The 69,794-nt window shown below is 49.8% G+C and overlaps 5 protein-coding genes across 7 annotated transcripts in view; 4 read left to right on the top strand and 1 right to left on the bottom strand.

Moving 5' to 3' along the window:
- The first annotated feature begins 3,089 nt into the window (after positions 1–3,089).
- On the top strand, positions 3,090–5,101 carry pam16 (presequence translocase associated motor 16). The gene is made up of 5 exons (XM_084676677.1): positions 3,090–3,236; positions 3,798–3,882; positions 4,003–4,139; positions 4,534–4,599; positions 4,934–5,101. Exons 1-5 carry the CDS (start codon positions 3,234–3,236, stop codon positions 5,024–5,026), a joined length of 384 nt encoding a protein of 127 aa, XP_084532803.1. The 5' UTR covers positions 3,090–3,233; the 3' UTR covers positions 5,027–5,101.
- A 5,467-nt stretch (positions 5,102–10,568) lies between these two features.
- glis2b (GLIS family zinc finger 2b) lies at positions 10,569–33,793 on the bottom strand. Its single transcript, XM_084676643.1, has 7 exons — positions 33,218–33,793; positions 15,795–15,995; positions 14,989–15,122; positions 12,889–13,068; positions 12,429–12,562; positions 12,073–12,191; positions 10,569–11,366 (listed from the first exon to the last, which is right to left on the bottom strand). The coding sequence occupies exons 2-7, from the start codon at positions 15,970–15,972 to the stop codon at positions 10,588–10,590; spliced, it is 1,524 nt and encodes a 507-aa protein (XP_084532769.1). The 5' UTR covers positions 15,973–15,995; positions 33,218–33,793; the 3' UTR covers positions 10,569–10,587.
- A 2,144-nt stretch (positions 33,794–35,937) lies between these two features.
- On the top strand, positions 35,938–44,639 carry tfap4 (transcription factor AP-4 (activating enhancer binding protein 4)). Its single transcript, XM_084676656.1, has 7 exons — positions 35,938–36,284; positions 38,283–38,448; positions 38,784–38,882; positions 39,159–39,329; positions 40,019–40,144; positions 41,196–41,366; positions 41,637–44,639. Exons 1-7 carry the CDS (start codon positions 36,196–36,198, stop codon positions 41,790–41,792), a joined length of 978 nt encoding a protein of 325 aa, XP_084532782.1. The 5' UTR covers positions 35,938–36,195; the 3' UTR covers positions 41,793–44,639.
- Positions 44,640–46,927: 2,288 nt separating this feature from the next.
- On the top strand, positions 46,928–63,796 carry srlb (sarcalumenin b). 2 transcript variants are annotated; one of them, XM_084676648.1, is made up of 7 exons: positions 46,928–47,033; positions 56,634–56,732; positions 57,977–58,072; positions 59,387–59,422; positions 61,128–61,244; positions 61,512–61,745; positions 62,463–63,796. In XM_084676648.1, the coding sequence occupies exons 1-7, from the start codon at positions 46,976–46,978 to the stop codon at positions 63,272–63,274; spliced, it is 1,452 nt and encodes a 483-aa protein (XP_084532774.1). In that variant the 5' UTR covers positions 46,928–46,975; the 3' UTR covers positions 63,275–63,796. The 2 variants fall into 2 exon arrangements, with proteins under 2 accessions (XP_084532774.1, XP_084532773.1); XM_084676647.1 differs by lacking the exon at positions 59,387–59,422 and having other exon boundaries at positions 46,952–47,033.
- A 4,891-nt stretch (positions 63,797–68,687) lies between these two features.
- Positions 68,688–69,794, top strand: part of adcy9b (adenylate cyclase 9b) — a 41,928-nt gene continuing 40,821 nt past the window's right edge. For both annotated transcript variants that reach the window (XM_084676636.1, XM_084676637.1), the window contains exon 1: positions 68,688–69,794. This exon is cut by the window's right edge and continues 2,519 nt beyond it. The gene's annotated coding sequence lies outside the window, so the exon portion shown is untranslated.

Here is a 69,794-nt window from a genome sequence, read left to right on the forward strand (position 1 = left end):
GTGAAAGCTGCAGATCTCCTATTGGAGATAGGAGAGATGAACTGTTAATTCCCCAGTCCGTTTAAAGGTTTTACCACAGAGGTCACAGCTGTAGGGCTTCTCTCCAGTGGATCCTCTTGTGCTTCTTGAGGCTAGTGGATGAGGAAAGGCTCTTCCCACGTGTCACAGTGATGTGTCTCCATAACTCAGCTCTCTCTTTGTTCTCTCTCTGGTCTCTCTGGATCCTGTATCTAGTCTCTGGAAGCTTGTTTCTCTCTGGTTGATCCTGTGTCTGGTTACTGCTGTTTCTGGTTGAGTCTCTCTCTGTAGTCTCTCTGGTTGAGTCTCTCTCTGGTTGATCCTGTGTCTGGTTACTGCTGTTTCTGGTTGAGTCTCTCTCTGTAGTCTCTCTGGTTGAGTGTCTGTAGTCTCTCTGGTTGAGTGTCTGTAGTCTCTCTGGTTGAGTGTCTGTAGTCTCTCTGGTTGAGTGTCTGTAGTCTCTCTGGTTGAGTGTCTTTAATCTCTCTGGAGCCTCAAGGAGTTTTCTCTGTCTAGTCTCCGCCCATGCTCAAGTATAATTGGCCAGTAGGGGATCTGCAGTTTTCACATATAAATGACATATTTTGATGTCAGAATGGGCCACTTTGCACATGTAATGTTGATCATTTGGTGAGAGGTGTATGTTTCTCAGGTTAATTTTTACTATGTATATATTAACAACGCCAAGGGCCCCCCAATTGAATTCTGCTTAAGGTCCTGTAAAGGCTTGGGCCGGCCCTGCCCTTCAGAAGGTGAGTCAGGCTTGTCTGTGTGAATCTAAATTCAACATGAAGAATGATAACATGTCTCAATGTCATGTTCTGGTATACAGTACATGCGTCTTAACACAAAACTCCTCTTCTAGAACATTTTAAATGTATGCAACGGGACGTGTATCACTGCACTTTGTGAAAACGATTTATTCCACTAGTTATATGGGAGTGTGGTTGCGTGCATTACCACAGTCTTCCACTAGAGGACAGCAGTAGCCTGTGCTGCACCATTTGGTAGTAAATCAAGGCAGCCACAGACTTTCGTTTTTTGGTGTGATGCTACACAAATCAGTCCTATTGTGATCGTTCTGCGACTTACGTGTGATTATGCAACAGATGCTCGTGTACGCCTATACTCACTGACAACTCAATGCTGTGAATTATATTGATAGGCAACACTCACACACCAATTTATATTGTTAGTTTACATGGTGACCCTCGCAGGTGTGCGCCAGACGCCAGACCGTTATGTAAATCTGACTTTTGAGGTAAAGGGTCAAAAACTATACAGATTGGATAGCAAATTTTTCTGGTAGGAGTATGCAGGCTCACGAAATGTAACTATACTGATTTTAACAAAAAAAATGTAGTCATTTAATGCATTCTGTTTGAAAGCAATAAAAACAAGTATCCACAAACTTGTGTTAACTGTGTGCTTAGAGTTTTGTGATTTCAGTTGGAACAAATGTGATAAACCCATTGTAATGGTTATCGATGGATCACCGATTTCACCTGTATTGTTTGCAGTCTCAGGCAAGGGCAGAGATTAAAGAATTCAAGCGACAAAACAACTGCAACCGGTGATTTGACTTTATTTTCAATTTGACCTAAGACCACAATGGTTTATTCTACATCAATCGATGTATTTTGCCAATACGTAATTGACCCTTGCAATGTCATCTCTGATAAAAATTACTATTCTAAATATGTATTCCTTTTATGAGGAGGCCGTAGAACCCTTCTATCGCTTATTACTTGATGTCCAGTGTCCTTGGCTCGGGCACTCACAACACCAGCATGACCGGTTTAAAGGGGTGCACTGACGCTGAGCGAACATTATGGGTACGTTTTTGGGGGGCAAGTCTTGCCTCACAAAATCTTACACAGCTGGGACACTCAATGATTCTCTCTAAAATAGAAAAATCATTAATGAGTTCTATATCTCAACACTTCAGTTGCCAAACTTAACATAACATTACGTTACAGTACAACATTGTATCCATAAAATACCTGACTTAAAGTATGAGTCAATGTATTAATGATCTTCTGCATGTGCTGTCCCAGTAGGTGCAGGCCAGTAGTTCTTCCAGCTGTGGGTCTTACAGAAGTTCTCTCAGGTGTTGACTGCTGGGACAACTTCACCCCATTGGTTTTTCTATCATAGATGTTCAAGAAAGTCTTCAATAGGTCATTTGTTTGACATAAATAGTCAGCGTGGGCTGCTTAGTGCTTCTCTCCAGTGTGGATCCTGCGGTGAACTGTTAAACCACTAGCCTGCCTAAAGGTTTTACCACAGAGTTCACAGCTGTAGGGCTTCTCTCCAGTGTGGATTCTGCAGTGATTTGTTAAATCCCCAGCTTGTCTAAAGGTTTTATCACATCGCACTTTGGTAATATTCTGACCTCTGACCAACACTAGTGTCACAGGCCTTTCCTAGTTGCACCTTACAAAGAACTAACTTATGGCTATGCAGGCATAAGAAAACAGCACAAAGACTGTTTGTCAATGATACAAAAAAGATAATTAATAGATACAGTTTTTTATAATCAGTCAATCACTATGACAATTGGTTGATGTACAGTGTGAAAGCATTGGTACATTGGTAAAATCGATAGTTTTGGTCTCGGTTTAGATTGTGTGCAGAAGACGTTCAAGCATTTTTATTTTGTGTTTACTCTATGCATTTTGTGTCAATGAATGAATACAGTGCCTTGCAAAAGTGCTAAACCCCCTTGCTAATAACAGTCATGCAGGTGAGGCTCACCTAAAGGTGAGTTTCAATGCCTGTAATAAATCCCTAATTTCACTGGATAACAATGAATACATTTATGTATTATTATGCAAAATATTGAATGAAATAAATAAATAAGGATGTCCCTTTCTTCATGAACTACCAGCATCAAATGATAATAAACAATAATAATTTTAATTTTTTAATTGATTATTATTATTTTTAGGGGTGTTGAGATGAAATGTAGGTGTGCTTGAGCACCCCTTAAAAAGGGTCTAAAATCGCCACTGCTTGTCACATGTATAAATCATTTTTCTGTGCGCTGGCAGATATTTATAGTTCATACATCCACCCGCTAGGGGGAAGTATTTTCGCCGAGTGGAGTCAATGTTGTAGAACGTCTTTGACCGAACTTTTACCTTGGCAGGCTACATGTGAACATTGCTGTAAGCTTTATCTCCTGTACCTTTGAGGGGACATTTGGACTAATAATGGTAAGATGTTCAATCATTTTGCGATCTCGTATTTTTCTTGTGTCCTTTTCAGTAAAAATTTGATCGCTGAAGATGTTAATGTCATTCAAACCAAACCATGCTGTTCTTAGATTGCTCTTTTAACAAGGGTTGAGAGACCAGACTCGATTGTGTAACTGTCATGCATAATGTGTCATTCATATGACAAGCTTATAGCTCTACATATAACCTAAGAGGACAAAGGTTTACTGTCCATTAAACTGTATTTTCTCTCCCTGACAACCATCTGTCTGCCTATCGGGTAGCTATAGCTAGCTACCCCATCACCACACGTCTCCGTCATTCCTTCATAGCTAACGCTAGGTGGCTATATTGCTAACTAGCAAGCTAAGTCGTGTCCTATGTGAAAATTGTAGCATAGTAGTATTGCTTCAGTTATGTTCATTAGCTTCAACAACATTATGATATCCCTCGGGTGACGTGAGGAACGCTGTGTTCTGTGACTTAACTAGTCTGATGTCTGTCTCTAAAGCATTGGTGCCATCATTGTAGTTTTATACTTCACTGTCTCCTGTCTCCCAGGCGAAATACCTTGCCCAGATCATTTTGATGGGCACGCAGGTGGTGGGACGGGCGTTTGCGCGTGCCTTACGGCAAGAATTTGCAGGTATGGACCATATAACAACAACAACAAATGTTTTCCCTTGTAGGATAATTGTTTTAACAACAGTAACTGTCTGCCCGCTGTGAACCCACTAACGGTGACCGTTACTGCGTGTGTGCACAGCCAGTCAGGCCGCAGCGGAGGCTCGAGGTAGGGCAGGACAGCAGTCAGCAGCTACCTCCAGCATCACCGGCATGAACCTACAGGAGGCCCAACAGATCCTCAACATCACCACTCTCACGCCCGAGGAAATCCAGAAGGTGCCCTCTCTCTCTCTCTCTCTCTCTCTCTCTCTCTCTCTGTCTCTCTGTCTCTCTGTCTCTCTTTGTCTCTTGTATTCCCTTTTCCCTGTCTCTCTCTCTGCCTGTGTCTCTCTCTCACCTTTTCCCCCCTCTCTCCCTTCCTTACATCCTTATCTCTCACACTATCTCTCTCTCTCACACACACACACACACACACACACACACACACACACACACACACACACACACACACACACACACACACACACACACACACACACACACACACACACACACACACCTTGTGTGACTTAGAGTATTGCTGGTTTGTCGTTCCGTTGGAAGTCTGTCAGTCTGTAGCGGGTATACAGTACCTGTGGATGGACTAACACCTCCTCTTTTCCCTCTGTAGAACTATGAACACCTCTTCAAAGTCAATGACAAGGCAGTAGGTGGATCTTTTTACATCCAATCAAAGGTGGGTATAAGGAGAACATGGTGTGTACTGTAAGGTCTTTTTCTTAATTGGTTCTGGTCCTCCATGAGGTCGCCACCAATGGGATGCGAGGGGATTGGTGCTTCTTTTTTGTTGCTGTGATCAATGATCCGATCACTGTCTGTCCAATGAAGGAAGGTTCAATCTTCAGCTTTGTAATTGACTGAATCAAACCGCTTTGTTCTTAACGTTGCAATTTCACTTGGTCTTAAAGAAACGCTATGGTCAGGTATCTAGCCCTGTCAGGTAACTAAGTGTGTGTGTGTGCGTGTGTGTGTGTGTGTATGTGTGTGTGCGTGTGTGTGTATCCATCCAGGTGGTAAGGGCCAAGGAGCGTTTAGAAGAGGAGCTTTCTATCCAGTCCCAGGAAAAACCACCGCAGCACAAACAACAGAGTTCAGAAACATGAACCAGGCACTGTCTCCCCCCCTCCCACACCAAACCCACTGTAAATTACACCCTAATAAACAACCCTAGTGTTTTATCTCTCCTTGACTGTGTGTGTTCATGCCTCTATGTATGATGATGCAGGGCCCTTTTGAAGACAGGTATTCTAGTGTGTCAGCCACAGGGCCGGCCCAAGGCAGAAGTGAACTAAGCGGCTGCTTAGGGCCCACGTGGCCACCAGAGGGCCCCCAAGAGCACATTAAATTACAGTTTAATGTAATTTATTTTTATAAAAACCGACTTAGAGGGGCCCCCAAATCAATTCTGCTTAGAGCACCATGAAGGCTTGGGCCGACCCTGGTCAGCCATATGCAGGTACATCACATATTTTAGACCTCAAAATGCTTCAATCTGACCACTTAGGTTTACCGTGCTCAAAACATAAGCGGCTTTGTGAGGGAAGTTAGTTGTCATGTTGTCATGGAAGACCGTAAAGAAGGTCAGGATTGGTAGTTTGTATTTTAAAGGTTTGGGGTTGTCTTAATAAGTCTAAGTGCTGCCAGTATGCGAGAATGTCATGAAGAAGTGCATATTCAGCAGTGATGTTTTCTCTTAAGGGATGTCCTGGGGGGTATTCCAGAAAGCAGGTTATGTGACATACCTGGGTAAGTCAACGCCCCAGCTGACACCCAGCGTTGTAGCAACATTGCCAGTAGGTTGCTGCAACATCGTGAATCAGCTGGTGGGTTAACTTACCCGGTTGTGTTGCATAACCTGCTTTCTGGAATACCCCCCCCGAAGGGCTAAGGCGCTAATTGCTAGTAGATGACATCTGACACTATGAACTTTGGAGGCAAAGAACGTTCTGGAATGTGATTTCAATCTCAGAAAACTGGTTGTCCTGGTGTAGTTAAATATGAGTGACTGAACATCCTGCTGTATATGGAAGAGATGGGGTGAGGATAGGCACATGCACACCTGGGTGAGCAGATTTGAAGACCTGCATTGTGGATGAGGTGTAAAGAAATGAGTTCCTGGATTTGTATCAAATGCAACTTTATTAAACATTTTGTTTCTTTTTTTGTGTGTGTTTCATTGACATCATTATCAATATCGTAATAAAATTCCTCTAAAACAGGAGAACACAGCTATGTTGTACCAATTGGAGACTTTTACACCTCTAAAATTCGGTATGTGTGACATTCGAACGCCACACCAGGAAAAAAAATATATAAATTCATATAATCCTTTGTCATATACTGTATATCTTCTATAATAAAAGGCACTTGGAAAAAAAAAATACTGACATTAAGATATCTCACAAATGTGCAAAAACATAACTTGGAACAGGCCTCGTGAAGCCTTACGTCTTGTATTAACCCTTTACGCAGCGCTGTGGCACGATGATCAACCGTGGTCTCTTCCAGTGGTCACACCTGGCTGGCTAACTCCATTCTGGGCCCGCTGATTGCCAACATGTGCAACGTACACAGATAGTGACCTTGAGGTGTTGCTCAAGCATCCAACATAGCCAATGTTACTTGTTTAACCCTTTTACAAAAAAATGTACCGTGTGGATAATTGCAGGGTGCTTCTTAGGTGCAACAAGGGGGAAAACGGACCTTTGCAATTGACCAGTTAAAAACTAAGACATTGGACAAAACCAAACAATAATTCTTTTTCCATGGGCTGTCTGAAATCCTGGAGACTCCTGTGCCTTTTAGCTCAGGTGGACCGAAGCTCAGGGCGTGACACAACGAGCCCAAAGGGTTAATGGATCAAACAGCTTATTTCATATCGAAAGATGTGGACCCTGCAGAGATCCGTGTCATTGTCAGTTTTCTCCAGCCGGCCGGCCAGACCCACCCCCTAGCAGCCCTGCCCTCCCACGACAAGCACTGGAAAGACTCACCAGGGAGGAGGGGAGGGAGGGACGGAGATGGAGGGAGGGAGGGAAGGGGAGAGAGGGAGGAAGGGAAGGGGAGAGAGAGGGAGGGAGGGAAAGGGAGAGAGAGAGAGAGAGAGAGAGAGAGAGAGAGAGAGAGAGAGAGGGAGGGAGGGAGAGACGGGAGGGAGGGAAGGGGAGAGAGAGAGAGAGGGAGAGAGAGAGGGAGGGAAGGGGAAAGAAAGAGAGAGAGAGAGAGAGAGAGAGAGAGAGAGAGAGAGAGAGAGAGAGAGGGAGGGAGGGAGGGAGGGAGGGTTTGGTGCTGGGAAGGAGAGAGCCATGTCTGTGGGTTATTCACTGTTGCCGGGGTAACCTAGCCTGCTTAACACCTGTCGTGGATGACATCACGAGCCACGATTGCCCACTCACACGTAGGGATTCTCTTCTGGAGCCCAAGGACAGCTCACATAGTGACCAGAGGAATAACGTCTGAGTGTGTGCGCGCGTGTGTGCGAGAGGGAGATACAGAATGTGCGTCGATGCTGTATGTGCGCGAGGGGAGCCAGAGGACGCGTGTGTGGTGGTTGTATGAGTGACAAGACCGAGAGAACCTTTGTGTGTGAGGCTGTGTGTCCTGAGTGTAGGAGCTCTGATTAAGACCCGACGAGGCAGCAACACAACTACGCGGCACATCCCCACATCCTCCCTACACCCGTGTGCGGCTGGCACGTTCCGGCACTCGAACCCACGCCTACAAAATCCCCAAACCTCTTTAGGCCGAGAGGATTATATTTGTGTTTGTTTGCTGTCTGTGTGTGTTTCCTCAGCTACGGTAATAAAAAAAAAAAGAAGCTTTGTGGTGAGGGAGTGAGGGAGTTCAGCCTTTTTTTCGGATTTAAGCTCAAATAAACCCAGGGGGCAGAAGGAGTTCAGTGGCCTAGTTTCCGCGGGCTGGCACGCATGCGGTCTGCCGCCGCCATCGCGGGCGCAGAGCGGGCGCTGACTTCAGAGACGGGAGGCCCGTTTGGTGGGAGGGTGGGCAGATGGAGGGGCACTCCACACTGTGCGTCCGCCTGTACCCCTGGCGGAACGCCTTCTCCCTCTGTCTCTCCCTCGCTCCCTCTATCTCTCCCGTTCATTCATTTGCCATCGATCACTCCTTTCACTGTGTGTGTGTGTCTTTCTCTTCCCCTCCCTGCCTCTCCTTCTCCCGCTCTCTCCGGGCGGCAGCCATCTTTGAATCTCGACAGTGAGGTTGACGCGTTTGCGCGAGGATGTAAATACCGGTGTGGGGTTCATCCGTTTGTGACCCGGGGGCTTCCGTTCAGCTGGCTAGCGTATGCGACCACTGATGAATGCTACCGGTCGTGCTGCAGGGCTGCTATTACGCAGGTCCATGTGCACGGGTGCGGCTGAGCGACTGTAAATAACCCTCGTCTATAGCTGTGTGATTGTCATCGAGGGACATCGGTTTGTGTTTTAAATGACGAGTACCTTCTGTACCCATTCCGCCCCATAAGCAAGGAGCAAATGTGTCCCCTGTCCCCTCCCCTGTCCCCTCCCCTGTCCCCTCCCCTGTGGCGCCGGGCAGGAGAATGCTGAGTACAAAGCAGCCATCGCAGACAACAAGGAAACAAAAGCAACTTCAACATTGGGAAATGTCTCGTCTCAACAAACAGCAACAACAACATGAAGTAGGACTAAGAGAACAGCAATAATTGTGATTATTCTCAAGGGGGGAGGGAAATGGACATACCGTCACTTGTTAAAAGTTCATAACCTCAAAGTGTGACGGGGAAGAGCAGAGTTGTAAGAGAGGTGGGGGTGTCAGTCTCTTGAGGGAATGTTCCTTGTGTTGTGGCGCTCCACCTCTTCTCTGCCCAGTCATCTTCTACACACATTATGTCTGGGAGAAGCAGGCCTGTGAGGACCCCCACAGGATAGGTGGCTCTTACAGGCCTGAGTGGAATTGCGTACAGAAACAAGGAAGTAAAAAAAATAACAACAAAACAAAAACAAAAAAGAGAGAAAGCGCTCCCCCCCCCCCAAAAAAAAGCCTCATATTGGCAGTAACTTGTTTTTGCGAAACATAAAATAAGATGTTTGAGGGTAACGGGTAAGTGCCTGTTGACGGAATAACAAAACGATGAGGATGTTCCAGAAGTTACACCAGGTCAGTGTTTTGGTGACCTCTGGGCTTCGAGGCCCGCGAGGCAGTTTGCCAAGTGTTGAAACCTTTCCTGATCTAACTGGCTTTACAACAGTGAGTTACTCTGACCCCCGCCCCCCCCCGCCCCCCACAGCCCCCCGCTCTCCTGTCCTGTACGCTAGTCCGTGCCTGCCCTCCCAAGGCTGGATATTTTTAGCACAAAGCTAGAGCTGTTGAAACTAGGACAAAACGACTGTGGAGTTCATGCCAAGGAACGCCGTCCAGAATGTTCTGAGAGTTCAGATTGCTGGCTGGACAGCTCGCCACCTTTTGGTCACTGTTGTTTTTGTGGAATGGTCAAGAAACGAGTGTAACGTTGGTCCTTCTTGACTGGTAGTGGCCTCACAGGATTGGATAAGGCGAGGGGTGGCCTACGCGGAGCTATGACGTAGTGTCACGTACTACCACCAGGGGGCGCCAGACACACCTGTGCCATAAATGGTCAACATAAGAAAATAAGTGAGAGTTGGTCATTGCTAGGTGTGTACTTAACACCTTTGTCGGTTGTCCCTAAGACCGCTGAGCCCTTAACTGAAGCCCCTTGGTCTGCAAGCCTAGAACACTAACTAGTACACTGGTCTAGTACATAGTTGCCTCCCCAGGGTGGGATAGATTGTCAAAAATATCAAAGTGCCTTAGTTTGGCTGGAGGAGCGGGGAGGTTAGCAGCAGTCGTGAAGTTCCAGGTACACTAACAGTGCTGTTTGCTAATGTCCCCCATGAAGAAGAGGTCGTTCCGAATGGCACACTGCCCGGCATATGTTGCTCAACAGCGCCGCCCTACTGTCACGAGTGGCGAGGTGCGGCCAGACTAAGCCGAGTGACTTCACTCGCTCCAACGGAGCGAGTTCGTCCGAAAATTGTTCACAGCGCGCTGTCAGTAAACAGGCTGACAGCCTAAAAGTAGCGAGGAAGTTAGCGCGTGCTGGTGTTAGCCTAGCCGTGGGTGCGTCGTTAGCTAGTTCCTTGGTGTGTCTATCCCACTGCTAAGCAACAGAGCACGATGTTAGAATGAGGACACAGTCTTTTATAAATACACAATTGCGAAAAAGGGCTTTAGCAAGAACTCAGAGCCTCGAGCCTCGGGTGTTTTAGCTTGTGGACACTGTCCACATAGACGGTTGGAATGAGGAAGTCAAATAAAGGTAAAAACGTCGAAGATAGGCTGAGAGGGTCATTGGTGCATTTTATAAACAACCGGAATATATTTCTAAAAAGAGCTGTTGGTCCACAAATGTTCTACATAAAAGGGATTCTTCAAGCTTGCCTTAAGTTTGTGTTTCCTCCAAAATTATACGAGCCACTTTAGTTTGATTGGCTGATAAGTGTCTTTTTCTTTTCCAACGTTCTACCTTTTTTCCTCAGCTCCTCTCAGAAATGCGTGGCCTGTTTATAATCGATCTGGCTGACCCCTCACCTTCGACCCCTGCCCTCCCCCGTTGGCGACCCACCCCCCACCCCTGAGCTCCTCTGGAATGTGTGTGTGTGTGTCAGTTGACCACAGCTGGCTTCAGCACCACTGTGCCAGGAGGGATGACCACCCAGGACAGAGGGTCATGGGGGGCCCCTGTGGCGGAGAGGTTCAAAATCCCCCGGGGAAGGTCTTCCTCGCCCCCGCCTCGCCCCCCCTTCCCCTTGGCGTGGTGGTGGTGGTGGTGGTAGTGGCGGTGCCGCTCGCTCTGGGACCCCAGCAGGGGCACCATGGGCAGGCCCAGGGCGGCAGAGGGGAAGGCCGGGGAGAGCAAGGAGGACTTGGCCAGACCCAGGGAGGAGCCGCCGAAGGAGAGGACGGAAGTGGAGCCTCCCAGGCCGGCCGGTGGGGAGCTGGGGCAGCCCAGCGTGCTGAGGTCCAGGGGCCTGGGGGGGCTGAGGGGGGACAGGGAGCCCCCGAGGGAGCCCCCGCCCAGGCCCTGGAGCCCGTGGCCCCCCAGGAGGGCGGCGGCCGCTCCCGGGATGATGATGTGAGCACCGCTCACGTAGGACAGCTCGGACTCCTTCCCTCCCCCGCCCCCAAGCAGAGCCCCCATGGGACCCCCCTTGAGCAGGGAGCCCACCCCACCCGGGGAGCCCTGCTCCTGGGCCACAAAGTGGCCGTGGGCCTTGATGTGCTTGCGGAGGGAGCTGGGATCCGTGTAGCGCTTCAGGCAGCCAGCCATCTTGCAGTAGTAGGGCTTGTCCACGTAGTGCGTGCGCGTGTGCTTGAAGCGGTCGCTCGAGTTGGAGTAGCGCTTGCTGCAGCCCTCGTACGGACAGATGTAGGGCTTCTCCCCTGGAGAGCGGAGACACGGGAAGAAGGGGGTTAAATGTTGGACCTATGTGTTTGTGAATGCATGAGTGTAAACACTTCCTCCAATGTACATTTACACTAATTTAGCAGACGCTCTTATCCAGAGCGATCCCCAAGGCAAGTAGGGTGGAGTGTCTTGCTCAAGGACACAACGTCTTTTTGCACGGCCGGGAATTAAACCGGCAACCTTCTGATTAATTTCCTGACTGCCTAACCGCTCAGGCATCTAGCCCCCTTGTAGATAATGTATGCATGTGTGTGTATGAATGTATGTTTGTGTGTATGTATATGTATGTGAATTGATGCACAGATTGATTGATGGGTGGGTGGGTGGATGGACAGACAGACAGACAGACAGATGGACAGCATCATGGGCAGCAGGGGTGACAGACAAACAGGCAGACAGACAGACAGACAGACAGACAGGCAGGCAGGCAGGCAGGCAGGCAGGCAAACAAACAAACAAATAGACAGACATACAGGCAGACAGGCAGACAGACAAACAGGCAGACAGGCAGACAGACAGACAGACAGACAGACAGACAGATAGATAGATAGACAGACAGACAGACAGACAGACAGACAGACAGACAGACAGACAGACAGACAGACAGACAGACAGACAGGCAGACAGACAGGCAGACAGACAGGCAGACAGGCAGACAGGCAGACAGACCGTCCTGCCGACCTGTGTGTGAGCGGTTGTGTATCTTGAGGTTTTCCAGGCGTGAGAAGCTCTTGTTGCAGATCGGACATCGGTGGGGCTTCTCATTGGTGTGTGTGCGGATGTGGATCAGCATCTTGTACCTACGGGGGAACACACACACCATTAGCTACCACTTTCTCTTTTGCTAAATCTCTCTCACACACACACACACATACACACACACACACACACACACACGCACGCACACACCCAGAGTTAATTATCTTTCTCTCTCGCAATATCTCATGCATACACACACCACAGATTGAAATAGCTCTTTCTTTCCCTATTACTCACGCACACGCACACATAATCCCAAGTACCTGGACTGGTCTCACCTGGCGTTGAAGCCCCTCCCCTTACGTGCGCAGCCCTGCCAGTGGCAACAGTACCCAGAATCCTTTTCAGGCTTGACGTGGAAGTCGTTGACGTGGTCCACCAGGTCCTGCAACGAGTCAAAGAGGAGATGGCACTGGGAGAGAGAGAAACAGAGAGAGTGAGGGAGAGACATAGAGATAGAGTGGGAGATAGCGAGAGTGAGGGAGGGAGAGAGAGAGAGAGAGAGATAGAGAAAGAGAGTCAGAGATAGAAAGTTACAGAGAGTGAGAGAGAGACATAGAAAGAGTGAGAGAGAGAGAGAGAGAGAGAGAGAGATTGAAAGTTACAGAGAGTGTGTGAGAGAGAGGGGGTGGGGTGAAGGAAAGGGTTAGCATCTATGTTGTCGATTTTACAAGACACGGTTGAAAACCAAGGCAATCACCCATTTCCTCTCACTCCGCATCACTTCCTGTCTCTCACCTTCTTCCAGTGACAGGCCAGCTGTTCGTCTGCTGAGAGATCGGGAGAGGCCCGCTTGTCACTGGGCTGGCCAATGAACATGGAGGACGGCAGGTGGAGCCCCGTCCCGCCACCAATCGGAACGAAGAACTGAAAGGCCTGCGAGGAGGCCCCTCCCTCAACGTAGCGGATGTGAGATTCCTGGAGGAGGAACGGCCGGACGAAGACGGAGAGATGAAGGTTGGATCCAGCAAAGCACAAACACAACCAAACACATCTTGTATCTTGACTGCTAGCAATGTGTTTTTTTAGGTTTTGAGGTCAAATGGCTGAGCGAGAGTCAGGCTATTAGAGGGTTGTGGGTTCAATTACCGGCTGTGCCAAATTATGTTGTGTCCTTGGGCAAGGCACTTCACCCTACTTGCCTCGGGGAAAATGTCCCTGTACTTACTGTAAGTCGCTCTGGATAACAGCGTCTGCTAAATGACTAAATGTAATGTAAATGTAAGATAACATTGTCTAAATACGAGGTTTTCCTAAACTGGACTGGAGGACCCTAGATATTTGTACACTGTCTTTTATGCTGTCTACACCTGCTGTGCGACACAAAACCTCTTCCCCCAACCCCCTGGCGGGGCTCTCTAAGGTTCCCAGCTGGCCTCTGTAGTACAGGGGCAGAGTCTCATGTAGCATATATTACACACACACACACTCCATACACACACACACACGCTCCACACAGTGGCCCATTAGTGCTAACAAGAAAAGGCGAGAAGGCACGATACCAATGAGTTGGGAACGCAGCAGGCATTGATGTGGCCACACACACACACACACACACACACACACACACACACACACACACACACACACACACACACACGGACAAAGAGGGAGCTCTGCGCTATTTCCGTGCTCAGAGAGACACTCGAGAGTTCCTGAGGAGAGGGAGGGTGGACAGAGGCTGCTATCACCGCGGATCCCTTCAGGACACTGTTCTCCTCCGAGAGGGAGGACGAGGGGGCCTGGGGCGGGGGGTGGGGGGTGGGGGGGGGCAGGAGGAGTCAGGAGGGGTGGTGACTGCAAATGCACCACAATCCTGTGGCTGTCTTACACACTCCAGCTATGTCCGAAATGTGTGTGACCAATCTCATAAAATGAGGCCAATTCCCAGTCGTCAGCTGTGCTGTTGTATTCATCAAAATGTGTGTGTGTGTGTGAGCAGCTTTGTGAGTCACTGTGAGTGTGTGTGTGTGTGTACGTGTGTGTGTGAGAGAGAGTGTGTGTGTGTATGTGTGAGAGTGTGTGCGTGTGTGTGTGTGTGTGTGAGCAGCTTTGTGAGTCACTGTGAGTGTGTGTGTGTGTGTACGTGTGTGTGTGTGAGAGAGAGTGTGTGTGTGTATGTGTGAGAGTGTGTGCGTGCGTGTGTGTGTGTGTGTGTGAGCAGCTTTGTGAGTCACTGTGAGTGTGTGTGTGTGTGTGTACGTGTGTGTGTGTGTGAGAGAGAGAGAGTGTGTGTGTGTGTATGTGTGAGAGTGTGTGCGTGCGTGTGTGTGTGTGTGTGTGTGTGTGTGAGGGATTTGTCTGTCTGTGGTGTGCCAGCCGGGGCGTCTGAGGAGGGCCAGCAGACTCAATGGCCACGGCCAGGGGGGGCTCAATTCGATTGGGAGGGAATTGAATTAAGCGGCGTGAGGTCTGCGTGGCTGTACCTCGCTGTAAATCCGATTACACACGACACACACGCACGCACACACAAGCTTGACAGAGAGAGAGGCACTTGTTGTGTGGGACACAAGAGGTGTTTGATAGGAGTATAGCACCCCCCCCCCCCCCCCACTCCCGCGTGGCCCCCGTTCCTCTCTGCATAAAGTAACAGCCTTCTAAACAGAGGCCCTGTGTCCTTAATGTGTCCCTATAATGTGTTTCAAACCCACCTAATGTTCCCAATCTGCCCGAACAGGGCTGTCACAGGCCCAAGATGCTAGGAAGCTAGCTCGGAGGCTAACAGGCATGCGTGTGCTTACAGACCAAACTGAACCCAGAATGCCAACTGAGAACCACTGTCTGACTGGTAAACGAGTTAGCGAGCGCATGTGTGTGTGTGTGTATGAACCCACTCACCCCTGAGAAGATGTGGGAGACCCCGTTGGCCATCTCAGGGGAGCTGGGGGCGTGGCGGGAGGAGGGGGACATGCTGAGGTCGACGGCGGGGGGAGTGGGGGTCTCGGTTCTCTCCTGGGGGACCACCGCCGCACCTGTCGGAGGGGGAGGGACACACACACACACACCTGGTCAGATGACCTCTGACCTCGGTGGGATCTGATATCCAGAGACACCTTGCACCTGTGGAGGATGCCTCTGGTAGGATATCGTGTGTGTGTGTGTCAGTGGAGGCTGGTTCCTGCAGGTTAGTTACCAGGCAGTTACCATCCCCTTGAGTGAGGGGGGTCATGGAGAGGCATGGATGCAGATGTCGAGAGGGGGGATGGGGCAGAACATCTTGTGGATTATTTATGGAGGTGATCAAGACTCAAATGGGCTTGTTTAACTACCCTTTGGGGGGGGAGGGGGGTGGTCCAGAAATGCACACAGCACGTGTGTGTGTGTGTCAGTGTGTGTGTGTGTGTCAGTGTGTGTGTGTGTGTCAGTGTGTGTCAGTGTGTGTGTGTGTGTCAGTGTGTGTGTGTGTGTCAGTGTGTGTGTGTGTGTCAGTGTGTGTCAGTGTGTGTGTGTGTGTCAGTGTGTGTCAGTGTGTGTGTGTGTGTCAGTGTGTGTGTGTGTGTCAGTGTGTGTCAGTGTGTGTGTGTGTGTCAGTGTGTGTGTGTGTGTCAGTGTGTGTCAGTGTGTGTGTGTGTGTCAGTGTGTGTGTGTGTGTCAGTGTGTGTGTGTGTGTCAGTGTGTGTGTGTTTCCGAGCAACCGCACCCACCTGTGTGTGGGGAGGCCGGGGAGGCGGGGACGATGACGGCGGTGCCGTCCTCCGCCATGCGCAGCTGCCGCGCTCGCTTGGCGTGCAGCGGGGAGAGGGGCGGGGTCCGCGCCCCCCTGTCCCGCCCGCTCCCCCTCCGAGGGAGCTTGAGGTCCAGGGGCTCGTCCAGGGACAGCATCGCTGCGGCCCACGGACCCTCACCTGCACCGGACAGTCAGAAGAGGGACGGAGTTAGACTTTCAGCCAATCGTCCGCTTCGGCGGGCGGGTCCATTCCCTTACCTGATTATTATAAATGAACTAATCAAATCTGTTTGTATAGGAGCATCATCACAGAGGGCTTCACACACGCCCATTGAACTGCACCTAAACCAACCTGAACCTTCAAGGAATACACGGAAATCATGAAATCGAACCATAGGAAGGAGAGAGAAAGAATACATAAATGATAGATGTAGTGAAAAACTGAAACTGTGACAGGGAGCGTAGCGAGTGCTTCAGCCTGCAGTTTCCTTTTTCCCAACCACATGAATGTTGCACTGGAATGTCACAGGAACATTCCAGAAGTCCACTGTCTTTGTACATATGCACACCACTAACTCAACCAGCAACAAAACTGGCAAACACACCCTCGTCTTGGTACCAAATACTGCGGCAAAATAAACACACACCGAAGCGCACGCACACTATCTCGGACAAACACACACACACACACACACACCCCTCTCCCACAGCTGACCTTTGCTCACACACTCTACCAGAGGAATGTTTACAATCCAATCCAGATGGTCACCCTGACCCCCCCCCCCCCCCTCACCACGCCCTCCCTACCCCCCACCCCCATCCCCTGTGGCCACTGGCCTCCGTAGCCGCCCCCCCCCCCCCCCATTCCCTCCAGTCAGCACCTTCCAACCCTCCGGACCCCACCGTCCCACTGCCTGCCCCCCCCAGCCTAGCTGCCCCCCTCCTACCCCTCTGATGTCCTCTAGGCACACTGACCCCTACAGCTCTGGACCGACACACTAAACACTGCTGGCCCCAGCTGCACCGGCTAGCACTACTCCTGGATACACACACACACCTACAGTACACACACACACACACCGCCCTCGGAGTGAACCAGAAATCTTACACCTCCACTACAGAGTGTCAGTCTGTCCAGACAGCAGAATGTCTTCTGGTCTCCATGGGAAGTCTCTTCAGACCAGGCCCTTTCTGAGATGGGGTGTACTTGTCTCATAAAAGTCAAACTCGTTTTCGAGTGAACTACACTGCAAACTCCAAACCAGCCGGAGGGAGGTTATTATTTGACCGTCTTCCTGGCTTGCTTTCTATTCTTCCGTGGGATACATACACATGATGTTGCATGGTGGTCTTTTAGTCACAACTACCACACACGTACACACACATACACACGTACACACACATCTCCCGGGGAGATGTATGTGTGTGTTGGAGAGAGAGCTGAGTGTGTGTGCACAAACTCGAAAAGCACACGAAAAGAAGTTGGGAGTGCTCGCACACCCACACATAAAAACACACACACACTCACACACATAGACACACACACTCTTATATGCATACACACACACACACACACACACACAAGGACCTCATATGCTGGTGCAGCAGAAGAGATTTACAGCCCAGTTCTCCACTCAACACTCGCCTGACCCCTGTGACAGCCTCTCACCGAGTTCACTAGGGACACGGGTTCTCAAAGCTCTCTCTCTCTCTCTCTCTCTCTCTCTCTCTCTCTCTCTCTCTCTCTCTCTCTCTCTCTCTCTCTCTCTCTTTCAATCTCTCTCTTTCTTTCTCTCTCTCTCTCTCTCTCTCTCTATCTCTCTCTCTCTTTCAATCTCTCTCTCTCTCTCTCTCTCTCTCTCTTTCCCTCTTTCTCTCTCTCTTTCAATCTCTCTCTCTCTCTCTTTCCCTCTTTCTCTCACTCTTTCAATCTCTCTCTCTCTCTTTATCTCCCTCTCTCCGGGACCTATATTCTGCCCCACAACACTCACAAATACATAGTTCACTGTTCACTACAGCACGCGCCGTACACACACACACAGTCACACACACACAACTAATTACTCTCATTTCCACAAACTCCCTCCCCTCTCTTCCTCTCTAGTGCCCCCCCCTCTCTCTTTCTCTGTCTTGTCTTCTCAGCTCTCTCTCAAACAGACACATACATGTTCACACACACACACACACACACACACACACACACAGGGCCATGGCAGTACTGAATGGGGGTCTTTGAGAGCTGTTGGCTGGGGGCCACATGAGGGGGGACTGTGTCTGGGTGGCGTGGGGGAGGGAGAGGGGGGGAGGAGATGAGGGGGGGGGGGGTCACCGAGTTCATCCTCCCACCTACCCAACACTCCAAGGGAGGCCTGATGTGCCTGAGATATGGGGTTGGCACACGCACGCGCACACACGGGGAAAGAGCACTGACGGCAAGTACGCACGGCAATTTGACCTCGGGGATCGGCCTGGGCCAAAATGCACACACACCGCAAAGGTCCGCGTGACCCATGCTCCACTCCAAAACTCCTGAATAGTTCATCTTTAGGCGTGTAAACCTCTAACAATGTCTCTCTCCCTCTCCCCCCCTCCCTTCCTCCCTCCCTCTCTCTCTCTCTCTCTCTCTCTCTCTCTCTATTTACCGGTCAAAAAACCAGAGTCATGCAGACACAAGGTCACACAGGTGAACCTATCCCTCCAAGGACGGTGCCACCCCCCGTCCCCCCCCCTCCCCCTACAGTCCGCGGTCCTATCATCTACCTCCATGGCACATAACCACTCCTCCCGCCCCTCCCCCTACAGTCTGCGGTCCTATCATCTACCTCCATGGCACATAACCACTCCTCCCCTCCCCCCTCCCCCTACAGTCCGCGGTCCTATCATCTACCTCCATGGCACATAACCACTCCTCTCCTCCCCCCTCCCCCTACAGTCCGCGGTCCTATCATCTACCTCCATGGCACATAACCACTCCTCCCCTCCCGTCCTATTGGCTCAGTGTTCAGCAGGCGTCCCTTGGAACGATCTGATCTAGCACTCTGCAACGACCAGGTGCACACTGGAGATACTGGATAGCATTGGATAAGACTTTGAGTTAATGATTGCTGGGTTTCTGTTACCTAATGGAGTGTCCTCCAACAACCCTGATTTACAGTACTTGTTCGGCCACTGTACGGTGAGGTCATCCTGGATCCACACCCCCACGTCTGTATTTACGAAGCGTGTGTACAAATTATGCACGTGCGTACGCACACTTAAAGGGACAGCAGACTGTGGATCAGAAGTGTGCAGGTCTAACAGTATTCCGGCAGTCCGAGTCAAGAAACGGCCTGTATTTCCTGGTTATGATGTCACTATCGTCCGTTCCGTACTGAATCGTTCACTGTGTGCATTGCACGAAAAAAAAAAAAAAATGAAGAGTAAGGTTTAGAACAGCTAATGTAGTTCTGTGGTACTATTAGCATATAATGCTAACTCCCATTAGCTGTCGAAACACACGCGCAAAGAAAAGAGACACAATTAGGGAGCGTGTGGAACACGCTCGCATCCCAACCATCTCTCCTTTCCTCCTCTCTCCTATCCGTCTCTCCACCACAGCCCATCACGTGCCCCATCCCCCCCTTATCTTCCTACCCCCCCCCCTCCCATCAGTTTTGTCCCTAAGGGAGCAGGATTCCCTGTGCTTCTCTGTGCAGCGAGCAGGGGTTTTAGCGGGTGTATGGAGAGCAGCAGATCTCCTCCCCGTCATCGATCGCATCGTGGCCCAGGACTGTGGGCTGCAGGTGGACGCCGTCGTCGAGCCCTGGTGGAGAGGGTCTGGTCCTCTCTTCCACTCACACACCTGTCAGGTCAGTGAGTCGAATCAGTCCCTAACTGAATCAGTCCGACAGTTAATGGATCATTCACCCGCTAAACTGAATCAGGCCCGCAGTAAATAAATCAGTCACCCGGTGAACTGAATCAGTCCTACGCTGAATCAATTCTACAGTAAATGAATCAGCCACTCGCTGAACTGAATCAGCCCTACAGTAAATGGATCTTGCTGGAGTGAGTGTGTGGAGGGACTCACCTCAGACTACCCTTATGGTTATGCCTTAGTCCTTGGCTGAAACACACTGTGTGTGTTCATTCTAGTTCACCGAGAGGGCCCTCCAGTGCCCTCTCTCCCCTAGCTGACCAACCAAGGTGTGTGTGTGTGTGTGTGTGGAGGGGTGGGAGGGGGGTGAAGGGGTGGGGGTTGTGAAGTCTTGCTGAGGCCCCCTGTGGAGCCCCCCCCCCCCCTCTCTCCGGCCGCGGGGTCCACGGCGCTTTCAAAGGCGGCATTGTGTGCCGCCCCCCCCCCTCTCCCGCCCCCAACGACAGCCCCCACCCTCTCTCCCCTCTCGTTCCCCTCTCACTCACTCTCACTCCCCTCCCCACCACCAGTGTAAACAAGGGTTGTTGCAGCTGAGAGAGAGGGAGGAGAGAGAGAGAGACAGAGAGACAGAGACAGAGACAGAGAGAGGGAGAGGGAGAGGGAAGGAGGGAGGGAGGGAGGGAGGGAGGGAGGGAGGGAGGGAGGGAGGGAGGGAGGGAGAGGGGGAGAGGGGGAGAGGGGGAGAGGGGGAGAGAGAGAGGGGGAGGGGGAGACAGAGGGGGGAGAGAGAGGGGGAGAGAAAGGGAGGAGCGAGAGAGAAAGGGAGGGAGGGGGGCTGCAGGGAGAGGGAGAACTGGAGCTGAATGAGACGTCTGTGTCTCCTCTGCCTGGACCCCTCATCGTCATCCCTCCCTCCCTCCCCCAGAGGACCAGCTACCCTGTTCCTGTCCCCCTCCCTCCCTCCCCTTCCCTCCCCCTTCCTGAAGAGGAAGTCCCTCAACCACCCACTTCCTTTTGGGAGATGAAGTGGGACCTGAGGCCAGACTGAGGCTGAGGCAGGGCAGAGTGTGTGTGTGTGTGTGTGTGTGTAGAGCGAAGGGTTCCAGCATGCAGGTCAGATTGAGGGTATGTATTTCAACACCTCCATTGTCCCAGGGCGGGGGGGGGGGGGGGGTCACATGGATAACTTTTGCCCTCTGACCCTGCCGTAACCCCCATGACCTCTGCTCTAATCAGAGCATATCTCTTCTCTGGATCACATATCAGTTTTAGCCAGATTTGATCATTGATTCAATTCTACTCTCTGCTCTATTCGACGTAGATTACAACTGATTATTAGCGCGACAGGGCATCAGAAGAGAATTACGTAACAGTGTGTGTGAGCGTGCGTGCGTGTGTGTGTGACCCCCTCTAAGACTGTCTGTAACTGAATCCCCCTCCTGCTGTGAGCCGGGGAGGTGAGCTGCAGGAGGGCTATTTCCCTGGAGCTCCTTGCCTCACACACACACTCACACACACTCACACACACACACACACACACACTACACATCCTCAAACCTGAAACAAACAAGGAAAAATCTACCTATCACTGACATCACGTGCCACAGCAACTTGGCCACAGTAACAAGCGAGCAGCGTTGTCAGAGCCGATTTGAGTAACGTTGTGAGCTTCGGTATGGCAGCTGGGGTCGCTGCCAGTTGGGGTGGTGTTCTGGCATGTTCCGTCTGCAACGCCAGGTGCTGGAGACAAGCAGCCTGGGGTGAGGAGCTGTACTAAAGGGTGGGGAGCCAAGGTTGACCTTTGACATGAGGATCATTCCGCTGCTGGGCCAAAATGGTTTGGGAGGGGTCCTCATTGGTAATTAACGTTACTTGTTTTGACTCCACCCTTTTCTCCTTCTCTCACTCCCTTTCTTCTCTGTCGTTCCTTGGGGCAAGAGTTCTAACCCAACCTCCCCTGACAGACACACACCCAACCCTCCTCCCTCTTAGTGGACCCGTCAGTACGCTCTCTCTCTGTCTCTGTCTCTCTCTGTCTCTGTCTCTCTCTCTCTCTGTCTCTCTCTCTCTCTCTCTCTCTCACACACAGAGTGGACACATTTTTTCCTCCTCGGCCAGCCACCTCCTCCTCAGACAGGAAACCTCAGTTTCCACTCATCCTCTACTGGGCCTCTACCCCCATTTTCTCTCTCTCTCTCTCTCTCTCTCTCTCTCTCTCTCTCTCTCTCTCTCTCTCTCTCTCTCTCTCTCTCTCTCTCTCTCTCCCTCTCCCTCTCCCTCTCCCTCTCCCTCTCCCTCTCTCTCTCCTTATCTCTCACTTGCTCCTGTCTCTCTCCTGTCCTATATACTCCCAACTCTCTCTCTCTCTCTTTCCCTCAATCATTATAGAGCATCCCTTCTTCTCTCTTTCACATCCTCCTCCCTGTCTCCCCCCTCCTCCCCTTGCACAGGACTGACCCTGCTTGCACGTCACTGTGTCCTAAACCCACCTGGGACTCTGCCCCTCTCTGAACCTCTCTCTCTGACTCTCTTTCCCCTTCTCTCTCTCTCTTCCTGTCATGCACACACACAAATGCAAAATGCTTTATGCTTCTTTTTCTTTTTGGGGTCTTTTTTTCTTTCTCTTCCTCTTTCTTTCTTTCTTTCTTTCTTTTCTTTCTCCAGTCTTCTTTCATTACTGGAACTCTGCAGGGTTGCATAGCAGGTATTACACAACAACACGGCACGCCATGGGGAAGACAAAGAGAAAGATACTCTAGGAGGGTACGGCCTGCGATGGACACCTGTCTACAGGAAGGAGAGAGGGAGAGAGAGAGAGAGAGAGACAGAGAGACAGAGAGAGAGAGAGAGAGAGAGAGACAGAAAGAGAGACAGAGAAAGAGAGAGAGAGACAGAGAGAGAGAAAGAGAGAGAGAGAGAGAGAGAGAGAGAGAGAGAGAGAGAGAGAGAGAGAGACAGAGAGAGAGAGAGAGAGAGAGAAAAAAGTACAGACTGAGAGAGAAAGACCGCCAGAGAGAAAGAGATGGATAAAGAGGGAGAAGAAAGGGAGAGAAAGGAAGGACGGAGGGTGGGAGAGGGAAGGAGAGTGTAACAGGAAGCCACTCTGTGTGCTACCAATGGCCCCCGGCCAGAATACTGAGACACAGCAGATTTTCGGAGGGAGATAGAGAGGAAAGGTGGTCAGGAGGGGAGGGGGGTCAGTCAAGGTTTAGGGTTAGATAACGGCGCAGCATGACTTAACCTGACCTGACTGGACTGACTGAAGGGACTACACATCAATATCAGAGTGAATGATAGGTGGAGGGAGGGGGGAGGGAGGGAGGGAGGGAGGGAGGGAGGGAGGGAGGGAGGGAGGGAGGGAGGGAGGGAGGGAGGGAGGGAGGGAGGGAGGGAGGGGGGAGGGAGGGGGGAGGGGGGAGGGAGGGAGGGAGGGAGGGAGGGAGGGAGGGAGGGAGGGAGGGAGGGAGGGAGGGAGGGAGGGAGGGAGGGAAGGGAAGGGAAGGGAGGGAGGGAGGGAGGGAGGGAGGGAGGGGGGGGGGGGGGGAGACAGAGACAGGGAGGGCAGGAGGTAGCAGGGCCTACTGGCATCGGCGTCGGAAAGTTCTCCCAAGCCGCAAACACTTTATTAGGCAGCTTCATAGTTAGTACGTGACGCGTGTATGTGTGTGTGCATGCGTGAACGGCGAGTTCGAGTGCAACAGCTACATTCCCCAATCAAAATAAATGGACGACTTCATCTAACTAAAAGTTGAGGTTTGTTTGGAAAAAACGGTTCTCAAATGGAAACTCCCACCAAGAATGCCCACTTCCTGTCCTCGCAGCCCCCCCGTGGAGAGAGCTCAGTGGTGGTGGCTCTAGAGTGGGCGAGCTAGAATCAGTGGCGGGCTCATGCTAACAGACCCTTGAGCTAATGGTGGTGCGGGCTTTGAAGAAGGCTGAGCAATCTCGCAATAACGCGATACATTTCACAACACACGCCAGACCCACAATGCACACACATACACACACACACAGCGTTCATCCAATGAAAACAGCAGGGGGGGGGGGTGCAGGTGTGTGTGTGTGTGGGGGGGGGCACCTCCGTCTGCCCTGACCTCCCACCAGCTCTCTCTCTCTCTCTTTCTCCCTTTCTCTGTTCCTGTCTACCCCCTCTGGTTAAAGTCAATGCATTTCCTTCTTTCACTCAGTCTCTCTCCCTGTTTGCCCCCCTCTCCCCCCACCCCTTCCCTGCTGCACACAACCTTTCTTCCCCTCCCTCTCTCTTTTCCTCCATCCATCCAACTCCCCCTCGTTTCTTCGTCACTCCCTTTCTCCCTCCCCCGTTCGCAACCCAAACCTCCACCTCTCTTTCCACCCCAGTCCACTCGTCCTGGCTTTCCCCCCACCTCTTCCTCCCTCCCTCCCTCCCTCCCTCCCTCCCTCCCTCCCTCCCTCCCTCCCTCCCTCCCTCCCTCCCTCCCTCCCTCCCTCCCTCCCTCCCTCCCTCCCTCCCTCCCTCTCTCCCTCTCTCTCTCTCTCTCTCTCTCTCTCTCTCTCTCCCTCTCTCCCACCAGCCAGTGATGCAATCCTTCGGCTCCGACTTGCAATCACAGACTGTGCAGAGCACTGGCCAAGTAGGGGCGTCACCCCACTCTACCCCACCACGGAGGGAGGGAGGGAGGGAGGGAGGGAGGGAGGGAGGGAGGGAGGGAGGGAGGGAGGGAGGGAGGGAGGGAGGGAGGGAGGGAGGGAGGGAGGGAGGGAGGGAGGGAGGGAGGGAGGGAGGGAGGGAGGGAGGGAGGGAGGGAGGGGAAAAAGTCTGGATCTGTCACAAGCAGTGGGTGGGAGAGATAAAACCTTAACAGCTACTTTTTTACAGCACAAGTTTTTAACTCCTGTCACAATCTTCTCCATTCGGGACAAACTTGTTGTTGACGTGTTCGTGACCTGAAGTCACTTGATCTGTTTTCGACTCAACTCTGACAAACCCATTCAAGACTCAGTGTTCCGTGTGTTGGATAGAGAGATTGTGTTTGTGTTTTAATAGTTTCATAGTTTCTACGGATTATTCCAGTCTGGAAATAGACTCACACAAAACACAACATGCAAGTTAGGGCTTGGTCTCTCACACACACACACACACACACACACACACACCTACAACCCCTCCCCCCCCCCCCCCCCCACACACACACACCCACTCACACCTCCGACCTGGCTTTGCAGGAACAGACCTCCCCTGAAGGCTATGTAGAAGAAACTAATACAAGGTCATCTTAGGAATGCAGGGGAACTGCCACCTGCCTAGCCTCTTAAAAAACGAGTTCGAACACACACACACACACACACACACACACACAAGTGGGTGTTTCTTCTCTGTTGGTGGCTAAATTGTGGAACGCAGGTGAGGGTTAGAGAGAGAAGCTTCTCCAAGTTATCGTGCATGTGTGCAAGCCTGGGCCTGATTCTTCAGTACCCGAAGGTGTGACATCATTCAGCCGGGAGACTCTGAATTGAGCCGAACACACAAGAAACTCTCCACAGTAGAACCTTCTTGAGGTTCTTGAAAAAGATTCTTCTGGAAGGTTCTCGGAAGCCAAACCTTCGGTAGATTTGTTTTGCGTTCTGTGGAGGTCTGTGGCTTGACTCCAGATGAAACATCTAGTCCACACTACAGAGGAACTTCTCGCTGTCTGGTGGAGCAGGGGCCCTAGTGTGTGTTCGCGTTCGACTTGGGTCCAGATCTCTCAGAGCGGTGAAACGACTTGCCAACAAACACCGAGCCAACTTAAAACCACCGGGTAGGAGGGGAGTGGGTAAGTGTGCGTGAGTGTGTGTTTGTGAGTGTGTGTGTTTGTGAGTGTAAGCTCTGCTGGCAGGGTTGCCGGGGGCGACTAGCGTGTGGAAACTGAGCCTGGGAAGGAGAGACCCCGGTCGGCTATATTTCAGCACTGGTTGCCGTGGGGATGTGGACGCCCCTCCCCACTGGCAGAATGAGGCATGATGGGTTTGGAACCCTGGGGTGCCACACAACCCTTCTCACACACATGGATGTGTAAGGAGGAACACACGCACGCTCGGGCTGTGCCCAGGGGGTTCAGTTCAGTTCAGAGCCCTGAGGTCCGCTTCTTCAGCAGCCAGCTTTGGGAGGGGCAGGTCTGTCTCAGTCATTTCCTGGAACGGGGATATTATGACACCACACGGCGGAGAAACCAGCCCCCTCACACACATATAAACACTCACACACACGCGTATAAAATCTCTCACCTACACACACACACACCCTGTCCAGTTCCACAAAAGGAGCAGCACACCCAACACACTCTTGTCCTCTCTTCATGGGAAGCGAGGAGACGTATTCAAAAGCAGAGGGTAACACGATACCGGCCCGAGCACTTTCAGGCAACAACGCCTTGGAGGGGGGGGTGGGGGTGTGAGGGGGGGGAGCTCCTGTAGTCAGGAGTATCGGCGCGGTAGGTTGGGGGTGCTTGTCCGTCAGCTACGTCAAGGTCGGCGTAGGCAACGCAAAGGCATCCTTGATCCCTCCCTTCCTCCATCCCTCCTCACGCCTCCATTTTGCTGGACCCCTCGGAATTCCTGGGCCGCGCCCCGTCCCTGGAGGGGGTGGAGGGGTGGTGGGGGTGGGGCTGGAGGGTGGGGCTGGAGGGTGGGGCTGGGGGCGACACCTGCGATGCAGCCACGCAGCGCTTGAGCCGGGGGCTGGAGCCACGCAGGGCCAGATGTGTGGCGGGAGCTCCGACAACAAGCGCGTGTGCGTGTTTGTTTGCGTGTGAGAGAGAGAGAGAGAGTGGGAGAGGGAGGGCGAGTGAGAGAGAGAGTGGGAGAGGGAGGGCGAGTGAGAGAGGGAGGGGGCAGTATATCGGGAAGGGAAGAAAACAGGAAGAGGGAGAAACGCAAAACAGCAGCGAGCAATTAGCGTACAAAGTGAGGTGACGCGCGCGCACGCCTGCCTGTGTACGTGTGAGAAGGTCGACGTGGAGGGGAAGGGACCATCGCTGTGTCTACCTTCAATACAGCCCTCCAGCCTCTCTCATCACATCACATACACACGCACCTAGCTGCTTGTCTCGCTTCTCCCTATGTGGACAGTACAGCTTAACCCCCCCCCCACCCACCATATGGGGCGCTTATTTTCTTTTAGCACAGCCTCCCCCCTGCTGCCCCCCACCGCCAACACCAAAAGCCTGGCAGCCCGACAAGGTCAACATGACAGCCTTTTTTCTTTCCCCTTTATCTCTCCCTCCCTCCCTCCCACTCCCTCCCTCCCTCCCACTCCCTCCCTCCCACTCCCTCTCTACCCCCCACCCCCCCAACCCCCCCACACCCTCTCTCTCTCTGTCTTAGTTTAACAAAGAGCGACAGGCTTTATGCTGGGAAGCTTTCATCCTCTGTCTCTCTATCCACCAAGGCAAAAAAAAAGCTGGGAGAGAGAGAGGTAGAGAGAGAGAGAGAGAGAGAGAGAGAGAGAGAGAGAGAGAGAGAGAGAGAGAGAGAGAGAGAGAGCGAGAGAGAGAGAGCGGAGAGAGGGGCGTGCGGCTAATGCCGTAAGTGGAGCACTAAACTACACCTTCAAAACGTCAACAGGCCCCACGTCCGTCCCACACAAGATATGAGAAGTGCTGCGCTCTTCGAGGAACCGCCTCCAAACGGGCAGCAGACAGCAGGAACACAGGCAAGGCGCCGGATTGGAAAGACGAGATGCTCGGATTTTCTTTGGGCATAACCAATTCATCGACAAATGACCTCTCCCCAATGAACAGCAACACCAGGGGAACACCTGCTGGTGGAGGGTCCAACGAATGACCTTTGATGTCACCGTCAGGTCCCCCACACTTGTCTGTCCACGATCGATACCCAACTTCAGACGCCACTCGCGGCCAGTGGAGCATGCTCGAACAGCCACTTTAAGATAGTGCTTGTCCCGGTCAATAACTTTCGACGGTCACGAAAGGTCGGCGAGCACGAAATCCACCCTTGGGATTGGACGAAACCAAAACAGCTTACAGAGTTTGCGAAAACTGTGATGTCATGCGTGTTAAGACATCAAAATGAGGCCAAAACAGGCTGGTATTTCCCACCGTATGGAAGAAATGTGTGGATTTTCTCCATATCTCTTCTGTAAATTCTCTCGTGCTCCCATGAGGGGAAAACGGTGGTGGAACATATGATTTCGATTAGAGCTGGCGACATCTCCGCAGCTTGGCACTCGGGGTAAATAGTTACAGACCAAACCAACGTGTGTTTTGCCTCCCTGCATGTATATGATGAGGAATGTCTTATATAATGTCCACGGGCTGGGCTTTAGAAGCCTGGGGAGCCACAGGAAGCAGGCAGGAGACAGAAAAGGGAGGGAGAGCGCTAGAGAGGGATGGCGTTCCTGCTGTAGGTGGTGGTAGGTAGGGGAGGAGGAGGAGAGGAGGAGGGAGGGTAACAGGGGAGAAGAGTATAACTTCTACTGCTCGCAGCGAAGGATATGCCCAGACATAGAAACCAGCCCAGGCCTGGACTTGAGCAGGCCTCGTTTTCTGTGCCTTCCTCCTTCGTCCATCTTTCTGTTTTTCTTTTTTCCTACCTCATCATCCCCTGCTCTGTGAATCACTTACTGGTTTCCTGTGCCCGCCCCACCTCCCACTCCCCCTTAGTCTTCAACAGTTAGTCCTAAGCCGTTTTTCCTCCCTCTCTCTTTCCTTACAGTGGAACCAACGTGTACATGCCTCAGTCGTATTCGCTTATTGTGTTGCTGCTGTGTATTGTGGCCATGTTGGAGAGCCTGGAGTGTTGGCCACGTAAGTAAATAATAATACAAACCAGCTGTGTCTCCAGTTTAACTGCCACACAACATATTGTACGAGAACCGCTCAGAGCCTTCACTACACAGCTCCAGGACATCTGCTAGTCTCCGGCAAGTTTCACATTTTCTGTCAACTGGGAGTTAAATATTAAGTACTATGAAACAGTCCACCTAAAATGGACCGAGTTAAAGGCTCCCTAAAATTCTCTAGTTGCTAAATTGCGTTTTCTCGCTCGCTCCTTTCAAGAATTTCCTGTTTCAAACGCCGGAACTTTCCCCCGTTGAGAACCAGACGGGGCCTGCGTTTTGTTTGAAATTTTCTGAAAGCCGAAATTCTCTCACGCCTGAAGCCCAGAGCGGAGAGGGAGTGGGACGAGAAAAAGGAGAAAGGAAGGGAGGAAAGCGGGAGAGGGAGAGAGGGGAAAGGAGGAAGAGAGAGAGAGCAGGGCGGGGTGGGCCCACAGGGGTGAGTTACTGGGCTGTCTGTGTTTATTTTGGAAATGCAGCCCTACAGACTCGCAGCAGAGGAAACTGACCCCTCTGCTGTGCTGTGGTGTGTTCCACCCCGGGGAGCCCATGTCCTATTCTCATCTGGGTCGACCCATGCAGGTGACAGAGCGGGGGGGGGGGCGTTTGGCCGCCTGGGAAGGGGTGGCTTAAACAACCCTGCGGGTCATGAATGGGCTGTTCAAGGAGGAAACAGCAGGCCTGGCTGTGTTGGGAGTAATGGTTACAGTTTAACTGGAGAAGAATGTGTGGCCTGAGAGGCCAGCGACCAGCGCTCTGCCTCGAACTTGGAACTTGGCGAGTCAGGATCGTCTGGATTCTAGTCAGTCGTCCAGCCCCACTCCTCGCCCCTCTCTCTCTCTCTCTCTCTCTCTCTCTCTCTCTCTCTCTCTCTCTCTCTCTCTCTCTCTCTCTCTCTCTCTCTCTCTCTCTCTCTCAGTCTCTCCATCCATCCCTCTCTCTTCCTTTGTGTTCTGCTTCTCTCTCTCTCTTTGTCTCTCTGTGTCTCTCTCTCTGTGTGTCTCTGTCTCTCTCTGTCTCTCTGTGTCTCTCAATGTCTCTGCAGGTTAAGCAGTCTGCCCCCCACCCTCCAACCGGCAGTGACACATACTCATGAGTTGAGTCACGGGGGTGGGGTGGGGTGGGGGTGGTTGGGGGCCACATGACTACAGTATGTCGCCACATGGAGCAGCAGTGGTGGGTGGGTGGGTGGGTGGAACACGTAGTAATGTCTGCTCTGAGCTGCCTTCCTCTGGTGATCTTTATCAGTCGAAACAGGTGGGCCCGTTTACTTTATTATCGTTAAGCAGGGCAGAGAGGTTTGAGAGCGCATCCATACATACACACACACACACACACAGCATGTTCCCACGCACACAGACACCCGCACAGAATACTGTATATGCACACAAGAGCAAGCACGCGTGCACACACGCTTCCGTTTAAAAGGATTTAGCAGCTGAGATTGGAAATCCCATCATGGACAGCATTTTAGAAACTCAATCCCATTTCTACCTCCCTCCCAGAGGGAGTACGGTGGCCCACTAGGGACAGTCATCTAACAAACACATGTCATCATGCTCCTCTGCCTCGTCTCTGGCAACACACTTCCAGGCCCGCGCCTGGACAAAGGTCAACAGCACAGTTTTCTAACGCCACGCAACAAATGAATGGATACACTTATAACAGCCTTTCAGTCAGATGCATGGCCCCTGTTTGACTATGAAAAGTGCGTTACTCCCCTGAGAGCAAAATCTACTTGCTAACATTTAGTCATTTAGCAGACGCTCTTATCCAGAGCGATTTACAGTAAGTACAGGGACAATCCCCCCGAGGCAAGTAGGGTGAAGTGCCTTGCCCAAGGATACGACGTCATTTGGCACAGCCGGGAATCGAACCAACAACCTTCTGATTAGTAGTCTGACTCCCTAACCGCTCAGCCATCTGATCCCTAACGATGCCATCATGCGGGTATCTGTCTCTAGAGATTGTTAAGTGGTTCGTCTCATGGGGCCGATTTAAATATGTGTGTTTCTGTGTGTGTGTGTGTAAGTGTGCAAAGGCCCTTGCCTCCGCTGCATGCGGCCCCATTCACTGGCCGGGGTAATCCCCACCCCCTGCTGTTGCCTTCCCTTTCAGCTTGACCGTAATCCCATCCAGCTACGGAACCCTACCGTGATCGTAATTCAAACACTCGCACACGCTCTGGCTCATTCCCTGCATGGGCTGTGCCGCTCAACAAAACCCTTTCCGTTGACCCCTGCTGCCAACATGCAGTTGCGACAGGCTTGTTTTGATATCGGATCGTTTCAGATTATATCGATGTGTGTGACACGGGTTGAATCTCTCTTGTTGTGTAATCGTAGTAACAGCACCCCTGTAGAGTTTCCTTTACCAGCCTCACGCCTGATCTGCTCGGGAAACGGAGGACAGCGCTACCCATCATGCTTTGCTTCCTCCACACACAACTGGCTTGTGGTTCCTCCCCAGGACTTGGGATGGAGTGTTGTGGTGCCGTCATTCCCACAATGCAGCAGTTTCCCACGTGGCGTGAATCACAAGCGTGCGCCATGGCGTGTGTGAGACCCCAGAGAGTACACGGGTAGCACACCTTCCACTCGTGCCCCTGGAAGTAGGCACAATACACCAGGCCTACCAACTCCTGTTTTTGTCTCCATACTTCCTGGTTTTGTGCTGTGTTTGACCTTATAAGGAGTGATTGTACATCTGCTCAGGTTGCGGCTAGCAGGCGAGGATCTGAGTGCCTGCCCTGTGGTTCCCAGTCCGACCTGAGAGGCGCTGTGTGCAAAACTGTTTCTTCGCACAGATGTCCGACTCCTCACATCTGGCATGCAGTCAGAACCAGAGTATGCACACAGCGATAGGCTAGAATGCTGTGTGGACACACACACACCCCCACACACACACACACACACGCTGAATGTGTGAGAATGGAACGAATGCCACCGCGGGGTTCCACAGCTGGAGCTACAGGACATCTGGTCCGCACCCCGAGCCGAGGTTTGCAGTAGGAGTCGAGCGAGAGGTGCGTTACCTAAATAACGTGTGACAGCTCTGGTAGGTTCCCCGCCTCTGGCCTCGACCCAGCCCAGTCAGTCAGATGAGGAAGGTTGACCCCCAGGTGAACTGGTGGGGCTGGCAGAAGCTCATCGGTTGATTGGATAAACAGGGGGGGGGGGGGGGGGGTGCATGGATGTGGCCGGCAACTGGACTGCGCCATTCCCTTGCAGTTCAGGGACGGGTTGTGGATTAAATGGCAGGGGCCCGTCCCAGGGAGAGTCAAAGTCCCAACTTCTCCACACACACCCCCCCCCCCCCACCCCCCTCCTGTGGTTCAGCTTAGTACAGCCTGTGCCTTCCTCACTGTTCCTCTTCCCCAAATACTTTGACTGAACTCCAGTGGGCTCCCTGCCAGACCTGCTCCACTTTCATATGACTGTCTGTTTGACACACACACACACACACACACACACACACACACACAGTCGCTGAAATACAAACACGGACACAAAGCCACTGACTTCCATGCAGACGTGGACACACATGAACTTCGGCGCGCGTTTGAGCAACTTCTTTCGAACACGCGCACGCACTCACACACACGCTTGCGAACCGTGGAAATATCCTGCCTGTCCAAACCCCCCCCCCCCCCCCCCAGAAAGTGTACGTCCATATTGGTATTGTTATGCTTTTTAATGACCAAGCGCTGTTCCCTGCTCTCTCTCCCAGGGTTTGTTAGTGCTGCCTTGGCAGCGCCCGGCTAGTTTCCCCTGGCATCGTCTGGCACAATGAGCCCATGGAGGCAGCCAATGAGCTTGGACCTCCATCCTCAGCCCCTGTCTTAATGTGCACACAATTAGGCAGAGGGACAGAGGAATTGCTTAATTGGAGGAAAATAGCTCTTTATCCAGACCTCAACCCACGCTGCTCATCAGCCGCCCAGTGCCTGCGTCGTTCGGCCTCGGGAAACTTTGAAGTAGGCTTAATCATGTTGGCGTCGCCCGAGACAAAGGCGGTATCAAAACGTCCGATGTTTGTCATACCCGTGTGGTGAGAGAAATGTTAAAGGTGGTTTTGTTTTAGCCTTATGAAAGTTGAGCCGTTTGGCCATTTTGAGTTGGTGATTCGGGGACCATGAAAATGTTGACAACTGTGGTAGATGAACAAAGTGTGAGATTAACAGCAAGAGATGAGACTCATTCAAGAACACTTGATGTCACATGCACTCATTCTGAAACACATCGGTCTGATTTCATGCCCCAGTGACATGTCCGTTAACCCGGTAACATGGCTTGCCTGCTCAGATTGACACGCCTGCTCTGGTATGGCGTTTTCGGACATTTTTTAAAAGGTGGATGAAAATTAAAGGAAAAGGTCGCGTTCATATTAACACGGGGAATGACACGACGTCTGTGTAAACGGTACAGACACTGGCGTGGCACGTACGCCATGCACGGCCTTCCCAGATATGCCAGTCGGCATCCAGTCTGCCTTGGACCACGGAGGGACCACCGCTGGACTTACAAAAATAGGTCAGTCCACACAGTCCTGCTTGAAACCGAAACATTTAAGATTTTACCTGGACGTCCACACAGACAGACACGCGCACGTCAACACAAGTGACAAAAGGGGAACTGCCAAATGATGTAACGCCTATATGTCATCAGTGAAACCCGACACACAAGCGATACTGGGAGGGATATGGGAGTTCGAGGCACGGGCTTACCTTAGGAAAAACGCCGTAGATATGGCCGAGATAGCCTCTTCCACTTATTCCTTCTTCGGTGCAAACTTTCTGTTCAGTGTTTTAGCACACAAATCCCAAAATGAGGACTGTATTCTTCTGTTTTGGTTGTCTTCGATCGAAAAGAAATTACTGAGCTGACACGTCTCGATAAAATATGATGTGTCGAGTAAGGTGGTCGCTTCGCAGACCGTTGTCGATATATATAAATTCTACATGCGAAAATAAAAACATTCACTCAAATAAATGTAGATAAACATTTTCTACGAGAAACTGTCGAAAAAAATACTGTAGTATCGCGTTGAAGTCAATTGCCAGAGATTGAGATAAATTCATGCCACCAGCAAACCCGTCAAAAGTGTAAACACCCCAAACTGTATCCGTAGTCTTGTATGCTCCGAGACTGTATACCGAAGACCACTGGTTCTGGGACGCGTCAAATTAAAGCCTTTAAATTATTCTCAGATACGAAGTGCATCGCTTAATGGCAACGCTGGTCAAGTGGGGTTTTCAATGGGTGGTCGTTCTCCAGGGGGTAGGAGGGGTGCGCTGGGCAGAGCAGAGATGTCGCGCGGGGGGGGGGGGGGGGGGTCGGGGTGGTGGTCTCTCTCCTTCGGTGCCTTTTCCAGATGCCGACTCCCCACGGTCGGAGACAGCAGCGTTGTCCTTTCGTTTTCGAAATGTCTTTCCCTTTTCTGAGCCCTAGAGGAGACGTGAGTGTTACGGTGGTCTCCCTGCGTCCGTCTGAGAGCAGACTGCACACCCGACCCGAGCCAGCCCGTGTCTCCCTCTTCTCGCGCGCAGCGGACTAGTCCAGACTTTGCCAGCTCAGCGCATGCTTGCTGCTCCGCCCATCCACCATGGGCAGTCCTATGCTCCCTCCTAAGTCTTGGGGGAAAAAAGTATTAGGATGTTAAATAATAGTGTAAGGATGTTAAATAATAATATATTTGCACTCGTTTTACAATATGTTCAGTCACATAAAAAAAGAAAAACACAATTAATTCATTAGCCTACTCAAGTCTGTAGCTGGACAGGCTATATGTTACCATAATCATGCTCAACCGTAAGGCCTATAGGCTAAATGAGAATATAGTGCTTGAGTGATAAAGTAGGCTACCATTAACATGAATTAATCTGTAGACGACCCTAAACAGAATAAGACTGGAATCCTTCAGTCATCCAATTGGCTGTTCTTAATAGTCACGTAACACCATCTGTATAGACGCTGAGTCTACGACGTACAATATAAACCATTTTTGTGTAATTGTATTGTTTTGTCAATTTAATTGATAGTCTGGGGTGACAGACAGATTTGGATTGGCAGTGTTTCCTCATTCCACCACCAGAGGGCGTAAAAGGCAGACACTTGGGACCCAACATCAAGGATAGCCTACCTCTAATTCTCAACCTCAAAGTCTTTGATTAGCATTTTTTCGGTTCTATTAGCTTCAAGTAACCTTCTTGATGTTTGGATAGACGGCATTTTAAGTCAGTCTCTTCGGTGTGCTTTTCATAGGTTTCTAACAAAGCCTTATGCCTTCAACTATAGTGCATCTGAACTTATGATCTACGATGCTGGCCTATATGCTTGCTTTGCATACATCTATAGCCTATCTTTGCCGTGAATGGCTGTCAACTGTGCCGTGTTTTGTTGACAGATGTGATTTGAAACGTTGACACAAGATATAATCTGAAATACACGCAAGATTTGAAATGGGGAAAACGAAACAAATTCGGTTTTTCTTATCCCTTGACTGTCAACTGGACACGCACAGGCCAGAACGTGCGTAGTTACAGTTGGGATTGTTTTATTGATATCATATAAACACACTGTGCAACCATTACAAAGCTTTTATCGAGTTAGGCTACATAACTAAATATGTAAATTGGACAATTGACATTGTCCAATACCATTCACTGTATGTTTTTGTTTGATGTAATGATAAGTTCTTAATCAGGTATTTCATGCTACAACATTATTAACGTTGAAATGTTAAGACTTGAGTTGCAACTATGTAGCGCGCGAGTCTACAGGCGTAATACGAGCATGTGCTTGAAAACACATTTCCGGGTGCACGAGGCAAACGCCGCTCCCATTTTGTGGTTCGTTCTTAGCTACTTGCACCAACAAGGCAGGAGTGGCGATTAGGTAACTCATTTCTCCTCCCTCTCCCTAACACCCAAAACCAAAATGGTGAACACGTTGAGCTGTTTCAATGTAAGCCTCCAGGTAATGTCTCTCCGCACCCTCCCCGGTTTGTTGCTGTTGTCGAAAGCCCTGCCAAATCGTCAGCTGATGCCGCTCACAGTTGAGAGAAGTGCACGCCCCACACTGGCAGTCAGACTGAATGCCGTGACTTAGAAATGCGACACAGAGAATATAAACATAAAATTAACATGTATTCATAAAAAGTTTGTATGCCCCCAATCGTAGGAAGAAAACCGCATTACTGGGTAATGAGGTTTACATAGGCCTAATAGACCATTTTGTTTGTTAGTAGAAAATGTCGATGTGTTGGGCTTTAAGAAAATACATTAAAAAAGTGTTGCATTAACTTTTCATAAATGCACGTTAAAAACAGATGCTCTACATCTTTGTTTACATGCAGTTCCTAACTCTGCAGAAGGAGGCTTTTGGTAGTACTGTGCGATTTCTACCAGCTGTTTCCCGCCTTGAAAGATATCCGATCAGCTGCAAATACACACATACACGTACATGCAGACGGGCAGAGGGAGGGTCAGAGCGCCATACACAACGAGGGAACCCCTCAGCTGGAGAATAGTAACATTACAACTCTGAATACTCAGCTCTACATATACAGACCTGGAATCTTTTTTTTTTAATTTATCATGGAGATTTAGTACCTTGGCTCAAAGGATTTTGCTCGCCAAAAACAGCATCCACATTTCTTATTAATTAAAACGAGAAATTGGGATCCTAAACTGGAGAGGAGAGCATGGAGTATTTCATGGTACCAGCTCAAAAGGTGCCCTCCTTGCAACATTTTAGGAAAACGGAGAAGGATGTGATTGGTGGCCTTTGTAGGTGTGTATACACTTTTATATCTTGTCATCGCTGAAGAAAATGTGTATATATCGCCATGCCATCGGTACGCACTTAGCGACGGTGGTGTGGCAACATGCTTGATTCGATCTGTATGTTATTGTGTACACGACCGACAATCGGGGAGCGGGACCGTGTGATTGCGTTTCATAGAGACAGGCTATTAGTATAATTAAGCTGGGTCGCTGACTCGCTTCCCTATGTAGCCTGGGGGGACCTTATTTCCACATTATCTTTTTAATTTATTTGCAAAATCGATACAATATGCGCCCAGCAAACAAACCACGTGGTTCCATGCACACCACGCTGCTGGTTCACTCACGAGCATATCTAATATTTTGTTACATGCAATAACGCAGTGGTATATATCCAGTAAGTTGGCTCAAACTTACTAGCAAGACATAGTATGTGCATATTTTGGCCAAGGCGTACGACTTAAATAACCAGAGTAAAGCTGTAGTGGGTTCGCTTAGCTCCGTTTACACAGAAAGCGGGCTCAAGTTATTGTGGGCAGTGCGGCCATGCTTGTGGCTTGTTCTACTGCGAACGGGTCTGGCGTCTTTCACCTCAGTGCAACGCCATGTTCCGTCTTGCATTATGGACAAAATGTCGTTTCTATTAATTCAGTCATCTCCATTCGCCCAATTCTCAGAGCAGTATGAATATTTGACACATTTCTGTTGACAACTTGGCCATCAACACTGCGTCTTTTAACCCGCAGCTCTGCCATGCTGCCGCATGGACTAGCGTAGGGGAAGGATAGTCGTATCGTTGTAATGGCGGAGGCAATTAGGGTTTTCGAGGGTGGTCTTCGTGGGTGGTCATTTAATTGTGTAAAACCAGTAACAACTGAGTAGTTTTTATGCTGATGCGCGGTATACCTCGAATGAAGTTATTAATAATAGTGGTCGTTTTAATAAGGGGGTGTGTATACCGCGGAAGGCCCGTCAATGCGTCTGTTAAGACTGTTGAAGGAGGCGGAGGTATTCGTGCACCAGGCGCGTTGGGAAATGTAGTTCTGTTATCTCGACAGTGTAACATGTAATGTGCTTTGGTTTCATGCGCATGTAAAATCATGATATGTGATAATAAAATGATAGCGTGGCTTTGCCTTGTCTACAGATAAGTTGAAGTCTTTGAAATGGCAATAGTATATTCCATTCGCCAACCCCATATTTTTTCATTAATTCAAAAAGCGGCTATTGCGATTCAGACTCCGAGATTAGAGCGCTCTGTTTTGGCACAAGATCATTTACGGTTTTAACTGCAAAACACCGGATGCAGTCTGGTATCCAGAAAAGTGTCCATTGGTTTGTCTGTCATGCTTGGGTAGGCTACTTGTATTTGGTTCCCAGACTGTACACCCGTCCTCGGTTGTGATTTGGCAGTGACCTTGTTTGCCGGATGCATTCTGGGACGTAAGGAAGCGGCCGGCTCGCAGCTCCCTGCCCGCCTGTGTCTGCACAATGACTGCCTGTGTTTGCTCTGAGGCAGCTGAGTCACTACTGATAAGAGCCTTGCTGGAGAGCTTTCCAGAGATACTTTGCCTGATACAGTGGATTATGGGAAGTCCTGGCAGCCTGTTTCCCTCCCGATCAATTCTGCGTGTTGAGGACATGTCACGCAGGCTGCGTGGATGAATCACGGTTTTGAGACAATCTGCCGGGGAGTTTCAAAGTCAACATTGCACAGACAGCTGGATGTTGAGTGTGGACATTTCAGTGAGGTGTGTTCACGAGCCTGTTGTCAAACAGACCATCCACAACGTACGTGGAGGAAGTCTGGTATTCCACAACATAATCCCACCAATCATATAGGTTTGGTTGGAATATCAATGGGGTCAAAACACTGTGGCGTTGATTTTATTATCAGACCTTTTAGTGGCCTGTTGACGTTGTTAGGGTCACGCTCCCATCGTCCACCCCAAAACCTACGCGGATGAACCACCCTCCAAGTAACCTTTAACCCCCCCCCTCCCAGTCTGGCGAATATCCCCCTGACCCCTGAAACGGCGCGCGACCAGGAGAGGCGAATCCGACGGGAGATCGCCAACAGCAACGAGCGTCGGCGCATGCAGAGCATCAACTCTGGGTTCCAGTCCCTCAAGACTCTCATTCCCCACAGCGACGGAGAAAAGCTCAGCAAGGTGGGGCTCTGCCCGGGGCAGGAGACGCCACGTCTCCTGGGTTGGGTCTTTAGGTCAAGTTTGCCCTACTGCAGTTCCTGTCCACGATTGTTGTCAAAGGGACTAGAACCTTTTCGAGAACGCTTTTTGGCTTCAGCACCCCCTTTTTCTGATATCTGAATCCAAGAACCCTTCATATATTCATATTATATATAATATCATATATTAATATTCAGAAATATTCATACCCATATTTCCATGATTTACTCTAATTTTCCCACTTTTTCTGTACCTCCTGTGGTACCTCCTCGTACCCCCATTGAGAAACGCTCTAACCCACCTGTCCCTCCTGCCAGGCTGCCATCTTGCAGCAGACAGCAGAGTACATCTTCTCCCTGGAACAGGAGAAGACCCGGCTACTGCAGCAGAACAATCAGCTGAAACGCTTCATCCAGGTGAGGAGGGACTAGAACTTAACTGAGGGAGTCGAACCTAGCTGGGGAACTGGAACCAAGCTGAGGGACTAGAAACCGAGCAGAGGGACTAGAAGTTAGCTGAGGGACTAGAACTGAGCTGAGGGACTGGATCCTAGCTGGGGAACTAGAACCTTGCTGAGGGACCAGACCTACAGACCACCCGGTCCACCTTATATGCAAGTCTATGCATAGTCCTGGTGGTCTGTTAATGGTAATGTTATATCCCACCGCTGTAACTCCCTTCCCCCACCCCAGGAGTTCAGCGGCTCCTCCCCAAAGAGGAGGCGTGCGGAGGAGAAGGACGAGGGGATCGGCTCCCCCGACATCCTGGAGGAAGAGAAGGGGGAGGACCTGCGGAGGGAGATGATCGAGCTAAGACAGCAGCTGGATAAGGAACGTTCCGCCAGGATGCTGCTGGAAGAACAGGTGACACATGCAGACAGACATGCAGACAGACATGCATGCAGACAGACATGCATGCAGACAGACACGCAGACAGACAGACACGCAGACAGACAGACAGACACGCAGACAGACAGACAGACAGACACGCAGACAGACAGACAGACAGACACGCAGACAGACATGCAGACAGACATGCAGACAGACACGCAGACAGACATGCAGACAGACACGCAGACAGACAGACACGCAGACAGACAGACAGACAGACAGACACGCAGACAGACAGACAGACACGCAGACAGACAGACAGACACGCAGACAGACAGACAGACACGCATGCAGACAGACACGCATGCAGACATGCAGACAGACATGCAGACAGACATGCAGACAGACATGCAGACAGACATGCAGACAGACACGCATGCAGACAGACATGCAGACAGACACGCATGCAGACAGACACGCATGCAGACAGACACGCAGACAGACAGACAAGCAGACATGCATGCATGCAGACAGACATGCATGCAGACAGACACGCAGACAGACAGACACGCAGACAGACAGACATGCATGCAGACAAACATGCATGCATCCTATGCTTTGAACAACGGAACAACATTATGCAAAAGAGGCACTTGTAGTCCACGCCCCCCCCCCCCCTTCCAGGTGTAACAGCCCCCCGCCCCCCTTTCCCGGTGTTGTAGATCCGCTCCCTGGACGCCCACCTGTACTCGGAGAAGCTTCTGGACCAGGAGCTGCGGGCCGGCCGCCTGGCCCAGCTGCAGCGGCACGACCAGCCGGAGGAGAACACGCCCGCCCTCAGCCCGCAGGTGAGACCCACGCATGCACGTTTAACCTGAGGTGGATGGGGAAACTCACTCCTCCTCAAAGCTAGCTTTTTTGGTGGCGTAGCTGGCTAGTAGTCTTGTAGCTATCAGTCTTGTAGCAAGCAGTCTTGTAGCAAGCAGTCTTGTAGCAAGCAGTCTTGTAGCTATCAGTCTTGTAGCTAGTAAGCTTGTAGCTTGTAGTCTTGTAGCTCGTAGTCAGGCTTGTAGGTCGCAGGGCCCTGAGTTCAAAGCCCGGTGTGGGTAAAGATCAGGGGGAATAAAAACTGACAGGCGACGCGACTATAGCTGTTACATACACACACCCTCTGCCGCGGGGGAAAGGGGATTTAGTACCGTTTAAGACACACATTGTTTGTACACCAGACTGATTTGTGTTGACGTACGACCCCGCACTCTTCCAAGTGGCGTTCATGGCGGTGCGAACAGAGGTGACACGTTTACGGCTCGCAGATCGTTTTCCCGCCCGTCTGCAGCCCCGGGCGTGCTTGGAGAGTCCCGTTACAGATGCCCCGTCTGGCCCTGTCGCTGGCGAGGGGAACACGACGCCAAATCAATAAACCCCCCCCCCCCCTCCCCAGGAAGTAGTGTCGGCTCCGGCGGGGCGGAGGGTGTTGATCCACAGACGCCACACATCAGCTGTCACGGGAGCCGGGCTGGGTGGGGGGGGCCAGCACTGAGATGAGACACCCACGCTGTTTTGTAGCCCATCGTTTTTGTAGCCATTCCTTTATGTCCATGGTCCAGATGAAGGCTGGTTGATAGGAAGGTTCCCACTATTACACCTTAAACTGGGGCTGTGGCAAATGGAGGTTTGTATCGGAAGGGAAGAAATGACACAATTTTGGATGGGGTTAGGGTTTGAAGAATTGAGATGAGATTTCAGATTGTACTGATTAATAATTGCTACATACTTGACATTCAGGAAGGAAGTCATTTAGCATGTAGGCCTGTGTTGTGTTATAAGCCCAAAATGTCCTTAAGTTCTATTATGTCAATAAATAATGCATGTGTGTATGCCCCGCCCCCCATGCAGGTTTTGGCGCCGGCCACACCTCCCGCCCCCACCCACCACGCCACGGTCATCGTCCCTGCGCCGGCACAACCCGCCGCCCAGCCACATCACGTCACCGTGGTTACCATGGGCCCGCCCTCGGTCATCAACGCAGCGTCCACATCTCGGCAGAACCTGGACACGATCGTGCAGGTGAGGAAGACGTGTGTGTGTGTGTGTGTGTGTGTGTGTGTGTGTGTGTGTGTGTGTGTGTGTGTGTGTGTGTGTGTGTGTGTGTGTGTGTGTGTGTGTGTGTGTGTGTGTGTGTGTGTGTGTGTGTGTGTGTGTGTGTGTGTGTGTGTGTGTGTGTGGGTACAGTCTGTTGGCAGCTGTTTTAGAAAGCCATCGCAAACCTCGATGCAGTTCCACTTGTAACCACCAGAAGGTGCTGTTTGACTCCATTTCTCCCCCTCCCCCCTCCAGGCCATCCAGCACATTGAGGGCACCCAGCACGAGGAGGCCAGTGTGGGGCTCGAGGACGAGCGGAGGAGGGCCGTGATTGTCACCTCCGGACGAGGCCTGTCAGGCTCCGACACGGGGTCCGACAGCGAGGAGGCAGAGGACTGCTCACTGCCCTGAGACCTTGTATGGCTCACACGCACGCACCAAAAGAGGGGGCTTTTTGACAGTGGGGCCCATACGAACACCAAGCTCTCTGATTGTGGATGCTACTAGGAGGATGAAGATGATGATGATGGAAAAAGGCTACCACACACGCATACATGTCATGCTCATCCACTTGCTGTAGAACCATAGGCCGCCCTAACCGTTGAATTGTCTTTTTCTTTCTTTTTTTCCATTCTCTTAAGCTCTTCTCAAGTTCCTGCTCCTTTGCTGGCTACCAAGGTTCTGACACACACACACACACAGACACACAGGACTTCATGAAGGGTGAGCTAGACTAAATGTCTGGACCACACCAGTGTCTCCCCCAGATCCTTGCTGGCACTTCCACACACACACACACACACACACACACAGGGCCGTGCCCCTGAATCAACCCTTTCTCTGCCTACACTATTGTATCAAAGAATCTGTGTCTCCAGACACTGTGAGTCTACCAGACGGGTAGTAGACCTGCTGCTGGGGGATTTTTTCTGTTTTTAGTTTTACTCTTCTTTTACTCTCACTTCCCCCGGTCTTTTTGCTGGGTGGGGGTTCTGGTCAGCGATTGTACTTAAGGACAACAAGCAGCACCTAGACTGGAAACTGTCACTTTGTCCCCGTCGAGCTAAGAAACGTAGCTTGGGAGACATGGCAAACATTTAGTTTTAGTTTTATAGAGGAGAACAGAGGAAGAGTGCACTTAACCGATTCCCTACCTTCGCTCTCTCTCTCCTTTTGTCTGTCTATGTTGGTGGCACCACGTGCTGTTTTGTACTGGGCTGGGTCCCAGTATACACGCTATGTATTTAGGCACACTACCCCCTTTCGACACCCCCCACATGCTAAAACGGCCACCCTAGGGCAACCTAAAGCTCACAGTCGGTGCAGACAACCGCCTGGCTTGTTGAAGAAGCCAATCCGAGGACGGTTCTCTCTGTGCGTCCCATCCTTCATCGGGGTTTGTTTGGGCTCTGGCGTCGTTCAGCGACCGCTAACCCCCCCTCTTGAGGGTTTGAGGCGTTCACTAACCGAGCCGCTCTGTCGTGCCGGCGGGGCCGTGTCGACCACGCCGAGCGCACTCGCTCTATGCATTCTCTCGTCGCCGCCTTAGCGGTGGGGTTTTATTTTCTAGCGTTGAACGTTCGTCGCCGCCGCGCCGACGTTAAAGCTCTCATTGCCGAAGTTGCATGTCGTCCTGTCTTACAGTACTCACTTTAGTTTTAGTCCCCAGATTACCGCTTTGGCCAGACCTGATAGAAAGCGTGGCACACTGATGCCAGCCTCACCACAGCCCTGGTGGAGGAGGCACTGAGGCCAGCCTCACCATAGCCCTGGTGGAGGAGGCACTGAGGCCAGCCTCACCACAGCCCTGGTGCAGGAGGCACTGAGGCCAGCTTCACCACAGCCCTGGTGGAGGAGGCACTGAGGCCAGCCTCACCACAGCCCTGGTGGAGGAGGCACTGAGGCCAGCCTCACCACAGCCCTGGTGCAGGAGGCACTGAGGCCAGCCTCACCACAGCCCTGGTGTGGGATAGACCTGAACAGTCCTCCATCCTCTACCCCCCCCCCCCCCCCCCCTTCAACTACCCCCTCACCGCTGCCCAGACCTCCCCCTCACTGTACCCAAACCCCCTCACTTTACCCAAACCCTACTGTAGAGACATGCCGGTATCACTGGAGCCTTCCGTGTTTTTCACATGGATGGACATTCTAGACATTCCAGAAGATTTTTATACCTTTACCCCCCCCCCATCTTAAGCAGCCCCTATTCACTAGTACAGCATGCTTGGTTTTAGTTTCTGGAGATCGTTTTGGCATCATACCTGCCATAACAATTGAGTCTCTTGTTTTGTTTTTTTTCGTAATATGAATTTGATGGAAAATTTGAGAATGTGTTCTTAATGGTGTCCTTTTTTTGTACATTTTTTTAAAAAACTGCTGGACAGGAATTGTTCAAGTGGACGCAGCTCTCCTGTACGTCCTTGCTCTAGGAGTGAACTCACTGTGAGGGCAGGACAGGACTGAGTCAGATGGCTGCTGGGATATTTACCTCAGCCAGGGACGAACCGGTGAACACGGTCGACCTGCTCTCGAGGTATGATTTCTCCCCCCCTCACCCCAAAGATAAAGTATGTAGTTAATCCTTCCCTGAAACAGGCCCGCGTATTGAACACGTATTGATTGCTGCAAAGTCCCGGTTTGCTCTTGGTCGATGTTCACGCTCGGGCGACATCTCGCCCGGTGACCCTGTGTTCAACCGCTTCCTCTCTAAGCCTTTTCACTGGGCCGTGTCTCAGTCGTATCCATCCTCCTGTGTCTCCAGCCCTCTCTGTAAACGGACACATCAGGGGGGGGGGGGTCAGTGACTGTGATTTTGAAGCACTTACTGTACAAAGGGGGAGAGGGGGGGGATCTATTTTTGGGAAAATCCCCCCCCCCCTTCCCGCCCAGCTAAAGCCCTTGAAAAGCTGTGAGAAAGCGCATAGCTGTTCTACTCTCCTTTTGTCCTCTTGTGCATACCCATGTCCCTCCATCCCACACTCTCTCTTCTGCCGTCTCTCTCCTCATCAGTCTGGACCCATCTTCCCTCTCTCCAGACCCTCCTTTCCATAAAAAAAAAAAAGAATAATCTGTTGTTGATTTTGTTTGTGTTTGTTTTGTTTTTTTTGTGGACCATTTGTTTGTTGGTCCATGTGGTCATCAAGAAGCTATAATATTTCTGGATTTTTTTTTAAAGAAAAAAAAACTGCGGGGTGGGGGGGATTAAGAGGCTTGTGCCTTTGTAAAGACAGAATAATAAAGTTTGTACTTTGTTTTTTACATATGGTCTGTGTTTTCTTTTAATTAGTTTCAGTTTAATCAGAGCAATTGCATTTCCTGGCTAGAGAACTATTTATCTTCTCTACTTCGTCTTGGTCCTCTGAGTGGTTTGGTTCGTGAACAAGTGGCTCTTTGTGATTGGTGGTTGCCTGCCTGAGACTGTGGGTGAGCTCTAGTCCTCAGTGTGATGGCACCTCTCTCTCTCTGCTCCAGCCCTTCCTTGCCTCCTGCTCACACATTCAATGAGAGGTCACCGAGGTCAATGCTGTCTCTGGTGTTGTGAAGTGACAGGAGATGTTGGTGCCCAGACAAAATGTGACTAACACCTTCGCGTAGCGTCTACGCTAACCGTACGACAACTAGCAGATGTCATCTCGCAGGAGCTCGAGGAAAGGGCCTACGCAGTTGGTTCTCTCATGTTCGAAGCACTTGAAGTTTGCGGTTTGTCGATCACATTACAACTTCCGACATAAATCAGGCGACACGTGAAGGAAGACTTCCTACGATGTTCCTCAGGAATATTTCCTAGTCAGCCACTTGATACTGTAAATACAAGGTTTCCTCTAGAGTGGTTGAGACTGGCTGACATCTTTAGAGAATGTGGTGCATCATACTCACAATGGATGGAACGCACCTGTGTTCCAACATAGCTTCTACTGATGTCATTATCACAGAAACGTCCGCTGGTAACCCAAGCAAGCCCAGCAACAAGCATTGCCACCTGTTGAGCTAAAGGCTCGGCTAATTTCAGTCAGTGGAGGCTAGCCTAGCCTAGCTTAGCTGGGACTAACGCTTGGCCATGCAACCAGAGCCTGTCCTCTGTTTGGGTCAGAGGTCATAAACTGTCAAGGTATTTCTGGAGGAACTGCTAGGAGAAACCTGAGAGAACTTCTCACACTGGAGATAAGACATTGGAAGGACAAGACAGGCATATACAGAGCACAAACATACTTCTGGACGAGACACTGTGGTGTCACGGTAACCACGGAACACATAACAAAGCGTCAGCGACAAGGCTCTAGAACTGCTGCTGTACTGGTAGCAGAAGTGGGTTCCATTGAGCCATGGAGGCAACTTGACTGTTTTCGGCAACATGTTTGTCAAAGTCATGCAACACTTTAATACCTGAATTAAGTGAATGTGCACCAATATTAGCCTAGCATTGCTTTGGAATCGAGTTCAAACCTACAAGCTCTCCCAGACTCTGAACAGAAGAACACTAAAACATCACAGACCTCTTGAGATGAAGGCTAGGCCTGTTGTTGGAACTTTGGTTTTCGGATACTTTTTGTAAACTATGTATTTTTTAGGGGGAAACTAGTACTTTCACTTGAGGATTAGTTCACAGTAAGACATTAATTCCCAGGAATTGTAAGATTACTTTCAACCAGACGGTGCCTGCTTTGGTGTGATAAGGAAGCAGTAATCCACCAAGCGGATATTTGTTTCTCCTCCCTTCTTCATCCCTTCTCTTGATCTCCTCACCTCTCTTCTCCTTTTCACCCCTATCTCCTCTCCTCCTTTCCTCACCCCTCTTCTCCTCTCCTCCTTTCCTCGCCCCTCTTCTCTCCTCATTTCCTTTCCTCACCCCTCTTCTCTGTCGTCCCTTCCTGTTCTACTTTGCCAAATCTGCCATTTTTGTAGTTCTATCACCTCCATTAATCTATGTTTTTTTTTCTTCCTAGTCAGCTAGAAAGCTGAACATCAATCTACAGTACCTATACTACAGTCAATTCTGGCATTGCTAAATGTGACATGTTTATGAGCGGTTTATTGAGCTAGTGTGATAAAACTGCCATGGTTATTTGTTTATTGCATTCTGCTGGGGAGAAGAACGAGGGCTTGTAGAGCATCTGGTTTTATTCAATAATGGATGTTTTTTTCTGTGTGATTTGTCTAATTAATTTCAGAAAATGATAGTTTGGTCATAAAAATAAACTAATCTCAGTGACTAGATTTGAAATCTATGATTCACCCCTAAGTGACACCATGGTTTGTTAATTGACTGGGCTGAAACTGAGTTTCTCAGTTTGTATCTTTGAAGCATGCATCATTTGTAAACATTTCTTTCAAGAATTGATGGTATTCTGGGGGGACCTTAATTCTCTCGTCTTGACGTCAATGTCGCAACAGGCCACATTTAAAGAGCCAGTCATCTGCCTGTATGCATTGGGCCCTGTCATGACTGACGCCTCACACACACACACACACACACACACTGTCACCCCCTCCCACTGTCCCGGTCGTGGCCACACCCCCATCCGCGTCTACCCTTTCACCTTCCTGCCTTGATATATATAGCCTGAGAGACTGTCAGAGTTCTCCTGGCACCCATCATGAAGGGTATAGTCTCAATCTGCTGCTTCTTCTCCCTGCTGCTCCTGGCCACAGCAGGTAAGGTGTGTGTGTGTGTGGAGGGGCAGGGGGCCTTGCTAGTGCACCAGAAATCTTTTCCACTTTACTGTGTGTGCTAAAGAACCGGTGGGGTATGAGTTGGTGGCATAGTTCCTTGGTCTCACTGACTGAGCAGTACCCTGTCCAGTCGGTCTAACCCTAACCCTAGCCTTCAAACTAACTTTATTGTTCCCGTGTTCTTACAGCAATGCCCGCGGATGTCATCGCTAGATCGACTATGTTCCTTCATTCATATTCATTGATCCTTTCAGTGTCTTATATTGAAAGGTGGGCTTCACTTTCAGTCATGGATTGAAAGGACCAGGGGGACATCTGGGCTTTAGAGTCTGGGTGTTTGGGGACACACTGTCACCAGCGGGGGACAGGAGAGGGTGGCTGGCAGCCCCTTCTCTGCCTTCCTGCTGGCCTATTTCAGATCAGGGAGGTTAAAATTAAAACGGTGTTCGCAGAGTCGGGGATGGATGTATTTTAAGGCTTCAGCATGGTCTCATTCTTTTTATACAACCTCTCTGAAAGGAGGGTCCATGTCTCTCTCTCTTTGTCACTCTCGAAGCGTGTACTTTTAAAATCTGAGCAGTTAATCCTTTATTAGGTCTGCTGATGAGGTTCTTGGGTGGACACAAACTTTCTGCGTGCCTTTTGAACAGTGGACACTCCAGCCTGGTTGTGTGTGTTTGTGTGTGTGTATATCAGCTGTCCTAAAGTATGGCACCAGCTGATGGAAACTATCAGAGGCTGGGGAGAGAACTCACAGAGGAGTCTGAATACTCTCTCTCACTCCCTCTTGGTCTCTCTCTCTCTCTGTCTCTCTTTCTCTCTGCCACTCTCTCTCTCTCTCTGTCTCTCTCTGTCGCTCTCTTTCTCTGTCTCTCCCCCCCTCTCTCTCTCTCTGCCTCTCTCTCACTCTCTTTCTCTACCTTTCTCTTTCCCCCCCTCCCTCTCTCTCTCTCTTTCCTCTCTCTCTCTTTCCCTCCCTCCCTCCCTCCCTCCCTCCCTCCCTCCCTCCCTCCCTCCCTCCCTCCCTCCCTCCCTCCCTCCCTCCCTCCCTCCCTCCCTCCCTCCCTCCCTCCCTCCCTCCCTCCCTCCTCTTCTTCTTTCTGCTACATAATGTTCCTAACTAACCGTCTTTGAGTAAAGAGGAGCTGATGGCATGACTGGTGATTTTGACTCTCAATTAAATTGCTTAACTTGTAAAGAAATAGTTCACTTAATGCTCTGGCTCGTATCAAGGTTGATAGTTCAAGTAAATGTTATTTCATGGCACGGTGATTACAGGAATCTGGCACACCCGCTCCAGGAAGCCGGGCGGCCTGTGTCATTGCGCTGGGGTAGTTGGCATTACCCTTGTTCCGTCCTTGGATAGCGGCGGGCCGCAAGACCAGACCTCCATATCCCAGCCTGCCATCAGGTGTCTAAGATTGGAAGGCGTCCTGAAACCCAACACCGTCCACTATAGATCTCCCTCCCCTCACCCTCTCTCCCTTCCCATCTCCTCCCTCCCTCCCTGCCTCCCTTCCCATCTCCTCCCACACCCTCCCCTCTTTCTCCCTCCCCACCTTTCCCCCCTCCTCTCTCCTTCTCCTCCCAGACCCCTGTCTCCTCCCTCCCTCCCCATCTCCTCCGTCCTCTCCTCCTCGTCCTCCCTCCCCCCCTTCCCTCCAGACCCCCATCCCGTGCTACCCTTTAGACACACTGCACAGCTGCTGTCACCATGCACTGTCACAATCACAATTTATTCCCAGCCGTTGGCCTTATAGGGACATGCATTATGCTGGCAGGCAGGGCCGTGGGCCTAGCCCACATCACACGATTCAACGGAATTTTATGCTAGTTTAACGTATTTATATTGTTGTTGGACGAAGCTGGGAGTGATCAGTTGATTTCTGGACCGTCATGAATCTACAGTGCTATTTGACGGGAAGGGAGGTAGTTGGACTGGTTTTCTTGAATCATCTGAAGAAAATGTTAATGAATTAATTTACACGTGGAGTACCTGATTGGTGAATTGAGTGATTGATGGTCTTGGTCAGGTCTAGTGAAATGGAAAATGATTGCTTGCTTTGCTGCGGTGACTCAGGTGTCAGTCGCAGGGACGGACTATGGGGAAAAAGTGGCCTGGTAGTTGTACTGTCAGACCGGCCCACTCAGCGCGGCGCGTTGCCTACTCAATGCATCGCCTGTATCGACCAGTCATTGGCCTCCGTATTCAAGCTGTGACGTGAAATAATATGAGATGCTGACAATGTCAGAGGGCCGGTTGGTAATGGAAGTGGGCCGGTATGTTGGACCATCCCAACCCCGTCGGCCCACTGGGGATTCTCCCACTATCCCCGATGGCCAGTCCGCCCCTGGTCAGTCGGTTGTGAAAGGCGAGTTTAATGGAGTTGCTTGATCTTGAGGTCAACAGTGAGGAACCTGGGCTCCGTATCCCCATAACAATGGATCGTTGCAACGATCGAGCAGAAAACGAAACCATCGATATTTCTTACGACATTTTAGCTACAATGTCTTTGGGAACGGCCCGTAAAACTAAGATTCGTTGTACGATGGATTCTACGATCAATTTAGGCTTACGACACTTTCGTGAAACGCAGCCCAGGTCAGTCCTCCGACACCGTCTGCTCTCACTGGAGTCGCTATCTCTCAGTTTCATCCAGGAAGATGTGTTTTCTGTGAAAGATACTTATTCAGATACGTGTCTTCATGTAGCCTGGGTTATTTGTGTTGCAAAAAGTTTGTGTCTTTGTCTGAATGTGTGTTAGGCCCTTTTTCCACTAGAAGGTTCCGGCTTGTCTCTGGGACCGACACGGGACAGTTTTGAAGACTTTTTGGCAGCACCTCTGGTGTGATCCAATACAAAACAAGGACATGATAAAAGGTGACTTGAATACAGACTTCTGATTGGCCAGAGAATCGGAACACGGGAAATGGCCGCAATTTGGCCGCCATTTTGTTTATCACTGGACGACTCGATTCAATGTCAACCAGCAAAACGCTGTTGTCAATTGAGAGGGTGTGGAGGTTTCTGTGGTTTCCGCCGGAAAGATCCAGAGAGAATCCAGTGTAAGTGTTGCAAAATTGCGTCAAAGATTTCCGTGTGGCGTCAGTACGCCAACCAGCTACATTGAGGGGGTTACTTTCGTTTCCCTGTCGACAGTCATCTTAGTTGGTTGGAACAGAGGCGTCCTCGGTTCCGCAAAGGGAATCCAAGGCGAGCCTGAATGAGGACGTTGTGCACGCACAAAAGAGGTCGTCCCCGGGTTGAGAGCGTTGAAGAGACGCCTCGCTGTGTTCGCTCCTGAGATCTCCTGATGGCATGCTGTCACGGTGGCAGGGGCTTCCCTCAACTGCCACTACATGGGGACACCGCCCCCCCCACCCACACTGTCCACAACCCCTTTACAACAAGGAGACAGGATGAGACCCCCCCCCCCCCCCAAGGTTACGCGCAGTGTCCTCCTGCCTCTCCTCAGGGGCCGACATAGCAGCATCAGACTGGCCACTCCCACCGTCTCCATACCGACGCGCCTTAAAATAGGAGGCTCTGCGACCCCCCCCAGCCCTTCCATCTCCTGACCCTTTGTGGAGCTATATCCGACCACGGAGCCACCTGTCCATATCCATGCCCCCCCCCCCCCCCCCCCGTTAACCATGCTCCGTTTTGGCCCACTCTGTTCACCCGCCCGGGTCATGGGGCTGGAGTTGATGTGACGCCTCGGAATGCGAGACGCTGATTTCCGGTAAACTGCATGTTGGAGCCATGGCTACGTGTTCTTAAACAACAACAGATCCAACTATCTCGGACGCTGTCTGTGCATCTTGCTAGTCCTGGGTAGATGATCGGTGGTGGTGGGCTAGTTCGTTGGCATGGAGCTTGTTGAAAGCAGTTGTCCTCGCCTCGTGTTCCCTCTCAGGATAACTTTCAAGAAATCTAATGGGCCTGTTTCAGTGATCAGTCTGTCATGCCGTAGGTAATAAGACAACTCCAGTATTAGGGCCACAAACTACACCACGGCGGTCAGGATCGGGGTCAGGGTGATGACTGGGTCAGGACCATCAACACCACGGTCCTGACCCATGCTGGCTTTAACATGGGGAGAATGTTATTGTGCCACCTTAAGGCCCACTATTCAGTTCATGATCAAATATAACTGTAATGAGGGAAGACTATATTTAGCCCCGTGATGCGTAATCTCTGCCATGGAAACCCCCGGACCCCTAAAAGGTACCCCCCCAAACCCTCAGTGTTCACCCCAGGGGCTGTGGAGGGCTTATCCTGTTAGCTGTGATTCAATGAAACTGCCCAGCGTCTCTAGCTGACCTCCATCAAATGTATGCTTTTGAAATCTCTTTTGACATACAGCTCTGGAAAAAATGGAGAAACCACTGGAACTTTTGAGAAGGACAAATTTTGAGTGTGGAACAGAACGGTAAAATATTAGAGGCCACTGCACATGTGTGTTCCTTACTCAAAATGGTCTTTCTCAACCTTTTTAAAAACGAAAGAAAAAGGTGCAGTTGTCTCTCCAGTTTTTCCAGAGCTGTTGGTAGTAACATGTTCACGTGAGAACGACACACGATACGAGATTACGCGGACGTCATTTGCAACTGTTGTGTGGAACATGGAAAGTTCTACTGATCCTCAAATGACCACCACCAACCCGTAATCCATGACCTTTGTGAAGTGATTTCCCAATAACGGTGACATTAAGCATCCCCTTTACAGCGCCGAAGCTAACAGCTATTAGTGAAGGCGTGACAAAACTGCTCAGGCCACAACCCCCCTGTGTGCTGTTCTCCCCAAAAGACGGCAGGGTGGTTGCCACCGGAATGTTCCTCCTAAGCCGCTCCCGGTTGCCCAGCAACGGGCTCAACCGGGACACATGGTTCCCTGTGACAGATGTCCCGCTCCGAAGCTGCTCCCCTGGCGCCTGGAGGGTTAATTTAGAGTGTCGAGGGGTCCGATGCCAGGCCTGCTGCTGTCTATCTCTCTGATCTGTCTCGCTGGGAGGGGGCAAGGGGGCTGGGGGGTGGGTGGGGGCTGGGGGATTCACCAGAAGACGGCAGGGTGTTGATGAGCCCCCGGTCGTTGGGCCACTGGAGGGGCCCAGTGTCAGAAGACATGGAGGCTGTCACTGATGAGTTCTAGAGGGCAACGTTCTTTACACCAGGGCTGTGTGGTACCTGACCCTAGGCAGATCCCTCGCTGGCCCCCAGGGGGAGCCCTCGTTGATGTCCAGCCACATTTCCCATCCGCTCACACAGCCAATGGGGCTGTTATAATTGTGCGGTAAAAATAACTTGGAAAAAGGCAGAATGCCTTATTTACGACTCCACATGGCCGAGAAACAGTCCTGCTTTGCAAACAGAAAATCAAATCTGGGACACTGAGTCTGATTCCTTGCATATGACCCAGTAAGTTTTTCATCTGACTGTTTTTCTACTTGGTCATCTAGAATGTTATGTGGATGGAGATTATTAAAAGATCTGATTGTGTATGTGTGTATCAAATATGGAATAACTGCTTAGTGGGGCGTCTCCAGTCGTATTTCTGATAGGGTGTTTCACCTCTTTATCCAAGTTTAGTCCCAGACCAGCCAACCTACTTTACTCACCCGGGCCTGAAGTATTTAAAAAGTGTCGGGGTAAAGGACTGTAATCAAATCTGCCTGTGACTGCGTTCCAAACAGCTCCGGACTCCTTCACCTTCCGGCAAATTCTAACAGGAAGTCAACCTGAGGGAAGAGTTAGGGTGCAAAGATGGCCGCCAAGCTGCTCCCAGGTGACAACCCCTGGGATGACTGGAACAGTGAAGCATTTTGTATCAGACTGAGAAGACTGAGACCTATATTCTATACTAAACCCCGTCCTTGACTTATGGTTTGCTCTCTAAATCCTCCACGATACACTGTGAATGGTAAAACAATTTTTTTAACTTGTTCATTCCTACCTTTTAACTAACCTTTGGCTATTCTCATTCCTTGTTTGGAGTGTGTTAACCAACCTCGTCTGCACAGTGCTAAAGGTGCGTTAAATGTTCAATTTAAATCAAAGTTAAATCACTTGAGAACAAGAAACTCACTGAGTCTAGTGTCTGAGATTTTGGAAGTAGTCCTACGAACTAGGTAGGACAAGACTGTTCAAATGCACAGTTGGGAGACAAGTACATATTCTCTAGTTAGGAAGTAGCCTGATACACTGCTTGAGTATTCCAGCGGGATTAGAGAAGTCTCAGTGAGTTTGAAGTCCCAAATGGAGCTCCATTTAGCTGAGTGGTATTTAGCACCCAGAGCGTGGACAGCAGTCCAAGTGTTGAATGCCAAAGGTGAGAGTTGGCTGACGAACCAGTCCTAGAACTTTCCAGAACAGAGGCGCAGGGAACTGAATGATTATTAAAGGTACAATAGGTACATTTTTTTCAGTAAAAAGGTTTTCTTTCCTATAATAGGACAGCTATTATGGGTAAGCTAACAAGGCCCTCTGTGAGATTTGTTTAGCTACACAGACAGCTCAGTGCCTGAGGAATGTGAATTTCACATTTTTTGGAGCTGCCCTCTACTTTCCAGCCAATTATGTTCCAGCAATCCTGTTCCAGCCAATCACCTTTGGTGAGCTTTCCTTCTTGGCTTATGTTGTGAAACCACTGTTTCTCCTTTTAGAATGTATTATGTAATAAGGGTTTGTAGCCTAATTTCCAAGAATACGTTTTATAACCACCAGGTGTCTTAATACATTGGACACCGCATAAATACTAGGGCACAAGTCAAAATTAAACCAGGAGTTACATTATTGAGTTACTGTGCCTGAATATTGTCCATATGGGGTTAACTTAAAAAAAAAACGTTTAGTGTTGAAGGTACGCATGACATTGAAAGTTGTAAAACAAAATGCAATTCCACTGGATAGAATAGAAGTTTCTAGAAAATATTTCCCCTCACAGATAAATTTCCCCAGAAATGAATTACAACCTTGCTCCGAGACTTCGTTCGTAAGCAAACTGCTACCTCTGTGACCTGAGCTGACTTCAGCCTCTGCAGCCTACATCCGTCACCGTGTGATTTGCGGCCATTACGCAGGCAACCCGGTATGTCCTCCGAGAGGATCCAGGCCATGCCAAGAGCGATACCCACATCTGATGCCTCTCCGGTCCGCCTCTCGGCCTCTCTGATCTGGGCACACGCTGCCAGCCCTGCCCCCCTGGGGGTCCTTGGCTCTGGAGCACGTTGTCCAGTATCTGTGGTGAAAGAGCATGTGGTGATGTCATGGGAAGTACAGGGAAGTACAGAGAGGCTGGTGTGAAGTCAGGTCACGTTCGAACATCAGCTCGTGGTTATCTCACGATGAATGGGACGATGAAAATCCTACATTCTCCATCATCTGTTTTGCCGGCAATACTTTAGAAGGGTGGCAAATGTAAAATTAGCAAAATTAAAACGGATACATTCTAAGTACCTGATTCGCACTGAAGAAGTGCAGTTGTTAGAACAAATCAAGCTGTGTGATTCATGTTGATGCATTTACCCCAGACAATTCCCCACCGTCAAGTGGGTTTTGATTAGGTAACATGATCTGCACTGGAAGCTGCATACCCGATCCCCTGGTTTGACATGGAGACGTGGTTTTTGCATCATCCATCCACTCCACCACCCCCCTCCTCCACCCCGGGGCGTGGAAACGCTAATCAGAGCAATATCCCAGCTGCCCCCAAATATAGACCTGCAGCAGCCTTGCTGCAGTGAAACCAGAGCTGGGGGGGGGGTGGGCCTAGCCAGCTAGCTAGCCCCTCGTATAGTCAGCCCACAAGGTCCTGCCTTGTCCCTGGGCACACAGGCAGATACGTGGGGGCCTGATGGGGGTGGTTGTGTGTGTGTGTGTGTGTGTGTGTGTGTGTGTGTGAAGGGAGGTTAAATGCGGACACAGCCAGAGTTAAAGCAGGGAGGGGAGGTTTTGTAGGTTGTCATCTCTCTGGAACGGGAGTGAGGGTTTTGGGGAGCACGGAGGGAGGCTTGGCCCCCCCACCCCCTTCCTCCTCTGGGGATGTTTTCAAACGGGGGACGGGGGGTGGGGGGAGTCCCCCAATCTGCCCTCGCAATCCCCTAAGTTGTTGTGCGGCCATGGCAACGCCAAACAGAGCCTTTTGTTTGTGTATTTTTAGCAACAGCCTGCTAAAATAAGAGCTGGTCGTATTGTACCGCCCATGAGCTAAGCCATGCGAGATGTGCAAACACACACACACACACACACCAGCACACACACACACAGCAGCACACCAGCACACACATACAGCTAGTGTCCATGTTGAGTAACGGCCATCCAGACGAGCCAACAGGGAGAGTTTGTGGCTGCCAGGTGATTGTTTACGGTGATGGATGTCTCTGTGTGTGCTGGGCACTTGGGAGAGATAAGTGATGAATTATCACACGTCTATATTTACCTCAGGACTCAAGAGGAGTCATCTCCTGGCCGCCCACCCGCTGTGTCTCGCTCGCTCGCTCCCTCTGTGTACAGTAGAACTGTAACTCTCTCTATGTACAGTAGGACAGCATCTTTCTCAATGTAGAGACTGTATCTGTCTCTACACTGTCTATGCACAGTATGGCTGCATGTCTCTCCATGTACTGCATGTATCTCTCTGTATTTACAGTAGGACTGTATCTGTCTCTATGCACAGTAGACCTGTATGTTTGTCTCTGGGCCAACAGGTGCATTGGGCTGGAAAATAATGATGTATCTCAGGTCTGGGTGGAATACTAGAGTGGAGAGACTTCTGATAGGAGTTACTTGCTGTACGTTGATAAAGTCTTGGTTTGGTTTCCTTAAGGACTACAGTTTGAAGCTAATTGTCAGGAATTTTACATTTTTTGTCATGACTCACGCAAAATATGCAACATGAAACGGTTGCTAAGCCGGAATTTATTTCTGGCATTTCAGCCCCAGGAATGGAATCCTTCCGCCATACTTTGGGTTGCTTTGAATCAAAACCATTTGAAAGGACACTCCTTCCATCATCACAGATTCCGCTTTTGTTGTTTCTCAAAGATGTTCTTCAACTGTAGACATCATTGCTGTGCACCGCCAACAAACACGAGCGTTTAAAAACACCTCGACCCTGGACGCGTGTCACCGGCCACGCGTGACACGGTTGTGGCGGCACATTTACAACGCTCCACTGTCCGGCCCAGTGTGTCCGCGTCTCAGAGTGTCACACTATGTGACACCATCGTAGGAGCGCGTAACTTCCAGTTTCCGCGACACCCTCGCACCCAGCTCTCAGCTGACACAACTCCATCGATCGCCGCCATAGACGGCCGTTCAATGGATCCCGGGAGAATTTCTACCCGTGGGTCTTGAAACCTTTCAAAAAAGGGGGTTGACACTTGGCACAAACTTAGCACACGCTCTACCTGTGATCCTAGAGTTTATCCATCGACGCTAGATCTTATTGAAATCTACTTTTCGATGAGTTGTCCGCACCGAGGTGTCTCTGCACTTCGGCCTGTCGGTGAAAACCGATTGTAAGCGCGTGAGGGTTGGAGACGTGAGCAGCATTGAACACGCTGTTGTTTTGATTCTCCACAGAGGAGGAAGAGGATGTCCTGAGCTCCATCCTTCGAGACAGATCTCACATTGACGAAACCCTGCGGCTCGCCATCGACGAGAACTCGGGGGACTATGCAGGTAAGAGTGTGTGTGTGCGTGCGTGCGTGTGTGTGTGTGTGTGTACGTGCGTGTGTGTGGACACCCTCACACTTACACAAAGTATGCAGTCCTACTTATACATGTATGTACAGTACACAGTCCTATACTAGTGTTTATACTAGTTATTATTTACCCTGTGTAGTACAGTTACACTTATACAGACTATATACAGTAATTACATAATAAATATGTGTACGAACTACGAAGTACAGTCCTACTTATACAGTGTATAAACAGTTATGAGATGTATAAACAGTTATACAGTGTATAAACAGTTATGAGATGTATAAACAGTTATACAGTGTATAAACAGTTATGAGATGTATAAACAGTTATACAGTGTATAAACAGTTATGAGATGTATAAACAGTTATACAGTGTATAAACAGTTATGAGATGTATAAACAGTTATACAGTGTATAAACAGTTATGAGATGTATAAACAGTTATACAGTGTATAAACAGTTATGAGATGTATAAACAGTTATACAGTGTATAAACAGTCCTACGTACACAGAGTATATAGGTAAACTCTGAGGACCATGCAGGTAGGAGGGTTATGTCTACGCAGTCATGCAAGTATGATCCCGTTCAGAAATGACCAGACCATGCTCCGAATGTCCCATCATCGAAAAAAAATGTTGGCTAGATATGTCGATGATATAGCATCAGATCAGGGTAGTTAACTCCCTGTCGTTCTGAAGTTTGCTCTAATCCTCATTTTCCTAATCTCTAGCAGTAATGGTGAGCGTAATGAAGAACACTGATGGATGATTTTGTGAAGTTTTAGTTAGAGCTGAAGACAAGTACTCTTGTGACCGTAATAGCTGTAGTCTATGGTAGTAATGGTCTATAGCTCCCATTAGTGCTAATGAGAGAGGTCGTTAGACATGAGAGACTATGTTAACACAAAGGATGAATGAATCCCCAGAGGTTTGGTTCCTCATTTCCTCGTCTTTATTCCTTTCTCTCTCTGTCTCTCCCTGAAACCTCCCCCCTCATTGTCCCTCGATTATCCTCTCCCCCCTCCCTCTCTCTCTCTCACTCTGTCTCTCTCTCTCTCTCGCTCTCTCTCTCTCTCTCTCTCTCTCTCTCTCTCTCTCTCTCTCTCTCTCTCTCTCTCACTCACTCTCTCTCTCTCTCTCTCTCTCTCTCTCTCTCTCTCTCTCTCTCTCTCTCTCTCTCTCTCCCTCTCCACACCCTCCTCTTTCTCCTTCCCCCAGCTGCTCTCCAGAGGTTGCGTAAGATCTACCACTCCTCCATCAGACCCATGGAACAGGCCTACAAGTACAATGAGTTGAGGCAACATGAGATCTCAGGTAGGCTCTTGGGGACCCTGGTGTGCTGCTGCTCTGCCCTCTGCTAGATGCCGTTAGTGTGGTGTTATTGTTTATTTGGTTGACCTGTTCACACACAACACCCCTGGTAATCAGTGGACAACAAGTAGATCATTTTCGGGACTGAGGTTACTATTTTGTTGAGACAGACATTGTCTACCGTCTAGAACTACATAGTTTGCATACATTTAGCCTAGAATGAGGATAAGGCAAGAGTTCAACCGTAAACTAGAGTATATTTGAATATATCATTTTATCATTTGGATGATGATCAATCCTAATTATGTAAATAATAAGTACATTTACAAGCACAAACTTCAGTCCCCTAATCGTGACATAATTATTGTTAGTATCACAAAAAGGCTAGTCAATCTTTCACAATAATTTTCCGAATTTATTCAAGTCTTTTTCTAGAAGTTTTTGTAGAAATCTGTCCGATTTTTATGGACTCTCCTGTCAGCTAAAAGGGGCAAACTGCCTCTCCCCTTCCCTCGTAGTGACAGAACAAAGCTCGCCCTCTTGTGGCCTGGTATGGTGACACTCCAATCCAAATGAATCCATCCATGGATTCAAGTCAGCCATGTTGGATTCTGTGATTTGATGTAAATGATGAGACAGGAAACCGTGTTCATATTCAGTCCAGCCCACACAGTCACAATGATAGTGTGATATATGGAACATACGGGACCAGTTTTACCCATAACTCTTAACGTCCTCCATGGTGTGGTGGACATGTTTGACCCTCCCTGTTAAACATGTGACTCTTCCTCCACACACCAACGCAGAAGCCTCTCTCGTTCCCTTTCATTCTCCCTTCCTACACACCTATTTGTTGTTCTACTCTCCTCCCTCACTTTTGTCTCCGGTTCACTAAACTTCACCCACACAGAGTTCTCCAACACCGGCCAACTCCTCAAATCAAATCTAAATGTATTTGTATAGCCCTTTTTACACATGCATGTCACTGAGGGCTTTACATACGGCCATAGAACGGCCCCTTAACCAACCTAAACCCTCAACCTAAAAACAAAAACAGGTGTACCCATTCGCTCTTTCGCTTTTTCCCCTCACATTTTTCTTTCTCTCACTTTCTATCGTTTCCCCCCTGACTCTCTCATCCTTCTCCATCTTGCTCTCCTTCCATAACACCGGTTTCTACCCTTTTCCATCCCCTCCCTGCCCCCTCTCCTCCCCTCCCTGCCCCCTCTCCTCCCCGCCCCGCCCCGCCCCGCCCCCTCTCCTCCCCTCCCCCTCCACGTCCTCCTTTCCACCTTACTCCACAACCCTGCCTAACAGCCTATCCTGGACGAACACTGGGGGACACAAACGCAGGTGGGTATGAAGGGGGCCATCCTCCGCATGGCACTACCTGAGGTGCTCCCACCCCCTTTCTCCCCAGACCCCCCCACCCTTCTCACCCCCACCCCCAAACACCCACCGCCGATGTCGTAATACCACAGACTTATCATCAAATGATGGACATTTGGGACCAATTTGGTCGATTCTACATTCTAGACCAACCAAACTATGATCATGTTTAATGCCACTGTTTCATCACCGGTGACAATAACCCTTCATTGCCCTTTATGTTCTGCCATTCAAATTCAATTCCGCGGAGTTTATATTTATTCACTCAATCGTGTTGCAAAGGAAATATGTATAAATAACTTGCTGCTTAATTGGGTCCTGGTGAAAAAATGGTAACTTATCATTTTACTAGCCAACCTATTCTGCAAATGTACTTTATTTACGTAGGGCTATGTACTGAGTCTCAGATTACGTACCGTCATTCTGAAAAGAGAAATAGATGTTGCACACACGTTGCATCATCAACCATCTACATTTTGGTGACTGCATTAGGACATGTTAGCCAGATGGTCCAGATTGTGAAGGGGGCTGTGGAGGGGGCTGTGGAGGGGGCTGTGGAGGGGGTTGTGGAGGGGGCTGTGGAGGGGGCTGTGGAAGGATAGCATGGAGAGCTTTGGCTTGAGCACATGGAGCTTTTCTGCACAGGGAGCAGATGAGGTGCATGTTATGGGGGGGGGGGGGGGGCAAGGTGGCCTCCACTGTTCCAGGTCTCTTGGTAACCCCTGGTAACGTTCAGTTACATGAATGATGATCATATGCCACTTCACAGCCTTTATGGAACACTTTTTCCTGTCCATCTCTTGCCCTACGTATTTTTTGTCGTTGAAGAAATGTCCTTCTCGTCAAATTTCTGTTCGGTACGATAATACAAACGTTCGGTTGAACGTTCCCATCCCATCAACATGACCAATCACCCTCACATCTGTGCTTGCTGTGCAAGCCAGGCTTCTGTGCAAGCCAGGCTTCTGTGCAAGCCTGGCTTTCACATGCCCGTCCTCCCTCTCCTGCTGCTGGGCTTCCCTGCGCTCGAGGCTAGCTGTCACCGTTAGCCGCCACGCTAGCGCACACAGCGCACACTGTCCTCTGAGCGCTGGCTGACTTGGCATTGCTGAGAAATGTGAACACTCTTTCCCCAGCACAGATTCAGCAGCACACACGCTCACACTTTTTTGCCCACTCATGTGAATGTTGTTTTTAAATGTGCTGATTGTCCAGCTGGTTTTCCCCAGTAGATAGAACACACCTGTGCTGGCCAAAGCTGTGAGCTGCTGTCATGAGCTACTTGCGGTGTCGTGGCTCTGTTCGCTGTGGTGACTCAGCAGCTTACCACCTGGCCCAAACGCATGCGAGAGCCGGCGGGTTGAGGAGAGTGTTCTCAAGTTGCCACAGTTCATGCTGGACTGTTGTCTGTAGGGCAGCATAGAACAACTCAAGTCAACTGAAGAAGTTCACCGGCTGGACATATTTACGTAGCTTAGCATCTATGTCGTGAACAAGACTCCTCGTAAAAGGAGTGCGAATCAGCTGTTTTCGGCCCAAAAGAAAACGCTGTTTCGTGCGAACATTTGGTGTGGTAAAGGTGAACTTGAGAAGTTCTAGGCCCTTCGATGTTTCTCTATCCGGCCTTGTGTTGAAGGTTTTGACCAGAGTGACCTGTTTCTCCCCCCAGATGGAGAGATCACATCCAAGCCCCTGGTGCTGTTCCTGGGCCCATGGAGTGTGGGCAAGTCCTCCATGATCAACTACCTCCTTGGTTTGCAGGACACCCCTTACCAGCTGTACACAGGTAGGGCTCACCCCCTGTCCTCATTCTCCTCTCCTCACAAGGTTTCTCTTCATTCCCTGTGACATTCCCTGATTTATATTCCTCTTTCCATCCCTTCATGATCTTTAATCAACCTTGTTTATCCGTCCGTGCTTTAGAGCATCCTTACTGTTTTTGAATCCGTCCTCTGTCTTCTCCCTCCTCCGTCTTCTCCTTCCTCCGTCTTCTCCCTCCTCCGTCTCCTCCCTCCTCCGTCTTCTCCGTCCTTGTCTTCTCCGTCCTCTCCAGGCGCCGAGCCCACGACCTCCGAGTTCACCGTCATCATGCACGGCGAGAAGATTCGCTCCGTGGAGGGCATCGTCATGGCGGCGGACAGCTCGCGCTCCTTCTCGCCCCTGGAGAAGTTTGGCCAGAACTTTCTGGAGAAGCTGATTGGCATTGAGATGCCCCACAAGCTGCTGGAGAGGGTCACCTTCGTGGACACGCCCGGGATCATCGAGAACCGCAAGCAGCAGGAGAGAGGTGAGACCCTGGCAGTGGTAGAGGGGTTGAGCTTCAGCGCTTTTTCTAACGCAGGTAGACCTTCAAGAAACGTCTCAAGACGCACTTGATACGGGAGTACAACGGCACTTAGGAATGCTTGATTGGACCTGATGTTAGTTTCCTCCAGGATCACAATGACTCTTCTTGAGAGACTTGTTGCTCTTGTAGGTTAGTTATAACGAAGTTAACTCTTGAACTCTTGATTGTCCTTCTACAGGTACAGTCTTGCACTTTTGGGGTTCATGTTGTTTTAATTTGTAACTTGTATAACTGCATGCTCTTATGGGTCTTCCCTTTGGCACTTGTTTAGTTTTTCACAATGTATGCTTCATGTTTTGGCTGCTTGCAATGTTTGGGACTACCTCGTTGTTATGATCAGTGACCTATGCTCTTTTGTAAAGCTCTCTCTTGGAAGTCCCTTTGGATAAAAGCGTCTGCTAAATGCATAAATGTAAATGTAGACAGTTTGGAATAACGTCTGTGTGGTGAAGAGTCTGAAAGACTGCAAACGTTTCCCTCTAGACTTCCAGGAATTCCATTTTGGTCCAGCTGTAAGATATAGATGTTCCCATGTAGCAAGCTTAGCCCAACGGTGTCCTGAAAATATACGACTGTATCCATAAATTCAAGTTGTGATGCCTGTGAAAGCGCGAGGAACAGAGGATGTAACCGCCGGCCCTCTGCTTGCTCTCGCAGGCTACCCCTTCAACGACGTGTGCCAGTGGTTCATCGACCGCGCCGACTTGATCTTCGTGGTGTTCGACCCCACCAAGCTGGACGTGGGCCTGGAGCTGGAGATGCTCTTCAGGCAGCTGAAGGGCCGCGAGTCCCAGATCCGCATCATCCTCAACAAGGCCGACAACCTGGCCACCCAGGACCTGATGAGGGTGTACGGCGCCCTTTTCTGGAGCCTGGCGCCCCTCATCAACGTGACGGAGCCGCCCAGGGTCTACGTCAGCTCCTTCTGGCCCTACGACTACGCCGCCGAGACCAGCCGCGAGCTCTTCAAGCGCGAGGAGATCTCCCTCCTGGAGGACCTCAACCAGGTGATCGAGAACCGCCTGGAGAACAAGATCGCCTTCATCCGGCAGCATGGGATCCGCGTCCGCATCCACGGCCTGCTGGTGGACCGCTACGTCCAGACCTTCAAGGAGAAGATGAGCTTCTTCAGCGACCCCGAGCTGGTCTTCAAGGAGATCGTGGACGAGCCGGACAAGTTCTTCATCTTCAAGTCCATCCTGGCCAAGACCAACGTCAGCAAGTTCGACCTGCCCAACCGCGACGCCTACCGCGACTTCTTCGGCGTCAACCCGGTGACCAGCTTCAAGTCCCTGTCGGCCCAGTGCTCCTACATGGGCGGCTGTCTGCTGGACAAGATCGAGAGAGCCATCACCAACGAACTGCCGGACCTGCTCAGCAGCATCAACTCGGGCAAAAACCCCGGACTCACCTCCTGCGAGGTCACCGGTTGTGGCGAAAAGCCTAAGAACCGCTACCGGAAAAACTGAGATAAAAGAGAGAGAGAGAGAGAGAGAGAGAGAGGAGTGGGGGATGTGAAGGATAGTTGTAGATGGGGGGAGTAAGAGAAGAGAAAAAGGGGCTGCCGTTCCCATTCTGGTCGGAGAGCCTGTGTTGTCATCGGTGGGAGACGGAGGAGACAGAGTCGTTTTGTTGTTGCTGTTTGTTTGTTGTTTTTTTCGGATGAGAAGGAGGGGTGGTGTATTTAGGGGGTTGAGGAAGGAGAGGAGACAGATGGAGGGTCGGGTGGGGGTGAAAACGGATGACGAGGCAGCTGGGAGAAATGTGCTGGAGAGACTAAACAAGCTAGGTACCTAGAAAATGCCCTCCTCTCTTCCTTGCACATCCACTGCGGACTGTCTGGGATATGTGGCAGGATAAAACGTACATGTGAACGAAAGAAAAAAAAAGAACAAAATAAGAAAAAGGTATTAATGTATAAAAACGAAAAACCTGAGACTGAAAACAGTCGATACCAGCTCCCTTGTATGTGAATAAAATGTGAAATTGGATTGAGGAGTTGACAATTTGTTTTGTAAGATCCTATTTAAATATATTTCAGCAGGTTAATTCCATGTACTTAAGAAGTCGTTTTTTGGAAGTAGATGTTTTTTTTGGGGTGCTCTGAACTTTTTACCGGCAGTTGAGTCTCGTAAGGCATTAGAAGCTAAGCCTTTGGCTTTTAACGCCATCTAGATAAACTTTGACATTGCATGTTAGATCGGATGGTATTTAACAGAGGATATTTTAGGTGCATGTATTTCTGTCCTCCAACTTGCTTTTCAGTATTAGGTCTCTAATCAGTCAAATCTCCAAACCCTATGGTGCAGTGTTGGCCAAACAGATGGCCATCCTTGAAGCCATCTTTGTTTTATATATTTCTCGCTCTCGGTTGTTGACAGCCAATGATATGAGCACTGTAAAGCAGGGGTCAGGGGTCAGGGGCTCAGGACCTATCACCAAGGGGGGGGCGGGGTTTACTTTCCGCATCACTTCCTCTTAACTGCTTACTTTGTTGTTTGAGTCTATACATTTGCCATTTTGTCTCACGGGAGTTCAATACTATTGTAATACACATTTTATTACCTTCCATTGATAAGCTTGCCAGCTGTTTTAGCTGAACGACCAACGGGATATCAAAGTACTACATGTAACATGAGTGATGAGGATCTTTCCAGGATGTGACACAGTAATAAACTGAACGATGTGTGTTTTGAGTCGGCCTGTCTTTATGTGTGTCCTCTGACACAAGAGAATCACTCCTTCCCATACATATTTCGTGAACGTGTTTTGGATTGGACAGTGACCGTGCAGGTAACCATTATACAGAACCACACTGGACTCCATGGCAGGAAGAACCTGAAGATACTGTGAAGGGAAAGAAGGAGAAGGGAGAGAGACCTCACTCGGGACTGGCGAGGACGGTGAAGGAGAGAGGCAGAAAGCAGTGGCAACCGGGGTGAATGAACTCACCAACTTGATAGACTCACCAGGGTGGAAACTGCTTTGTGCGTTTGTTTGCGTGCGTGTATGTCTGTGTGTGTGTGTATGTCTGTGTGTGTGTGTTTTTTTGGGTGGGGGGAGGGCAATTTTAAGGTTGCATTGTTGCAGATGTGCAGATATCACAATGAATTCACTTTAAACACCGTGCAAGGGTATAGCCATTATGGGACTTAGCGAACTCCTGCTGTGAGAAGCATCTGACTCCTATGTGGGCGACCTGAAACGTCCTAATGGCCCAGGTGGGTTTAACAATGCATTGTGGGATTTGTAGTGTCTGAGTCACTGAGGCCATTTGGAAAAAAATCCTTTTATTCTTCCAACCCCCCTAAAATGCATTTCCCTCTTTATTTATCCTGTCTCTTTCTTTGTTTCCTCATTAGCAATGACTTATTGATTTTTTAACTTGCTTTAATTACCAGCATCCCAACTCATTGATCACTGTTAACAGCACCAATTAATGAGAATCATGAAAAGACACAACTGTAAAGCAAAACCACTCAACTGAAGTGGTTGGATAAGTGTCTGCTAAATGACTAAATGTAATGTGTATGTGTATGTGTATTTGTATGTGTATGTGTATGTGTATGTGTATGTGTATGTGTATGTGTGTGTATGTGTATGTGCATGTGTGTGTGTATGTGTATGTCTGTGTATTCTCACTCTCTCTCCATAAATATATAAAATATAAAGGGGAAGAGAGAGAGTATATATGTCAATACATATATAGAGAGTATACAGTATTTATGCCTCTATATACATGTAGTTGCATATTGTGGCCACCAGGGAGAGCTGCATTAGTATTTATACATGCATCAGGGATCTCAAGGATTATGACCATTACTCTTCCATATGTGTTCAGTAATACTCACAGTTTTACACAAGATCATTGTGATTCCACAGATGTGTCAAGAGGATTGTGTCCCTGCACACATGCTACATCTCCTAAATCCTGGAAAGTCAGGTGGCTGAGCGGTTAGGGAATTAGGCTAGTAATCCGAAGGTTGCTGGTTCGATTCCCGGCTGTGCGCAATGGCATTGTGTCCTTGGGCAAGGCACTTCACCCTACTTGTCTCGGGGAGAATGTCCCTGTACTTACTGTTAAGTCGCTCTGGATAAGAGCGTCTGCTAAATGTAAATGCATACACCTTTGATAGCAATCCAATGAACGTCAGGACTGTGTGTGATTCCACTGCAATTCTTTTGTTTTTAACACGTCTGTGATCAACTTTTTAGGAATGTTACATCTTTAAGTTGTTCTTTGGAAAGGGTAATATAGGTGGACTCCTGATTCTGATAACACTTTAGTCCACCAATGGGGAATAAAAGTTTGATTTTGATTCAATAGGGCAACAGCTCGTCGGTTTGTAGTTATGCCAGTTTAATGAATAGATAACCAATGCATATTTCTCTCTCTTGCGCACACACACACACACACACAAATGCACACACAAATCCACACTCACAATCATAATTAAAAGATTGAGTGTATTGTGTAACCACTTTCGCTTTTCTTTCATTTGCTCTCTCTCTCTCTCTCTTTCTCTCTTTCTCTCTTTCTCTCTTTCTCTCTTTCTCTCTCTCTCTCTCTCTCTCTCTCTCTCTCTCTCTCTCTCTCTCTCTCTCTCTCTCTCTTTCTCTCTCTCTCTCTCTCTCTCTCTCTCTCTCTCTCTCTCTCTCTCTCTCTCTCTCTCTCTCTCTCTCTCTCTCTCTCTCTCTCTCTTTCTTAGTTTCTCTCTCCCTGTACCCAGGCTCCCTCGCCCCTCCCTTTGTCGTTGAGAGTGATGTGGGGAGTGCCTCCACTCATTGTGTAGTTAGAACATGCTGGCCGGGCTGATGTGGTAACAGGGGCTAGCTACTCTGCAGCTGCAATGCACCAGCAGTCTGTCGTGACTCAAACAGTCGGGGTGGTGTGGTGTGGGCAGGAGGGTGTGTGTGTGAGTGTGGGTGTTTGTGTGGTCTAAAGAGTTAGGGGTGAATGGTTGAGAAAGAGCTGACAGGCCTTAATGTGTGTGTGTGTGTGTTTGAGAAAGAGGGTGTGAGTGACAATGTGCATGTACAATATAACTATATAGATATCGTCTTCCCCCTCAGACTTGCAGCTGCCGGTTGGTAGCTGGGGGCGTCGTGCCTCATTCATCTCCACAAATGAGCCCCTTGAACAGGTGAGGCCCAGGAGCCATCTGTGTCTCTGCTGATCTGGAATCAGATCAACCCTCTCGGGTCCACAGCCCACACCCCTGCAACAGCCTGAGGCCACTGGGACCTAGGACTCTACACTGCTGGCCTCTTCCCTCACTCTCTCTCTCTCTCTCTCTCCTCTCTCTCTCTCTCTCTCTCTCTCTCTCTCTCTCTCTATGATTAATTAGTCAACCAATCAGTCTTTCTTTCGATGTATGTATGATTAATGTGCACACATACACACAACTACAAACTGGGGTTCCCCCAGAAAGTAATGATTTATTCTGCATCACATCTGTAAGGGCCAGTCAATACATTGGACAGGCAAACGAGAAGGCTGACCCATATTCAAATATGTTTTACAGTATTACAGTCATAACATGTATTCACTTACTGTATATTATAATTACACAATATGTATATATTAAATATGGTAACATACGGTATGTCACAACATGTGATTTTACCCAATTTTGTAAAGTTAAGATTACACACAGAGTTCTTTGTTGGGTATAATCATTCACATAATACACTGTAATATATTCATTGTGGACTGTGTATTTCAGTGGATACGTTGTATTAGCTTACTGTTATGTTCTGCATGGGCATGTCTACATTCTCTCTACACTACCAGATGCCTCCTCTATGACAGATATGAATCTTGGTCGTTCTCATAAATCCAAGCTGGGCAAAGCAGGAAGTTCCTGAAGTCTTCCTTCTGCTCGACCGCGGGCACATTTCGCACTGAGAGTGGAGTACCTAGCTCCAGATTGAGGCGCAGTTGCCTGTGATTTAGTCTGCATTCATTTACGATGAATACTAATTGTGTTCAAGGCGGGCGGACAAGGCATTTCTCTGAATTTCTAGGCTTGTTCTGGCTGATTCCATAGGCCGTTTGTCATTCAAATAGCTGGTGGAAGACAGAAAAACCCTGTCGTTTACAGTTTTTTTGGATTGGAGTGGTACGTTGCCTCCGTTGGTTAATGCCCCGGAGCCTAATCTTCTATGTCACCATAAGGCACTGTAGGCTCTGCCCAGTGGTGGTTCTAGACTCATTTTACTGGGGGGGCCAAGGGGGGGGGCTGTCAGTGTTTAATCAGAAGGGCACATACAAAAATGGAAACAAATGATATTTAAACATTAAGTCATAATTTTGCTTTACATTAAAATCATACAAAATGCTCTGGCTCTCCCTCTTCCAGCTCCTCAGCTCTCTCAATACCTTGATATGTTTCTCTCACTTCTTTATTTACTGGGGCAAAAAAAGGCTGCGATGTTATTTTTTTTTGTCAGCTCGGGGGGCCACAGGGGGGGCCAGGGACATTTTTACAGGGGCACTGGCCCCTGTTGGCCCCCGTGTAGAAACGCCCCTGGCTCTGCCCCGCCCAAGTGCATCACAACACAGCCATCGAACGTGAGTGATTGCCCAGTGATTTGCATCAGACAGATAGGGTTATTTCAGATAGGGTTATTTCAAACTGTTGTGTATAGAAGAGGTGGGTGAGGTGCCGGTACCGATGGACCTCGAAGCTGACGGGATGGGGGCGCGCTCGGACGCGCACATTGCGGTGAAGGAGAAAAAAAGACCTCTTTTCGCCGCTCTGAATAGCCTACGTGCTCGCAACCCTTCAGTCTATCCTTTCTCCCAAGTGCGTGCACGCACCTCTACATCTTCCCTTATCCTGTCACTGTGTCCAATCCTTCCCTCCCTTGCCACACACAGCTATAACACGCATGGAGGCGGACAGCGAATTCTGACAGAGCCACGAGAAGATAATGGCAGCGGCGGAGTTATCTGTACCTGACTTACACGCGCTATTCTGAAACGTTGTTGATTGTGCCGGCGGACAGAAAGATGACCAGATAACGACGAGAAGAGAATATGAAAGGAATGAAGACACAATGAGAATTGGAGGAATGAGCAGTGGGATCAGTCGGGAAGGGACAATGACATCTAAATTCGACTGAGCGGACAGGAATTAAAAGGACGTGTTTCTACAGAGCAGATATCATTCTCACCATCCTATGCAACTGTATTCAATTTGATATGGTTTGTGCCACGGATTGCCTTGGGACTCCGTGATCAACAAACGCGTGAAGGGCCAGTGAAATATTTTAATTAGCCTCTCCACGCGCTCGTCTGCTACTTAATGGGGAAAATAGTGGCGTGGGAAAACTTTCCACACGAGGGATGGACTGAACGGGGCTGTATTGCAACAAGACTGTCTTACCTTGTTCCATTGTGGGCAACACACAGTCAGATATACAGACATTGATTCAATTAGTGAAGTTCTAAGGAAATCCAATAGAACAATTTTGATTAAAGTGTAACTGCGAACTGTGACTACCAAAGGAATATTGACAGAGAGGGCTGAGTGCGTCTGGAAAGCTTATGCTTACGCGTGCCACAACACTGGACTTTGTGAAATCAAACGCACTCAATTTCCATTGCAGCGACGACACATCCACAAGTATAGGTCACCCGTTTTGTACTTTTGTTGGAACTGATCCCCAGAAATTGGGAGACGCAGCGGTGAAGATTCCGGAGTGAAAACTCAGGAAAAAACGAGGCTCCATCCAGGGGAATGATTGCGAATAGGCCTTTTCGCTTTAAGAGCAACGTGCTTTTTTGGATCGTGGTGAATGAGCAGTGCTCCTTTTTTGAGCTTCGAAATAGTCTCTGACCGAACAGTATTTGCACAGTCACCTCTGCACGCCATATGCCAAGCAATAGTTCCTCGGCTGAATTTCTTCCGAGACCAAAACAAGACGAGCGGAGGTTTATTTTGGGAAGACAGGATGAAGTTCTGCACACTCTGTAAACAAAGT

This window comes from Hypomesus nipponensis, chromosome 17, assembly GCF_054491055.1.
Source record: "Hypomesus nipponensis isolate SF chromosome 17, ASM5449105v1, whole genome shotgun sequence".
NCBI lineage: Eukaryota > Metazoa > Chordata > Actinopteri > Osmeriformes > Osmeridae > Hypomesus > Hypomesus nipponensis.

Bases quoted from the DNA above. Each gene is read 5' to 3' on its own strand.
- pam16 (XM_084676677.1), top strand. The intron at 3,883-4,002 runs GTATGGACCATA...GTGTGTGCACAG, and splicing joins CTTACGGCAAGAATTTGCAG to CCAGTCAGGCCGCAGCGGAG. The intron at 4,140-4,533 runs GTGCCCTCTCTC...TTCCCTCTGTAG, and splicing joins CGCCCGAGGAAATCCAGAAG to AACTATGAACACCTCTTCAA.
- glis2b (XM_084676643.1), bottom strand. From the start codon at position 15,972: ATGCTGTCCCTGGACGAGCCCCTGGACCTCAAGCTCCCTCGGAGGGGG. The intron at 13,069-14,988 runs GTGAGTGGGTTC...TTCCTCCTCCAG, and splicing joins TCTCCCACATCTTCTCAGGG to GAATCTCACATCCGCTACGT. The intron at 12,192-12,428 runs GTGAGACCAGTC...GTTCCCCCGTAG, and splicing joins GGGAGGGGCTTCAACGCCAG to GTACAAGATGCTGATCCACA.
- tfap4 (XM_084676656.1), top strand. From the start codon at position 36,196: ATGGAGTATTTCATGGTACCAGCTCAAAAGGTGCCCTCCTTGCAACAT. The intron at 36,285-38,282 runs GTGTGTATACAC...CCCCCCTCCCAG, and splicing joins GTGATTGGTGGCCTTTGTAG to TCTGGCGAATATCCCCCTGA. The intron at 40,145-41,195 runs GTGAGACCCACG...CCCCCCATGCAG, and splicing joins CGCCCGCCCTCAGCCCGCAG to GTTTTGGCGCCGGCCACACC.
- srlb (XM_084676648.1), top strand. From the start codon at position 46,976: ATGAAGGGTATAGTCTCAATCTGCTGCTTCTTCTCCCTGCTGCTCCTG. The intron at 47,034-56,633 runs GTAAGGTGTGTG...GATTCTCCACAG, and splicing joins GCTGCTCCTGGCCACAGCAG to AGGAGGAAGAGGATGTCCTG. The intron at 58,073-59,386 runs GTAGGCTCTTGG...CCTGCCTAACAG, and splicing joins GAGGCAACATGAGATCTCAG to CCTATCCTGGACGAACACTG.